Source organism: Haemorhous mexicanus, chromosome 7, assembly GCF_027477595.1.
Source record: "Haemorhous mexicanus isolate bHaeMex1 chromosome 7, bHaeMex1.pri, whole genome shotgun sequence".
In the NCBI taxonomy this organism is placed as follows: domain Eukaryota; kingdom Metazoa; phylum Chordata; class Aves; order Passeriformes; family Fringillidae; genus Haemorhous; species Haemorhous mexicanus.
In genome coordinates this window covers 18,460,129-18,518,574 of record NC_082347.1, presented here as the reverse complement: position 1 = coordinate 18,518,574, position 58,446 = coordinate 18,460,129, and the positions used below count along the sequence as shown (strand labels likewise).

General features: G+C 39.6%; 2 protein-coding genes across 2 annotated transcripts; one reads left to right on the top strand and one right to left on the bottom strand.

Annotated features, from left to right (window-relative positions):
* Positions 1-24,474: 24,474 nt before the first annotated feature.
* ANXA11 (annexin A11) lies at positions 24,475-45,273 on the top strand. The gene is made up of 15 exons (XM_059851268.1): positions 24,475-24,613; positions 33,377-33,437; positions 34,554-34,666; positions 35,791-36,165; positions 36,712-36,799; positions 37,132-37,226; positions 37,629-37,742; positions 37,962-38,052; positions 38,167-38,246; positions 38,396-38,452; positions 39,354-39,447; positions 40,130-40,225; positions 42,747-42,805; positions 43,367-43,489; positions 44,504-45,273. The coding sequence occupies exons 2-15, from the start codon at positions 33,386-33,388 to the stop codon at positions 44,561-44,563; spliced, it is 1,497 nt and encodes a 498-aa protein (XP_059707251.1). The 5' UTR covers positions 24,475-24,613; positions 33,377-33,385; the 3' UTR covers positions 44,564-45,273.
* A 928-nt stretch (positions 45,274-46,201) lies between these two features.
* Positions 46,202-58,139, bottom strand: PLAC9 (placenta associated 9). Its single transcript, XM_059851272.1, has 4 exons — positions 57,936-58,139; positions 48,597-48,694; positions 47,522-47,642; positions 46,202-46,386 (listed from the first exon to the last, which is right to left on the bottom strand). Exons 1-4 carry the CDS (start codon positions 57,991-57,993, stop codon positions 46,376-46,378), a joined length of 288 nt encoding a protein of 95 aa, XP_059707255.1. The 5' UTR covers positions 57,994-58,139; the 3' UTR covers positions 46,202-46,375.
* Positions 58,140-58,446: the final 307 nt, after the last annotated feature.

The following is a 58,446-nucleotide window of genomic DNA, read 5'->3' as shown; positions in this document are numbered from 1 at the left end:
GAATATTTGTCTTTTATTTCACTGTTTACCTTTGAACTAGTTTTCTGCCTTTCCTAATGAGCTGACTTGACTACTAAAGCTACTGGCATCCCCCAGGACCTGAGAGCAAGGAGGTCGTCTGAGCCCTTCGCTTTAGGCTGCTTTGCCACATGAATTTCAGGGGAATGGTTTCCACTGTTTATTGGAACTGGGATTAAGAGTGGCTGTGTTTTGAGTGACAGAAGCTACTGGGGAACTCTAAAAGCCTCCATTTAACTTACTCCTTTCTTTTCACAGCACTCAGACCGTGTTGTAAAGCTGCACCACTGTTAAGGCAAACACTCTCACCGCAAAGCAGTGAATTTAAAGTGCCCGTCTGCCTTTGGCTCCTCGGCTTCGGGCTGGGAAAGGCTGTAAACGTCAGCCCCACCCACTGCCTGTGGAATACTTGTGGGGAACAAATATAAGGTTTTTCTTGTTCTTCCCATGATCGATTATGCCTGTTACAGACACTTCACTGCCCAATGTCAGCTAATTCTGATATCCCTTCAAGCTCAACAGATCGCCAAGAGAAGGCAGTGAAACCAAACCTTCAGTGGTGGCTTTGGATCCCTGCAGCAGACAGGCTTTGTTTGGCCACCTGTGTGTTTGTGGCTTTTAAGTGCCTGCCCAGACCCTTAAGTTTCAATCCTAAGCTAAGAATTTATTATGAGCTTTGCACTTTAAACTTTTTTTTTTCACATTAAGTTCTTCCATTACTGTTCAACTTCTGCTCATGCAGCAATATTGGTACAGGCTAAACTGGGATATTGGTGGTTTTGGACGACATTGTTAGAATTAAAACAAACCAAAACCCAACAAAAACCCCCTAGTCTGCAGTGAAAAAAACACTTTTGCTATACCTTAAGTGGAATATCTCCAGCTCCCTTTTTTCCACTGGTTGGTTGTGACAGATTCCCAGAACTAATAAGCCACCCTCTTGTAAGAGGAGGAAGGCTCTGGATCTGCCATCATCACTCCTAGCATCCTGGCTCTATTGGAATGCTCCCACTTCCTGGGAGGAGTCCAGCATCTGCTCGGCAAACCACAGTGCATAATTTTGAATGTTAGAAATACTTTCTCAAAGATTTACTTTCTCAAATATACCTGTATAAGTGTTTGTGACTTAGCAGTTCTTACTGGCATATCAAACAAAGTTACTTGGTTTTGACTTTACACTTGATGCCCATTAACATTTTTATTGAAAAATCATATTTTAAAATAATTTATTAATAGTACTAGGTTCTGCCTTTTTGTGTAATAAAATTTTAAGTAATGATAGTGTATTTCAATATAAAGCAACACAGAATATACTTTTCCTCTTGATCCCCCTTATTCCTCTAATTCTCTTTAAAAAAGGGTTCCTTTGACTCTTTATTCAGAGCGCCTTCATTTCATGACTGTCTCCTGCTTTCCAATCTCTAATAAATGTATCAATAATACAATTAATAAATAGAGATCGGGTTGTTCCACAATTATTTTTTCTTCCTCTGTTGAAGAATAAATTTATATGATTTCTTCCCTAGGAGGAAGAGACATGGATGTCTCTGGTTACATGCATGCATGCTCACAACTATTTATTTTCCTTGTTAATATTTGTGAGCCAGCTCTTCACAATGCCTTGTGGAAAAAGCACATAAAGCCATATTATTGGCTGTTCTGTTAACTTATTAGTGTAGTCAAATTGTTGAAGGAGGGAAGAGATTTTCTTTAAAGGAACCACAGTGCTTTGACTGAGCAACTATTGCTTTTTATCTCAATGGTAGACTATGATGTCTCCAATAATTTTTCACTAGTTTTCCAGTAAAATTTTTATGACTATTAAAAAGGAATTATTTATTAGAGACTGTGGTTAGCTAGAACTTCTCAAGTATTGTACACTCTAAGGCTTTGAGTTGACTGAAGCTGTAGCACTGACAAACTTCCTCCAAGTAGACTTCCCACCTCTAGCTTTTTTTTTTCCTCTTTTTTTTTTTTTTTTGCCATCACAGAAGGAACATGAAGAAAGAAGAGTTTAATGTGGGGTAAATATTTCAATCACCGAGTGATAAAAAATGATTTTGGTTACTCTGTATTTAACAAAATGAAACATATAGGATGCCAGCATTTATCTCATGAAGGTTCATGAAAAAATTTACAGATTAAAAATTTAAAGCAGCTACTAAATTTTTATGTGCATTGTTAGCATAGTTTTGGGGTTCTTTAAACTGTTATTTGCTTTTTTAAAAATCCTACAGACTACCTTCTGCTTTGAAGAAGTACATTTTGAAATACCTGAATTTGCTGCCTTCTAGCTGAGGCTGTACCTGGCTTAAGAATAAAGCAATAACCACTCAGACTTATTCCAGCAGCAGTTATTATAATTATCAATTTATTTGTTTTCGGGTTTTAGAAGTGGCTATTGGAATGGTGCTTCCCAGTTGTTTATTTTAACCACTGGTTAGTCAAGACCCAGTGATTCTGTTGCTTGCTCTGTGTGGACAGTAAGTTCATTTTCTGGAAGGCTTTTGATGATCTGTCAGCAGATAACACAGCTATTCATTTTCAGCTTTCACCCAAAAGAAAATGTGGTATAAGTGGTATAAGGGCTGTGGTTCTTTTTAGTCTTTTCAGCAACTTCTGATTACGTCAGATTCTGTGGGAAAATGATGTACAAATATGACTGGAAAAGAAGGTTTCTAATTTTTAAGATAAAAATAGTATCTTGCCCAGGACAAATTACTAAAATACTATTTTTCTTCTTTGACTATCCTGTCCAATATTTGACACCTCTTATATTTTTGAGATTTAGCTTAAGCTAGATTTTCTTGCAGAATTTCTTCAACACCCCTTGCATTAACTGTTAACCTGGGGGTGACTGTGTATGAGCTAATTTTTATATTTTTACAGGTCTTGCTCTACTGTCTTGAAAATAATCACTGGTTAAAGCTCCTCAGTGCTACACAAAAAAATTAGCTGAAATTTTAGCTATAGATTTGAGATGTTGCTGAATTGCATAGGTGTTTAGGTGAAGTGGGTTAGTATAGTTTAGCCTTTCAAGTGTACATGTCAATGGAGCCTCTGTCTTGGCAAAATAGAAAATCAAATATATTTATCCTTTGGCCAAGGGTTGGCCGCAATGCAGCTTATATAGACAGTGGCACAGCAGAGCTTTCCAATCAGTAAACTACAAACCTTAGTCCTACTCTGTAGGACCACACTTTCCCAGTCTAAAGAGAAAGTCATATAATTCTGACAGGGTTTGTCACACAGCATCTGTACAGCCTACAGTATGACTGAGCCAGTTGAATGCACAGGCACTTGTGCTTTGGAGTTCTGACCACTTTCCTCAAAAAAACTGGTTTCAGCCTTAGGTGCAGTAGCTAATAGTCAAGAAATTTCTACATTTAATTAGTTTGGCTGCACAGTATACGATACACCTATTAAGCATACTGTAAAATATTTCTTGATGCAGTGTAACCTTCTTGTAATTACCTATTGTGACTTCCTGATGAGTTCTTTACCTAAGAAAGAAGAAACTTTTCTTACTTTTTACTTTGCCATAGAATTACATTCATAAGCAAAACAGGGTGAGTAAAAATCAGTAGTTATATGTTGAGATCTGAATTTTGATGTCAGCACTACTACAGTAGGCCTCTGATAAAGGATTGTCAGTGTTTCCAAATGGCTGCAATAAAAAAAACCCCAAAAACCAACACAAACCCTTTGCTCCTCTGCAGGGTGTTTAAAGCATTTTGTGTCAGTAAAGCCTGCTGTTTTGAATGAGTTTCATATCAAGACCAGAAAATACGTGACCTGGCTTTATTAGTTTTGCAGCAAGTCAGACTTTGGGAATGTTACTATTATCTTCTTTGTGCCTTGGATAACTAATCTGCAAGGAAAAGGCTATCTTGACCTATTTCAGAAGATTGTTATAATTATAGATGTCTTACTGTCTGTAAATAAATTTGAGACCGTGTAGGAGCCTTTTTAGAAGTCTGAGTTTTCACAACTGATGTTTTGACCATTTTTCCACTTATTATTCATTGCCAAAACTTCTCCTCTTCCTTGAGGAATTTATTTTCACTGCTGAATCTACCAATCTTTGCTTTCCCCCAGCCCCCTTAAAGAGTTTGACAAAGAGCTAAGAAATTTTAAACCTTTAGCTGCTGAAGTATCTTCTTGGAAATGAAACTTTGAAAAGTATGTCACTGCTTGGATTAAGAAGGGCTGCATTGTTGGTTAGAGAGCTCCCATAAATGCTGTGTGGAAGCATCTCATAGCAAACAATGGATGCTGGGAAGGAAATTAACAGTGATCCATTGATTTCTTACTATGCTTCTGAACTGTTTGTCTGTTTTCAGCTTCTAAACAGTGAATCGAGACACAGTCACGTCTTGATCTCATAGAATAATTGCTGGTATGCAGTAGCACATCTTGTGGTTAGGGCAATAGAAGGAACTTGGGAAGAACTGTATTCCAATTACTTGTTCAGCCACTGAAACTACTCTATGGCATTAGAAAAACCCTTTCACTTCTTTCTATTCAGTTCCTGTATCTTTTTTTTTTTTTTTTTTTTTTTTTTTTTTTTTTTTTTTTTTTTTGATTTTGTGGACATTAGTCTAGGGATATTTTATCCCCTGTTCTCTTTTGCCAAGCTCAGCACAAGGCCTGCCTGGACAGAGTGGTCACATCTCCATAGCTCCATCCCATGTGTCCTTTACTGTAGGAAAAGCAGGCTAATAGGTTTATATTGTTATCTTGTACTGTAAAAGGAACAGGAGGCAAAAATTATGTGTTCTTTTCACTATTTTCATGTTAATTCCTTGGCTTGACAGATGTTGCTGAGTAATTTCATGGTGTTTGAAAAACAAAATCTATGGTGAAGAGCACAAAAAAGTAAAAAATTCTCTTTGGAAAAAAAATCCCGAAACCAAATAAAAACCAATACCCCAGCCAAAAAATAGAAGAATCAAGGTCAGAAATAGTAACTAGAAGAATATGGTGAGCAAAAGAAAAAGGGAATGCTATATATTGATCCCAGAAAACACAAACGTATGAGTTTTGGTAGTCAAATGTAGGTGTTCAGGAGGTGGCTATCAGCAGTATATGTCTTTCTTGTCTCTTACTTGACTCTTCAATTTCTTAGCAAAGAGCTTTTAAACATATAGGAGGCTTCACAATGGAACTCTGCCTTGTTCCAATCTCAAATACATACTCTTAATGATTTCCTTTATTTTGCTCTGTTTCTGCAGTAGTACATAGCTTTGTGCAGGCACAGCAAACCTGCTGATCGAGGTTTCAATAGTGAGTTTCCTCATGAGTGTTTTCTGGTGTGTTTTATCAGTGTGGGATTTATTCCCATTCAATGTACTCAATTTTTCTTGGAATGGAATAGGAAGAAAAATCCCTGTTTTATCACTGCCAGCTGTTTACAAAAAGACTTACCTAATTAGTTGACTACTCAGCCCTACAGACACGGCTGGAACATGGCTCACTTCGCTTGAGCTTGCACTTTAGCACTGGGTTTAACAACTTTGTTGTGTATGCTCATATTTCTTCTCTTCTACTGCTGTGAAGTAGCAACCTTGTTAAAAATACAGTTGATGTTACAAGACACCTTAGTGGATAGCAGGAGTTTGTGTAAAAAACTGAATAAGAGCCTTCACCTCAAAATATTTTGCAGAAGGTCTAACTCTTCACAGAGTTTAAAGCTGGAAAAGGCTATGGAAATGTTTGCTCTGAACAACCCTAGTAAGCAAGATAGTAAATTTTGCCAAGAATTGTATAATCTTTCTAGTATCATTGGCTAAAAATATCTTCTTGATCATCTTCTTGATCTGAAAAACACCCCTGCAACAGAAAGGGCATCAGCTCCAGTGGGTAATCACTCTCCAAATTAAAATTGTCCTCAGCTGCTAGTTATCAGATTTTTGGGTTTAGTTTTTTTCTGCTGATGCTCTCCAGGCCAATAGGTTTTGGTTTTTCTAATTACTTTATTTCTCTGAAAGTTCTTTTGTTCCAGAATCATATTGTCTTTTCATTTTACTATATTAAATTGTTTGAGGTCCTTTATTACCAAGTAAAAAATTAATTCTAGAATATATTTTAAAAATTTTTTAAGTGTTTCCTTCCTGCTACCCTGCTCTCCAAACTACATCTGGTCTTATTAAAATGTGGATGTCATCTGTACACAGTTTTCTAGTACTGATACCATATATAGAGATAAATCACTTTGCCACTAAAAATCAACACATCTGCTTTTGTTTGTATATCTAAGAAACTGGATTGCCTGGAGCACATGGAAGGATCATGCTGGTTCCAAACTCCTTTTAATATGAACTGCAACTGCATTACTTGCTTTTGGATATCATATTTTGTGTACCTTTTTGGACTTGCAGGAATGTGGTTTTTTCTACAAGTAATTAAGGGATTTTTATCATTTGCCTTCTCAAAAAAACCCTCAAAATAGAACTTGAAGTCTCTAGAATCAGAATCCTTTAATGACTTCCTTCTCTTTCCTGTTTCTCTGTTACCTGTACTCCCAAAGCTGAGGACAGACCTTCTCCATGTTACTAGTCTAAGGCCAGGTAATAATAAAGTGTTGAATTCTGCACATGCAAGCAGTGACTGGAACTCCAGGCAGGTGAATGATGCTCTGCAGTGCATGCAGTTGTTAACTTGTGACACTGCTATGTTTATAGCAGTTGCTAGGTCTATAACATTGTCATGTTTATAAAAGTTGAATCGAGGTAAGTCTCGGAGTATAAATGGACCAGAACTGTGCCTATGTGGGTAACAGGACTTGAGTCAAGGCTGAAGCCAGCAGTTGGAAAGGAGCAGAGAAAGGCTCCCAGGGCAGAGGAGTGATATTCTACCCCTTAGGGGGAGATCCTATCAAACATGTTCTCACTTTTCAAGATGCTTCCCCCTCACCCTACCTACTGCATTCCTCTCTTTGCCTTTGGTGCATATTACTTTTCATGGCAATTTAGCTCATGAGCAGTATCATTAGTAGCTTAGTTCTTGCTCATGTTTGAGGTGGCATCAGTTTCCCTGTTTCATCAATAAGACATTTTTACAAACTTCTGTAGAAGAAAGAAGAAAATGGGCTAGACTTTTCCAAACCTGACTGTTGTTCTGTATGTTTCATTTGGAAAGTTCATCTATGCAATAATTATGCTGCCAAAAAACATAAAAGAAAAGCAAGACTGCAGATATCTAGTGACTAATTTGAATGTTTAAATATAGAATAATGGAGACTGGTTTTTTAATTCTTTTTTTTAAAATTCAGTTTACTTGCTCCAGAAATTCCATTTTAATAGTTAAAAAAAGCAGGAATGTCTTTTCAAGCAATAAACTAGAAAGTGCTGGCTCATAGAGTAGTGCAGAAATAGAGGCCTATACTCTCCAGAATTTGGCAGAAGAGATGTTTTAGTCAGAGTAACACCTAGATGCTACAGTTCTCCTTAAAGGAGAACTTAAGTTTTAAAGCTGCACTTTTTCAAACCTATTAATTCTTTTGTTATAATATATGATACCCCTTACACACAGAATGCAATTATTTGATGTATATGAAAAAACTACAAAGCAGAACTTGTCAGGAAGCATTCCTGCTGCAAGAGCATTCACTGCAGCTATCTGCAGCCATAGGGAAGCTCTGGATGTCTCTCCTGGGGCACCTGAGTTACTGCTGTACATCCTAGAAGCCTGGGTGAGATGGGTTTTGGGAAAAGCCCTAGTGAGAGACTAGCTCACATTTCTCTAAGATGAGCAGATATCCATAGAAATGGGATTTTGCCTAGCTCTTATAACTCTTGATTCTTAATGAATTATGAGAGGTAAATTGTTTGATATTTGTGGAGTATTTAACTGTGTAGGACAGGAATACTGAAAAATGTGATGCAAGGGGAAAACATGACACCACAGCTGTGCAAACAATGCCAAGATGTTCTTCATGCCCTCTCCTCACTCGCTGATTTGCATCTCCTTCCTCCCCTCACATGGTCAGAGAACACTAAGTTTGAGATATTCAATGTGCAGAAAATAGATACACTCTCATGTGGTTTATTATAGGCATAAGTTATTAATGATTGTTTAAAGAGCACAGTGAGACTCATTCTGTTACAGCCCCTGGGACATCAGCAGTAGTTTGAGTGTCCAAGAGGATTCTAAACTATGATCAACATGACACATACCAGTAGGTGTATCTTCAACAGAGGAATTGCCATGGGGCTATTTTTAGTGTAGCTATCAGATATCTTAGGGTGGAAAATTGTAGTGCTCTCTTCCAAAAGATTCTACAAAGCCAGACAGGATGGCCACAAAAATATAAGTAGATTTTTAAGACTCTAGCAAGCATGAATATGTTTTCAGAAAGATGAAGGGGAATTTTTGTGCAGGAAATAGAGGGACATGCCTTCCTAAGATTGTGGTAAATTATGAATTCTTTAAATTTGTTTCACAGGTTGTTACTTTTTCTTGTGCTTCACAGGGTCAAGTCCTAATATTTTCCTAATTTACACCTGCTACATATAATCTCCTGCCTATTTTAAGCCTTGGCTGTACAGACTGAGCTGGTACATTACTGCCACGTAGAGTTCAGTGCCAGCTACTGAATGCTTTTTATTGAAATTTATACAGCCTGTGGTAATCAAGAGATCCTTACACAGGACTGCTTTCACTAATCATACAAATAAATCAGTGCCACTTTTTCTTACTATTTTATATGCAGTTTCCAAACAATAAAGAGGGATACCATTAGTCCTGTGCAGCTAATACTAAAATAGTAACTCAAATAGCAGGTATATATGGCAACAGCCACATTTGTTTGGGACATAGAATGCATGTGCATATACAAATGCATAGGCACATACTCTGTAGCTGCACTGAATTGCATACTACTGAAGAAGTATCTGCTAAAGATTGTAATGAGAGAAGTAACTATGCTGCAAAGCATGACATGTGGCTCCACTATCTTAATTTTAGTAGTATCTAATCTCTCCGTGGCAGTAATGCAGCAGCTCAGTTTCCACAGTCAGGTGTAACTTCTTCTTAAAGTCAGGCCTGACTACATGAGAACAGAAACAACTCTGAAGATATTCCTTTAAAATTCCTTCCCAAACTCGTGTAGAAGTGTGTGTGAGAATGCTTGCTTGAATGAAGAAAAATCAGTTTATTTGAGGACAGGACTTAAATAGTCTCTTGCTTCACCAGCACTATGTCACTGATCTTATTTTCTAGAAATATGCTGGTGGAGGTTTTCTGAGGTTTTTCTATTTATCTTAGATATGGAGATTTTCTGAGGTCTTTCTACTTATTTTGGATATGGAGGAAAAAAAGTTTGGTTTACTTTTGACGTGACAACCATGACAGTTGGGTGGATGCAAAATTGTAGTCCTTCATAGGAGTTTTAATTGCTTATCCTTATCATTTTTATGCAACAATTGATACAAATTTTATTCTAACCCAGGAAATCATTGAATGAAGGTTCAGATGGTGAATATCAGTGAAATGTTACCTGAAAATGTCTGAAGACTGATGTGCCTGCATCCCACTTCAGCAAGTGAAGTGTGTGACTATTTCCTGCTGTTTGCAGATGGTGATCCATAAGGGTTCTTGCAGTTTAGATGTTACATTTTTTACAATTCATAGCATTAAAAAGAGTTATAGGACTGTAGCTGTTTTATTGTCTATCTGGGCCCTCTCTGAAAATCAACATTTTGATGGTAATGTGATCTCCCCATTTCCTGTGCAAAATCTTTTACTGTGCTCCCCAGCTGGAATTTCTGCTCTTTCCTGTTTCAGGGTGTTCATGTATGGTGACTGTTGGTATTTAGAAGTTTGCTTTCCCTACCCTAATGATTTTTTTTATAAAATGTTAGCACTTCTCTGTTGCTTTATTTTCTTCCTTGTCCTTTGGCAGCTTTCCACAGCTTTTGGCAGTCCCAGCTCTTTGTCCAAGCTGTTCAGCAGGAGATATTCTCATTCTGGGTACATTTCTCAGAAAGGACAACTTTTGTTGCCGCTCACAGAAGCCTCATAGAAATCCACACAATGTTTCCTTTTCAACCAACAACCTACTGTATCTCTGGGTTCTAAAGGAATCTTCCTCTGCTATCAAACTGTAGCAGAGCTGAAAGTCATCTCTTTCACCTTACCCTCGACCTTTCATTACACATCACGTTAAGCAGTTAATTGTCAGTTTAGTGCAATTACACTTGGGACTGAATTTTATTTTTTTTTTCTGCCAGAAGTGCTGTGCCCTAGTCTTGAACTGCAGACATTAGATGGCCTGTTGAATGGAAATCTCAGTGCTTGTGGAATTATTACACATATAAAGTGGCTTTTGTACTTAAGCAGTAATAGGATCAGTAGTTGTGTCAATTTAAATGATAATTTATTAAGGACAGGATTAGTAAGAGCTCACTTGCCTTTAGGAGTAGAGTTAGAACCTTGCTCAAAATCCCATCTAAATCTTCTGTGCTTCTCTTTAGCCTGTCCTTGTTTCATTGTGTTCAGCTGATCATTCAGAACTTAAAATTAAACAGACAAAATTAGGCACTGAATTAGAGGTTTTATTTTTCTTTTTCTTCAGTTAGTAATGCTTTCTAGTCCCTTACAACTTTCAAGCTGTCCTCTAAGCACAAGTGCATTGCAGTCATAGTAGCAGCTGCTATTTTCTCTTGTTCTAAGCAGGGCATTCTCTGCCACTCTATTCTTATCCCTCTGTATATTCAGTTTCTAAGCAAGAGCCTGTTAAAGGGTTATCTTGAGGGGAGAGTTCCCCTATTTCAGTGGGCCTTTCCTGACTAGAAATCCAAGTGTATTTTGAATACAAACTTTCTTCAAACACACCAGGCACTCTTTTGTGGAATATTCTGAAGAAGTTCTCTCACTCATGTAATTCAGCTTAGGTTTTATGTGATTTACTCCTGTCAATGTCTTAGACACTGGTAGCTAATATGAATGTGTATGCACACAGTTTGTGGTAATTGGGGTGGGGCTGGGGGAGCCTCATCCCCAGTGGGCACAGCTGTGAGCAGCAGTGAGCAGCACTGACAGCAATGAGCCATGGAGTGCCCAGGGGCACTGACCAACCACCAAAGGGAGCAGAGGGCACACAGGTGCAATGCAGGAGCATGGGGGGTATAAAAGGCTGGGCTGAAGAACAAGAGGAGCAGATGCCTGAGGCCTTCTGATGGCATATGGTGTTACTCTGTAAGGGTGAATTCTTAAAGCCTTCTGATCTTGTATGGTGATACTCTGTGTATTGTGGCCATCTCAACTGTGATGTGTGTGTGTGTAATATATAAAATATATATATATAAAAGAAGGTAAGTAATTCCTGTTAATTACTTGCACCTAGTAAAGAGGCTGCACTATTAAAGCCTTCCCCCACCTTTCCCCAAATCCTAGAAAAAGGACTTTAAAAATGAAGTTGCTCAGTTCTTCTATTTCTGGCCATAGAGGTAGATGTGAGAGTCTAATTTGACACAGATGGTAAGTAAACTGTTTCTTAAGTTTCCACTATTAGGACTGTAGAGTTTCAATTGATAAGCTTCAAACAAATTTTAAAAGCCTAGTATATAATAAATTTAGAATTGAACTCAGGATTAGAAGCAATATATTGCAAATGCAAGGCATAGTGGGAGATAACAGTGAACAAATGCTTAATCTTCTTTTTTTTTACTCTTATGTACACAGATGAACTACTGATGTAAATACATTCATTGAGAGTATATCATGAGCCTATTGTAAAAGAAAATAGGAGCAGCGTATTAGTAAAATATTCATATCATACCAGATTTAGAGAAACTGCAAATGTTAGAATGGGCTGAGAAATAACTGTGGAAATGCAATCCCTGAATAAGAAATAAATTATTGAATGTTCTGGCAAGGAAATACATATGATGCAAGCTTGGGGTTGTAGGGGCAGAAGGTAGTGATCAAAACTGGCCATTTTATTGATAGTCAGGACCCAGTTATTATATTTGGAAAACATGGACAGACTAGAAAATATGTGCAGAGCTAGCACTTGATATAATACATTAGTAGAGGCATGAATAAAGAATATAATTTTCTTCAAACCCTCAAAGAACTGAAGTCCCCCTACAGAGAATTCAAGGTAAATGCCAGCAAATACTTGGTGAACTCAAACATTGGAGAGTGAAGTGAATTATTAAACAGGGACAAAACAGAGACTATCAGGTGGTCGTCAGGAAAGGGAAATTCCTCTACTTTATTGATGGTGAACACTATGAGACTGCAAAGATGAAGGCAGTGGGATATTTTTTTCACATAGAGAGTAATTTGGCATAAATGCACAGTTGAGATCAGATTTGTTTAGGTATGGAATACAACTAGATGAGTCAATGCTATGTGCTCCCCATTTTTAGCATCTGTAATCTCACTCCTTCAAAACTATTTCATTATAGGAAAATAGATAGCAATCTCTCCTTTGATATAGTTTTTCAGGGTACTCCAGGGGTGAAAAGCCACCATGCTGAGCTGTCAGAGTCCTGGAAAAAACCCTTCCTTTACTACGCATGGTGTGCAATGGCAGGCCATGACATGGGCTGCAATGGTAATTAGGTTTTATAGCATGAGTATTTTTGCCTTTTTACAATCTATTGCCAGACTGTACTATTTTAAGAGGTGAGCATGTGCCTGTTGAGGCTTGATCTGAGCTCACTAGCTGGGGTCTTGCATGCTACCAACAGCTGACAGAACAGAGAATTTAGCTCCAGTCCTGTACTGAATTTCATGCAAGCAGCCCCTGAACACTGTTTATGGATCTGCCTCCACAGGTCTCAGTGGGAGTCTCAAGCAGTCATCAGAATGCTTTCTATACCTGTTTTTCACTGGGTGTAAAGTGAGGTAGTCCATCTTTGTGGCTGGAACAGGCTGCTGGCCTATTGAGGAAATCCTATGTTGCCAGGATCCTTGGAAACATATTTCCTTGGAAAGGAATGACGATGCTTCTATGTATTTCTTAAATTCTTCCTTTGAATTGTTTTCCCAAATGTTAAGTTTAGATACCAATATCCTGCAGTACAATGCGCTCTTTCTGGCTCGTCTTGGTCAATGCTTTCCATTCCTGATTGCAGGAGCAGGCAAGCCAGGCTCCTCCAAGGCAGAGCTTCCTTTGGGGTGATGATGATGTAGAAATCACCAGAGGGGAGGGAGGACACAGCAACCTCCACGTCACTCCTGGTATGCCTGGGATTCCCTGCTGCCTGAAGCTCCCAAAATCGAAGGCTGGCTTGATCCCCTCCTGCAGCAATAGAAATGTGCATGAGGGATGCAATGTTCTGGTTGGAACAGTGTTTACAGCAGTCTAGGAAAAAGTGAGATCTATGTCAAGTCTTCAGGTATAATTTCAGTGACACTTAGCTGATATAAACCATCTTAAAATTACAGCACTCTCCTCAGTTTTGTAGATCATCACCAGGACTTTCAAATGGGTGTCTATATTGCATCCCCACTTGAACTGACTAAGAAAACCCCAAAACTGTGTTTCTTGATAGTAATTTCTTTTACATTTTCCTTTGTAATTTCCATGCTTTTACTGTTGCCAAGTCTTCAAAAAGACCCTTTTACAATACAACATATTAATAGAAAGCTCTTGCAGATGTTAGTTCCTTTGAAAACACTAAATGTATCTTCAGTACAGTGTAGGTACTGTAAATCACTTGATGTGGTTCAACTTCTAAATAACTTGGAATTTTCAGAAAATTATTTGGGATAAGGAGCTCTTTTAAGCCTAGGTGAAGCAGTCTGTGAAAAAGGAATAGTGATGCCAGTTTTTATCAGCTGGTTCAGGAATTGCTGCCTGATTACCTCTGGGTTCATTAGAAAGGGTGTATCTGTTCTGAGTCTCAGGTAACTTCACCTTACCAGACTAGTCAGACAGAAGACTGACACAGTGAAAACTGACTTGCCTAAGCCATGGACAAAAGACAAAAAACATAAATGCTATATTACACTCAGGGATTTGAAAACCCGGGTTAAAGCCTGTGGTGGTTGCTCTTTGAATTCAACTTGTTTGAGCAGTGGGCTTGAATTGAGGTTCTGAAGGACTCAATAGAAAGATGGGAAAAGTTTCAATCAAGAGTTCTTTCCTTTGTACTGTCTTACTCTTGGAGTAGTACAGTAGTAACTCTGCTCAGAAGGCTTACACATACAGCTTGTGTCTTTGAAAAAGCTTACTGTGTTGTCATGTGCAAAACAGGAAACGTGTAATGGTATGATCCCCAGAGGAACCGATCCAGGGCAAACTCTTCTGACCTTGTGGAAAACACATCCAGCCCAAACTCACAGTCAAATGGAAACATACAAGTTAACCACAGAAGTTAAGAAATATCCTCATCATTGTGTTGTTTTAACGTAGAAAGTCTCTACATGAGCAGCTGAGCAATGAGTAACACAGCCTGCAAGCTGATGCCACTGCAACTCTCTTCATCTTGTTTTCCTTTTTCTTAGAAGCAATATTGTGCCCCAGCTTGTTTTCATTTTGCAAGCAAAGTGGTATTTTGGAGCGAATTATATACTTTCTGATTTACACACTATTAGATATTGTTGCTTTCCCCAAAGAGTAAGAAAAATATAAATACCAAGAAAAGAGAGACATTATTCAAATTAATCTTAGTAGCAACAGCTTGATCGTTATTTAAAACTAGGATTTGATTGAGAACAGATATTTTGGTCCAGAAATCCTCTATTCTGGACCAGACCAGTTCTCTGCTCTATGTAGTTTTGCATGTGTCAGGGTAAACTCTTGTCCTGCAAAGGTTCAATAATAGGATCCAAACCCTGTTCTGAACAGTATCTGAGGCTGTGTTCCTTGAAATACATGGCCAAGGATTTATTTCATATTAAACTAGAGTTAGGAGAGGAACATACTATTTGAAAGCCAAAAAGCTACATTCTAGTTTTAGAAGCTAATGGCTATAATAATTGTTTTTGAAGGGTGTGGGAATAGTTTTAAAATTAGAAACCCTGTAAACTGTCACAGTTTTATATATTCCTACTACATAGAGATGTATTAAATATTTATGGACAGACTAGTATTAATATCTTTCTTTAAAATTTTGGTTATTTCAGTAGCATGTGTCTTCACCTACTGATTGAAACAATATTACTTTAGCAGTCTTTCTGTTAAATACAAAGCTGAAGTTATTCAGTGCAGCATAAACATTTAGCTCTACAGTTTAGTCTGTAAACACTTAAAAGGTTGGAATGTTTATCTAAAATGGCCAGATGTCCAAAACTTGCAAAGCTGATCTGTTTTCAGTGTTAAAAGAAGTAGAAAACAAAGAACTTTACTCATCTGAAAATGAAGAAGAAAAAATCTCAGTTTTACTCCCATCAATAATTAGGCTCAATTTAGTAGCAGTTCTGAGTTTTCTTGGCATTGGTTTACAGATCCTGAACTAGTTTTAAAAGATAATTGGTTGAGGTTAGGACTGCTGTTGGAATCTCAGTGTAAATCCAGGTCCCGGTAAAAGGACGAAAGGGGATGGAACAGATGCAGGTAATACTGGTTTTGTATTTTTATTTTTCTAAAAGACTCACTGCGATATATTAGGCTGAGAAAACCCAGAGGTTTAGGAGTTGCTTCATGAGCACTTCAGTCTTGACTACCGTAAAAATGGCAATTTCTGTGAGAAGGAAGGAGCTACTGTCACACAGATGTGATTTTAACTTCATATTTTTGTCCTTATGCTACTGCTAGGAAATCACCATACCTGACTACTGCTCAGTTCTTGGTTTGGTTACTTAATATTTCACAGAACTGTTAGTTCTGGCAATACATTGTAGTTGTAGAGTGTTTACTTTGATGTAATAAGTATAATGCTGTTTCTTTGTTTTTAGTTTTTTCCCTTAAATGCACTAAAATGCTGTGTCCAAGCTAATCTGGAACATTGTTGAAATCCTTTCATCAAGTCATAAGGGAACTGGCCACTTCAAATAAGGGGTAAGCAGCAGAAACCCTAATGATCCAAACAGTGACTATAAAATACTATATTAATATTTTCATAGTTCACAAGAAAGTTTGGTTTATTCTGTGATGAAAAAGCAAATGAAGTTCTGAAAGTCTTACTGTATTCAAGTTAGTTTGGTTGGGATTAAAATTATATGATCCTTTAAGGAAATCACAATGCAGAAGTAAGTCTTGGTTTTTTGTTTGGGTTTTTTTTTTTTTTGTTTTTTTGTTTTTTTGAGGGGGAGGGGGTTGTTTTGTTTTGGTTTCTTTTTAATTATTTTGCTTCCTCCAAACCACAGCTTCAATAGTTGCTGTTTGACAAGCTGTGACTATAATAACAGGAAAGAACTCGAAGGAGTTTTACAGTTAAACATTGATTCACAGACATAAGGGAACTATATGTTTATCTGGCATAATTCTTCTCAATGTATTTAAGAGTAATTACTCTCATAGATATTTCATAGCTCTGCCCATAGACATAATTGCTGTAATAACACAAACGACCACTTGAATCCTCCAGTGCACTTCTAGTGATTGGATGTCTGATATTACCCTATGTTTTGATTTGCTAAATACCCCGAGGTGACTCTGTTTTGCAAACCTTTTTCATCCTTGCGATTAGTGCGATGATAGCTGCTCAGCAGGAACACCGTCACTCCAACAAAGCTTTGGTAGACAGTAAGAGGACTCCCTCTGTTGGCAAGTCTAAGGGTAACTGAGAGAAAATGAGAATTATTGTGTGCTTGTATTATCCTGGGATACTTGAATTTTGTGAAATCTCAGCAATTTGATTAATGATGTTGTGCTTCGACAAACAAAACTAACTAGCCGCAATCTGCACCTGAACTGTAAACTCAGACACTTTAATTCTGGTTTATTTACATTTGAGCATCACTGTTAAATTTTTTCTCTTACCACGCTTTTACGTTCTCTGCTGTATAAGCAAATTAAAATTGAAGGAAGCAGGAATATCAGTGGCTCATATTTATGGGTTTTAAATATTTTTCAGGTGAAATAGCACAACTATTTTAAGAAAAGAAAAATGCTTTTCTATATTTTTAGGAAAGGGCTCTGACTCATCATAGAATGTATTAAAATAGACTGAAACTCTGAATCTTAAATGTTAGCACTGAGCTGTCATTCCTTTGTACTTTAAGCTAGCTTTGCTGACGGTAACTGCTTTGTAAAAAACAACAATTTCTTTTTTTTTTTTTTAATTGCTTCTAAATATGAAAAAGTCTAGTTCAGGATGCAATGAGGCTCCCTTCCCTAACACTTCAATCAAAGGCGGTTTGCAGTGTTCAAAATAAGGATAAGAGGTACAAAACAAAAAACCAAAAAGCATTTGAGGCCAGCTGTAATCACCTAGGACTGAGGGAGCTGAGAAAGAAAAGCGATTTCCCTGGCAAGTGTGGATGACCACTGCAGTGGAGCCTGTGTTTTGCAGAGCTGCAGGGAATGGAGGCTGTTGGGGTGCTGAGTGCAGGGGACCTGTGCCACGAGGCCACCCGAGGCTACACTGCTGTGCACTTCCACACCACCAGGAGACTCTTGCTCCCTGCAATTGGAAGGCAAGCAAAGAACTATGTGGTGATTTAAAGTATCACCACAGTATTGGGTGGGCAATACTTGTTGGAAAAATGCTTACTTAGCTCTAAATTTGCCTTCTTCCTTTTACACAACTGTTGCCTGGTTGCTGTCTATACCAAGGACACAAATCTATTCAGTTTCAGTTAAATACTGTGTGGTCCAGCTCTCTCAGGATCTGATCCCTAGTCTGTGGCTTACCTGCAAGTAAGGCTGGGCTGGGATACCTATGAAAGGCAAATTTTCAGTGCTTGCTTTTGTTAATAGTTGCAAAATATTTTGAGCAATCTTACTTAAAAGGTCATCTGTGCTAAAGATGGCTTGAATGACATGGTTTTCCTTAAATGTGGAAAAGGCTCCTGGTGAGTCAGGGCTGAGTCATGGGAAGATTATGCTGCTTCTCTACATGAGACTTGGTGTATTGTGTTCCAAGAGTTATGTCCCAAAGAACTGTTTTGCCACAGCCGGACACTGCTGCAGCTGGAGGCATGGTTTGAGGAGGTGCTGACCCATATCACTAGTGAGGTGAGGAAGCCCCTCAGAGCTTGCTGTGTACAGATGACCCCCACAGGCACTAATGATCAGAACCTCTGAAAAGCTACACTTTTAACTACAGTTTGAACTGTATTTCTTGAAGACTTGAGAATTTTTTATTAAGTCTTTCAATTCTAAGAGTTACAAAGAAGTCTTGTACATGTAGGGTATTTATCTTTATGTAGCTCTCCTAGTTTTTATCATCACACTGAGGATAGATTAATGGCATTTATTTCCAGTGTTAAGGAAAGGAATTGGAAGAATGAACAGGCTAAAGTCACATACTAAGCCTAAGTAAGCTAAAATTACCCAGATCTAGATGTTTACTAAGTAGTTGTATTTTCAGCTCCATGACTGTTTTGATGTGTGTAATACACATATAAGCTATAGGCACTCCTTTCTTCACAGAATTACCACACAAATATGAAAGAGGGACATATAGCAGATGAAGGAAAAGAAGAATAGTTCCATATGGTGTATTCTGACATAGGATTTAAAGCTGGGGAGAGCAGAACAGAAGATAGAGGGTTCAGTTCTAGTGAATAGGACAGTAAATGTAATAAGCTGTGGGTTCATGACCTGATGGGAGGAGCTAAAAAGTGTCAAAGCCAGAATCAAGGCTAAATGGAGCTTTGTGAGTGACTCCAAATCCCACCTTTTTCTATCAGGAGTACAACAGAAGCAGTGCTGTGAGACAGAAGTATGAACAGTTACATCAGAGGTGAAGGAGTATAAGAACTGAGATCTTTCTTTCCCAAACCCTTTGTCAAATTTCATGTTGTAATGGGCACACCTGCTCTGAGTCAGTGGTACACCATTTGTTGGCATCACCAACAAATAGGCTTGGCTGAAGCCAGCCCTGCTGTGCAAACCTTGAGAAATTATGCTAAGCTGTAGCTCTTCACCTAAAGAATTTCGGTCTTACTGGGAGTTAGCAAGACCAGCCTGAACTGAGACCAGACATATCTAAAACTTCTATGGCTGCCACCAGAGAGGAGTTTAACTGCAAGCCAATCACTTTACACTACAGACATCTGCAGTCCCAGAGCCTGAGCTCGCCAGCATGGCAGCAGCTGCACAGTAGTGATGTCCCCTTGAGCAGGGGTGCCTCCCAAGGCCACTCCTCAAGACCAAGAGATCCCTTGCCTGGCATCCGGAATCTATAGCAAGCTAAGTGACACGTTATGTTAAATCTAAAGCATACTCTACACAAGCTAGCTTAATTATTAGAAGTATGGTAAGTAATAGAGTGTTTGACCACCTTGTTGTCATTGTTTATTAGCTGTTTAATCATCATTGTTAAATCACTCTTTAATAGAACGTTTTGCTTAATCCTACAGTAATGACTTCTCTTAATAGCTTGAAAACTCTTTGATATTGCTGAATGCCTGGGTTTATTTGCTCTCTATTTCCTGGAGGAGGAAAAAAATAGGTAGGTATTTGTGTTTACATCATATTAAGTTCCACCCAGAAACTTTGTGAGGCTGAAACGTCATTTACAGTACTGACGCAATCAGCTCAGAATGGTATTACAAATTGCCACAGCTGACACATAGGGATGAATGACTCATCCAGAATACATGCAGATGGGGTTCCCAGTCAACCAACTGCATTCAGAAGTACTTAAAAATACTAGCAGATATTTATATATTTCCCCATACTGGGAGCTAAAACTCTGTAAGTGAAGTGTGCGCTCAGTCTGTTTCTGTGAGTTCCTTTTCCTGTTGGCTAACTCTGTTACTTAGAATTAAATGTTGATTGGAGTTCAGAATTCAGTTTTACACAAGACACAATGCAAAGCATAAAATCTAAACAAATGGTAGAAAATATGATCTGTAAAGGTGTGAACTTGTGACTTCTGTGAGTGTAGGTGGCAAAGTGTCGGCCCACAAAAGTCAACCAGGCTATGCCCACCAAGCAGGAAAACACAGAGCAATCCAACTGTAACATTTCAAGAGTTTAATGAGAAGTTTCTGTTAATACAAAATGGAAATGAAAGTACTTCCATCTGTTACTCCTTGATGAAAATGTTTATTTCAAGGCTATATTCTGCTGCATGTGAAAGGTAATGGTTTACATACAAATGCATGCTCAACACTCCAATTCACTCTTAACTTCATTTGAGTGCTTTTAGTAGCAATGGAAGATGCTAAGATTGATAGCCTCGCAGATGAATGCTCACAGCATGATGGTTTGGGGGAAAATGCAAGAAAATAATTTCACAAAAAATGTTTATGCTAGAGACTTACCCAGGTCTAAGGCAGATAATTTGATAACATAGTTTGTACAGTCCATCACAAGTTCTGGCCCAGTTACGAAATGGCTAAGTGTTGCATTACTCAGCATACAGCAAGACGAGCCCTAGGCTGTATTACCTTTATTCCACACTAGTGGCAGAGCAGACATTAAACATTGCAATCTCCTGTTGCAACAAAAATGCACTGAGGAAACAAAGCTGGAGTGCAGAGGTCATTTCAGCTAAGCCTGCCTCCGAGCAATGGATCTTAAGCAGTAAAATTTTCTCAGGAGTGTAACACAGATTGAGGATAATGCTGTTATCATCAAATGCTTGCTATCTTCAAGTCTGATATACTGGCATTTACAAAGAACCTGTGGAGGAACAAACAGAGGAGGCATATTCAAATATATTATATTGTCTTGCAGGGATCTGGTTTAACTGAAGGCCCGGTTATGAAGAAGAAGAGGTGCATAAAAGAGTTGCAAGCTGATGGAGTTAGAAACCATGAGCAAAAAAGAAGTAAGTATAAAACCTACAGAATGCTCAGGAGCAATAAAAAAAGCAAGGAGGGAAGATAAATGTCTTTTGTGGCTAAAGCACAGCGAAAGGATTCGGGCAAATGTCTTTCTAAAATCTCCATCAACCAATAGGACTGTAAAAAAGTGAGCTATACCCCAGCATGACTGTGAGAGAACACACTTTCTCATAAGACAGTGAGTTACAAATTATGCATATCAGTTCCTTAGGACTCAAAATGAATGTAGGCTGCATGTATGTGCACCTTCAGAGATCTGAACCTGATCAAATTCATGCAGGAAACCTCTGGGGTAACCTGAACCATTTGGGTTCCAGGCTAGAACTCCCAAAAATGTACCTCACACTGGTACCCGAGGGTCCTAGACTGTCCAAAAGACTGTGTTATAATACTTGCAGATTTTATGTTTTCTTTAGTATTTTCTGCTGGCTTTTACTGTGTAAACACTCAACATTTTTCTTTTTGAGTTTTCAACAGTGGAATATTTTAGTGATAGAAATGAAATGCTGTAAAATGAATATGGAAAAATGAAGAAGACAGTACCTATGAAATCAGGAGTGCGGAAGTTTTGTTGTACTAGTTTCCACCACTCACTTCTGGTCTGTGTATTATAATGGCACAAATCCACTTGGAAAACTACAAGACTGGAGCTTGTAAGCTTGGAAGGATCATTAGAAAAATGCATTGCTTGCAGGAAATACTGCTGTGATTTTTGTGGGTTCTCCCACAAAGACTTCTCTGTTTCAGTTGGTGCTGTGAGGTCAGTATTGGCACAATGTGAGAAAGCAGTGGGACTATGCTTGAGGTGACAGGCAAACTCCCACTATCCCAACACCAAGGATTCTAGCCCTCATTTCTGCTTCATTTCTGCCTGCAGCATCACTGTCTGTATGAATTTGGTTTGAAATGCCAATACAGAGTGACAGTTTCTTATATGAGTAAAAGTAAACCTTTGTTCAATTGCTCAGCACATGGTGCTTTGGGGTTCTATCCTGGTTAAATACCAGCTTAAATATAAAAAGCCAAGGGGTTGGGAAATAAAAAGATATTAAAACTCCTGGAACTTTAAGTAGATGCTGACAAGTACATGTGCTGCCTGTAGCAGTTTCTGCAGGAAAAAGGTTTTACTCCAGCCAGAGGTCCCAAAAAGCATGGCCTCAGAGGTTATCATTCCTGTGGAAAAATTTCCAGAAATAAAGTATGTTAGGCAAATGTCTCAGTCCCTCGCTGTCTGAAAATGGCAGGTAGTAGGTTTCCATACAGTGATTTCTTTGTCAGAAGAATATTCCATATGCTGCCACAGCTAGTCCAGTTTTCTGTTTATGAATGGAGCATCAAAGGTGTGAGACTTCCAGTTACTGAGCCTGGATCAATAGAGGGATTCATAGAAGTAAGCCAAATCTAGACCTTGGTTAAACCCATGGAGGATTGCAATTGACTTCAAAGTGAGCACAGCCTGGTCTGGAATGAATACCAGGCTGGTTGCAGCAGAACAAACTTCCCCATACACCCCCTCCAGCCTAGGCATTGATACTCAAAGGGCTTTTCTACATGAAAAAAATAGCAGCACTAAAGTTGTAGAAATATGAGTTTAGGTTTTTTTCAAATGCTGCTGGAAGAAATAATGCTTTGTAGAAGTTGCTGTGTCCTCATCTGATGGGAGCAGCAGCTTCTCTGAATGGCTCCTAACCTGTTTCAAAGTTACTCTGGTTAACAGAACTCCTGTGTTAGAGCTAATGTGGCCCCTTTTGGCTGACACAGGTGAGAGGAGTTTAACTCCCAAGAGAAGCAATACCAGCAGACTTACAGGACAAAGATCCCTGGCCTTCTTTCTACCTAAGCTACTCTGGGCACATCATTTCTCCATCAGCCTGCATTGTCAACATCAGGATACACTCTGCGTCAGAACCTGCATTGATGTTTAGCTTTACCTATTAATGAGAAATTACTTTATCAGCGAAGCTTAAGATATCTTAAGATAATTTATAATTTGTGCTAAACCACAATAAGCTAATGTGCTGGTTTTGACTGAGAGGCAGTTTATCTTCTTCACAGTGGCTAGTGGGGGGCTGTGTTTTGGGTTTGTGCTGAAGACAGTGGTGGTAATACAGAGATGTTTTTGTTATTGCTGAGCAGGGCTTGCACGGAGCCAAAGCCTTTCTGCTTCTCACCTCACCAGTGAGGAGTCTGGGGGTGCACAAAAAGTTGGGCAGGGACACAGCTGACCCCATCTGACCCCAAGGGATATTCCAGACCATATGACATTGTGCTCAGGCTATGAAAGCAGGGGGGACATTTGCAGTGATGGCATTTGTCTTTCCAAGTAACTGTTATGTGTGGTGGAGTCTTGTCCTGGAGATGACTGAATACCTGCCTGCCCATGGGAAGTGGAGAATTAATTCCTTTTTCTTTGCCTGTGTGCATGGCTTTTGCTTTTCCTATTAGACTGTCTTTATCTCAACACCTGCTTTAGACTACTTTAAATGTAGCTGTTTCCCACGAGTGCAGCCTTGGCCTCTACAGTACCAATTAAAATTTTGATGAGGGAGAGGGAAAAATAGCAATTTTTTTTCTTTAGTTCAATCATAGCTGTTGTATTTCAATCATTGGCCATTGTGGTATGTGAAAGTTGTATGGAGGAGAAAAAGCCCAGGTCCTTCACTGAAAGCTATTGGTGGTCGAACAGGATGCTTTAAGAAGTGTGAACACATCTATCCAAATTAGTTTCATTCTAAATGAAATTGCGTGTTACAAAGCATACATATTAGAGAAGCAAGTGTTGGAAAAGAGGTTCTGGACCCTGTTCATAAAATTCCCAGTTGCAAAGTCAAGTTCATTCCCCACCCAAGTTGTATAATGCTGTGATTCAGTTAGATAATGCTGTGTTTGCTATTTTGATTAGTGTCTTGGCAAAAGAAATATAATTGGACAATGCTAGCCCTTTTTATTTTTCGTTTTTATTATCTTGGTTTTCTCTCTCTAAATGCTTCCATGTGAACAACTTCACTCATCTTTAAAAAATGCATTTAGGGAAAAAAAGATGTTTATTGAGGCCTTTAGCTATTACTGCTTGTGCTAGAAAAGGTCGACACGAACAATCTCCTTCCTCTTGATTTTTTGTGGAATTTTACTTAAGAAAAGTATGTTTTATACAAAATGGGGGTTTTCTGTACCACCGTGTTTGGAAAGCATGTTTTCTGAAGTTTCCTGGTGAGAACAGTCAGGGGTGGTTTTGGGTTTAAATCTGATGCTGTGCTTAACGTTTACAGCCCTGACTTGAACCAGGATTTGGTTTTGCCGTGTCCAGGTCACCCGGTCCCCCAGGCGACGCTGCGCTCTTGGGGAATGCCCAGGCTGCCCACGTGACGGGCGGAGTTACCTTTCTTACTCTGTGTTTTGTTTTTATATAATGGGCCTCTCGCTGAAGCCACCTCTTGGTCAAACCTGTCGTGCGGTTTCCACCCGCGGCCGGCGCGGGCCGGTGCGGGGCCCGTCCCCCCTCGGGGGCCGGGGCCGGTGCCGGGCTGTCCCCCCCGGGGCTCACCGCGCCCCGCCACCCGCGGCAGGTTTTGCACCGGCCAGCCCCGGCCCTCCCTCGCATCGAGGCCGCGGCGGGCGGGCGGAGTGAGCCACGGCCGCAGCGGCTCCTCCTCCTGCCGCTCCCCGGCACCGCCCTGCAGCGCCGGCAGCACCTGGGACGGGCGGTGGTAGCAGCGGCTCCACGGGACCTTCGGTAGGCGCGACCCCGCGGCGGGACGGGACGGGACGGGGGCGAGGGGCCGGGGCCGCTCGGAACGGCGGGGCCGGGCGGGCCCGCGGGGCTGTGGGCCGGGCCCGTGTCCTGAGGGTACGGGATCCTGGGGTGGCCGGAGCCCGCGGGGTGACAGGCAGCGGCTTAAGGGCTGGCGGGGCGAGCTCAGGGCTTGGGGCAGCTCCGCCGCTGGGAGGAAGCAGCGCCTGCTTCCTGGGGAAATGTGTTTTCAGAGGAGAGGGCATGTTTTGCTGTTACAGTTGTAGTTCGGTCCTTTGCCTGTGTCCGTAGTTTATCTTGAGTTTATAGTTTTGATGTGTACAGTTGGCAGAAGAAAGCAGCCTAAGATGGTAGGCTGGCCGTTACGCAGTGCTTCCCCCCCCCCCCCCGCCGGAGGCCCCTTTCTCTAAACTGCTCGTAGTATACTTTACCCTTTCTTATACCGTATGTGCTTCGAATGTCTTTAAGACGCTTAAGTGTCTTCAAGCCACTTTAGTTGTCTTAAAACGGAAACCCTTCAAACTCTTGTTATGCTGTAGCTCCGTGTGTGACAGAACACAGCACAAATATCTCCATATTCAGAAAAACAGTTCCTTCTTATCCCCATCCTGTTTCTGTAAGGGAGTACTTCTGTAAGGGCAGTAAGGCAGTACTTCTGTGGAATATATTTTTCTTTTTAAATATATTTGTAGTAGTTCCTGGAAGCTTCTTCCTGTTAAGGAGGAACTGTCGAGAAATAACGTTCTGAAGGGAGTGGCAGAAGCATGGAAGGCATCTCAGCCTAGAACGGGGACAGATGGCGCTGGGGCAGAAGGTGTGGAGGGAAAGCGGACTGGCGAGAGAGAGGAGAAGTGCTGCTGCGGTGTGTTTTGATTTAGGAGCTGATTATGAGGGTTATGCACCTGAAAGCCCAGCTGCTGTCGGAGGTGGGAGGTTCATTCCCTGATAGCTCCCCCAGCATACAGTTATTTTCTGTGGAGTGAGTCAGTGCTTTACAGGAACGCCCAGGGTAACGTCAGAAACAATACAAACCCAGTGCAAGAGTATGGTTGCTCTAAAGCCTGAGTGTGTGAATGCTTTCCCCATATTTCTATTTCTATAATTTCCTGTATTTTGAGTTGCTGTCAGAGTCATGTGGACCACTCTCCTCCCACTGATGCAGCAGATAACTTGAACTGAGTATTGCTTATGTGTTTGCTTGTAACCCTGTCCTCAATACATTTCAGCTGAGTGCCTAATGATTTTATGTCAATAATATTTATGATATTTTTATTCCTTTCTCTTGCCTGACCTTAGTATAAGATCAGGGGCCAAAATGTCTGTCTGTACTTAAAATTTCTGGAGTAGCCATCACGTTCGTTCATATGATTTGTCACTTCTTTAGCTTATTATTTGTAGTCCCCAAAAGTTTTGAATTGTTAGACTGAGAACTTTATGAAATGTTAAAAGTCACTAAAAATATAAGTGGGAAGGAGCTATTTCATGGGGGTGTTTATGTAGTCAGAATTGTAAGGACATTGTGTTAGATAACTTAAAATACAAAACCTGATCTGCTATAAAAAAATCAAGCCAAGAAGCTTGTCTGATTTGAAGATTAAAGGAGATGCTGTTTGCTAGACTTCTAGGAAGTTTTGGAAGATGGAGCTTCCAAAGGGTCTGTTTAATAGAGCTGCATTAATCAGGGCCAAGATAGAGCCAACCTAATTCTAGTTCTGTAATAGCAATGGAGGTATATTTAAAAAAAACCTGAAGCTGTGATATAATTGAAAACAGCAGATAGTTTAATTGTGACTACAGAAATAGTAGGGCTTTTGAACAAACTGAAAATTTCATTTATTTTTAGCCAAGCCTCTATATAATAATTTGTAGAAACATCTTGGTCGGTTTCAAATTGTGGTTGGAGGCTTCCATTACATTAAATATTCAACTGAGTAATGGTACCAATGTTGTTTCTTTTGTTTATTTCATGCATTTATGTTTACTACCTTGAACCATGTTTCTTATTGTATATATTTTTTAAGTGTTTTATGTAAACTGTTGGAAATAAGGACAGGGACTTGTTAGCTGTATGCAGTGTGTTTTGTTTTGAGTTCCTTTTGAAGGTAGCAAAAGACTTTTTAAAGGAAAGGAAAAGGCTGCATGTTTATCCTTCAGTGAGCGGCACTTTCACCTCTTTGAAACTTGCCTTGTCCCTTTACTTTTGCCAATTTGAAGGTGGGTGTGGTTGATATAAATGCTGAATTTCCTTCTCAGTTCCCCAAGCTGGGAAGAATGTAAAGTAGATAAGTAAACCTAAGAGCAGCAATAGGTATTTACTCTGTAGTGCTTCTATTGTTGCTCTGTGCTTGTTCCAGATTTTATCAGCACTCACTAGAAAATCTTGATAAGAGGTTAGATCCTGAATGGGGTAAACCTGGAAATCAGCTATGGGACAGAGCTGGGACTCAGTAGTGTTCCTTCTAAGAGACAAATCTGTCGCATTTCTTGTGTGATTCTTGCTTGGCAGATAGTTTTTTGTTTGTCTGTATGCAGTTATATCCATACTGTTCAGCTGTGACAGATGCTGAATGTGGACCAGTGCCAGTGGTTAGATTGTGGTAACTGAATAAAACAACCACAGCCCCACCCAGCTCCACCACCTGGCTGTTCCCTGTGCAGTGCACTGTCACTGTGCCCTCTGGTCAGTAGCAATGGTCTTGTTTAAGATCTCCAAAGAAAGGGAAACAAGTTCTTCCCAGGTGCAGCCTCCTTTTTTCCCTTATGTGCTGTCTGAGAGAGAATATGTTGTCTTACTTGGTAAGGGAAGGTTAAAAGTCGTTTGGAATTCTTGTTTTGGTTGTTGTTTTTTTTTTTTCTTTTACTGCAAAGTGTGGATGGTGAGGGTTTTTTTGAGGGCACTGGAATTTCTTCTCCAGTAGGAGAGGTGGGCTTCCAATTCAGGCTTTTAGATCTTAACTTGTGATGAGCTTAAGAACTGTCAAATACATCAGTTCAGTATTAAAGATCCAGATGAGTTTTAATGCTTTTGAAGGTCTCTTCTTTGTGCTAAACTTTACTATAGCAATATGTATGTGAAGTGATACTTGCTATAATTAATTCCTGCACCCCAAAGACCTCTGGCTTGCCTAGAAAAACATGTCTGATTTTGGACTTTGGCCTAGTAAGTTGCTCTGAATTAAATGTTTAAGTTGCCTAAAGCAGACAGGGTGAATATTTCTTTTCTTATTGCTAGAGATAACTTTAAGCTTGGGAATTTGCACTTATTCAGTAAACAGTGTACTTATCTATAGTCAAAACAATTGGTTGTTTGCTATGCTTGGCAGTGTTTTAAAAATACTTGGTTTTCTATTAGCTAGGAGAATAAATGCATCTTAAAAATGTTAGGATTCAGGGGGAAAAACACTTCTCAGTAGTAAGCTTTGAGGACGAAAGCTTGCTGATCTCAAGTGCAGTCTAGATTTGAAGACTATAGTCTTCCTTCCTTTTCACATTCCTTGTTTATGGTTGCTTTGAAATACCTGTCTCTCTGTCTTACTACTCTAAATTGGTTCTTGAATAATTCTGTTCCTGGAAAGAATTAATCAGCTGAAAATGAATAATTCCTTATAGCCTGCAGTAAATGAAGGCTTGTCCATTTGCTCACTGAGGGGTAGGAACTATCCCAGTGTTGCTGGACAGCTGAATGTGTAAGCCTTCCCTGTCCTGAAGTGTGAAAGTCATCACTGTTAAGAAAATGCTGATGACTTTGTACCTCTTGTTCATCTGGGGAGTCCCAAGGCTGTCAGCAGAGAGGCTTTGTCGCAGGTAGGGTACGTCCGTGCAGCTCCTGCCAGTGTGCCCGACGGTGGGAGCTGTCACTTGCACAGCCTGGTGACAGTCTGGCCCCCTCTGCAGCCCTAACAGCTGCAGACCTCATGGAAACCTTGTGTTGTCCTTTTGTTCCTGGTGCCTGTGCCTGTGCGGTGGGGCCACGCCCTGGCTCTGTGCTTCAGACTCGGGCACAGCGACTAATTAAAAACAAAACTGCTGCTGTGAAATGAGCAATCAGATATTTTTTAGTAATTATATTAGGGTGCTGAACACTACACTATTGTTGTAGTTCATGGAGTAATTGGTATTTACATGTTCTGACTTGCACTAATGGTGTAAAAATTTCTTCTTTCATGGTGGAACTTAAAATAGAGGATTATAAATCCCTGAGGCATTAGTCAGTTTGGAACATAGCTCAGACTATTTATAGTATTATTTTTTTTTTTTGCAACAAATGATTTTCTGTGACAAGTTATGAGTCTGAAATAAAACAACCTCATTCCATTACTTCTTCAAACATCTGTTAACCTTAATGTGGTGTTTTTTCTTGCTTGTTTTGTTGTTTGGAAGGTGTCTCTCTGTATTGTCATAAATGTTTTGACTGTGTATTTTATATATTTGAAAGAGAGTGTTCAAGTGTGCTACAAAAGGAAGCCCTTCCATCAGGGCAGAGTAGGGATCCAAAATGAAACTGATCTCTTGGAATTAACTCATGTTTTTGCTGCATATAGATCTTGAAAGTCCATGCAGCTCAACTAAGTTCTTTGGATTTTGAAGCCCTGAGTATATATATATAGGGCTTCTGTCACTGGAAAGGCTACAGGAATGTTCTTAGTAATATTTTTACAGCTCAGTTGTAGTTTATGGGTGTGTCTTCCCATTCAGCTTTTCTTTGTTGGACATGGCATCTCTTTTCAGTTCTGTTTTATTTTGACTAAAGCCTGCAAGTGCTACCTTTCTCACCTCCTTGCCCCAGCAGGTCAAAGTGCTAGATTATTTGCTGTCATAAAATAGATTATGGTATTGAATTAGAAGGATCACTAAAACTGGCAGAGCTCCTGAGTCATAATACTAGCAAGCAATTTAAATGGATAGTTTTTAGAAAAAACTAATATTTGGGTTTGTTTTTGTTCCACCATCTATTCACAGCTGTGAGTTGGTTTAGCCTTTTTGTTAAGGAAGCTTTTTTTGGTAGGAAGTAGATGATGTGTTAATACTCCTTAAATATACATTGTTGGATGAAGTCCAGTAAAAGTTTGAAAAGGTGAACAGTGAGTGATAAGATCTGTGTAAAAGAGGTTTCCTGATTGTTGGCTGGCATGAATTCAGCCTTGTTGGAAGATAAACCCATTCTACTAAATTAGGTTTTTTCATAGTGAAAGGAAGGCTAGACAGGAGTCACATACACAGAAGACTGAATGATAAAACAAAATTGCCAGACTATTTATCCATCAGTATGAAAAATACTACAACTGATACAGGAGAGAACAACTTGTATGCTGCAGTGCATGAGTTAAAGATAAATCTTGCTCAGGCTGGTAAATAGCAGTTAGCTGGTTCAGTGCTGTGGTTTGTCCTTGTCTTGGAAAAGCACTGTGCTGGATGCCTGAGCTCATATCTGATGAAAAACTACAGCATATTGTAAATTCTGTTCTGCTGGTTTCACAATCAGGGATCAGTCTCAGAGCAGGTACTGTAATTTATAGCTTCAGGCTGCTTTGTCTACTGTATCCTGGTAATTAACCTTGTGGAGGAGTCAAGGCCAAGGGTTTAACTATACTCGGTGATTCCTGTGAAATGGGCATAATTAAACAAATAATTTTGAACTAATAAATGTTACGGTTTTTCATCCTTTTTTGTCCTGAAGTTATTGTACCGTGGCATAGCTGGAGCCTGAACAGCAGCCACTAAATAAATTCCAGGAATGGGTGTGAATGCAGTGGCTGAGCTTATTGCTGTTGCACCTTCTAACAGAACTAGCAGCCTTGAAGTTTTCTTCTTTATTTCTACCATCATGGAATTCATTGTTTTGTTATAAATTTTTCAAGTTGTAGTCCTTTTCTTCTGTACTGTGTCTTACAGAAGCGTATTTTCAAGATTCCTGTTGAAAGTCAGTCACAGATTTAATCTTTTATGAACAGGTCTGTTCCCTCTTAGCTTTGCCAAGCAGCAGGAAAATGCTCAAGGGCCTGAATGGTTTATAGTTTGCAGTGTGAAGCATGATAGCAATGTTCACTGTGGGAGTAAAACCTCAGGTCTTTAAATAGAGTTCTGAGGTGGACCTCTGGGATTGAGTACTGGGAATGGGAAGAAGACCTTGACAGTAGTTGTTCTTTATTTTCCTCTAGGCACTCCCTCTTTCCGTGTGTGGTTTGGTTGGTTGGATTTTTCCCTTGTTCTTATGCACTACATTTTTTTTTTTTGACTGAGCAAACAGAAACCTTGCTGTTCCTGTGTCCTCCCACACAATGTTTGTACAGCAGGGTGGGTTTCCATATCTTCTGTTCCCTTGCCTGTGTCACCCCTTTGTTATCAGCAGGCAAGTGCTGCTCATCACGAAGAATTTTAGTAAAATATTGTGGATGTAGCAGGAGAACGTGTGGAAGATGAGAGCAGAAGATGAAATAAAGGCTAGGTTGAGGGAATGGTTGGGAAAGGTAACTTTCTATGTTAATATTTCTAAATTTAGAGTATTGGCCAACAGAGGCTCAAATGAACTGTGGAAAAGGTGGTGATCAGGGAAGTTTCTGAACATGAGAAGTCGGTGTGTTTGCAGCTCTAGTTTGCCTGGAATCAAACCAGTCTGGGAAAATTTCCCCTTGGAAAAGCCCTGGATAAATACAGTGTTCAAAAGAAGCAAGTGGAACATTTTTATAGAAACTAGCGTTTTTTTTCAGGTTGCTGAAGTTGCCTGTTTTTTTTCTCAACCTCAGCTTTCATAGCCAAAAGGCTCTTTTAATCTTGGGGGTTTTTCCAGTTTGAAATGAGTGTTCTATATGGGATTAAAAGCAATCAAACAAGACTTGCTAAGAAAAACAAAACCTATCCCGTTGCTTCTCGCCCTCAGAAAAGGGTTTTTGCCTTAAATTTGTACCTAAAGCTTTACTGAAAAAGACATCTCAGAATTTTTTTGAGTACCCTGTCTTAATTGTATTTACATGTAAAGCTAAAAAATAACTTAAAATATAATTATGGTTATATCTGAAGAAATAACACTAATTTTGGTGTTGTAATTATCTGTATATAAAAATGTACACATTGACATTATGCATGCTAAGAATCTAGGTTGTGGGGATTCTTTGGGTGGTTTTTGAGTGATGTGGTAATAATTGCTCTTTGCCATTTTCCTGTGCTTTATTACGCAAAGCCCGGTTCTGAATTAGAGAGGCTCTGAAGTGTGCCAGGCTGCCTTCTGTTGAGTTTTTATAATGTTATTTTTATTCTGCTGGCCTCTCTGCCCTTCTATGCTCGGGTACCTGCCCGGAGGTGGCAGGGTGGGCCTGGGGCTCGGCAGCTCCAGCTTCTGGCAGTTGTGGGGCCAGGCACCAGGAGGGAGGAAACTGCCTGCTCGTTTTCCAGCAGCAGAGCGAGAATACGTGTTTTGCATTTTGTTTCTTGGCCTCGTGAGTTTGGGGTCAGTCTTCCCATGACTAACAGCAGGCATTGCTTTTCTAATGCTGAGAAGCTGCATTCACATATTTATTGATTCTGTTAGTTGCTGCATACTGGAGCAGAAGTAAAGTAGGGTTATAACTTTTGGTGTGCTCTGTTCATTGCAGTTTCTGTTAGTTCGTTTCTCGCTCTTTAAGTTTAAATGAGTATTGCGGTCCAAACAGTTTTTAAGTAAATTGCAGATTTCCTGATTTTATTTCCTTATTAAAAAAGAAAACCACAAAAAGGTCTCTCTCCATTTCAGTGTTGCTGTGCAATAGAGCCATGCAAACCAGAAAGGGAACTTAATGTGATCATGCAAAATGAAAACAATTTCACAAGAACAGCACCCCTGCCAACTCAAACCAAATCTAAAACAAAATTCCACAGCTGAAACCCAAAACACAGCAAAACATGCCAGATGCAAAAGGTAGTGCTTTAGGGGAAAGAGGGGGGGGAATGGGATAATTCACACAGCAATTCTAAAAATAGAATGTGGCTTGTCATTAAAAATAACCTTGAAAAAGTTAACACTCATTATAGATATTTTTCTTCATAGTTACTTTTACCATTCTTCCTGGTAGCCATTCTGTTTAAAATAAGGCCCTTGTATTCTGGAAGCCAGTTTTCATTTTGTCCTTCATTTAGCTGTTCTTCCTTTTTGACCTCCACTTCTATTTTGGACAGCTAATGACTTTGTGCACTTCTCCGCTGACGGAGGCACTATCCATTTTGAGAGACTCAATTTGTTCTAGTGATCTTATCCTATCAGTAAACCCTTCATATTTTATGGCAATGCTGTAAGCATGAAAATGTATCCCTTCTGCTTCTTACTCTGACCTTGCACTTCTGCAGATGTTTGCATTTAGGTGCCTTCTAACAACTTCTTTTAGTTACTCACTTGAAGATGTAGCTTCTTTGTCAGGTGATTTTCTACTCATCATTGATAAGACAGTCCTGTATAGGCTGGAAACTTCTGGAGGTTTTAGTAGAACAATAAAGGAAGCAAGTTCAAGTAGTACATCCCTAACAACATAATAGACTAAGCAATAAGTAACAACTGCAACAAATGAGAAAAATAGTGTGAAGAGTGACTCTGCAACTGCTTAACTATCTATTAGTCAGGAAATGGGAAGAGGTTTCTAAGGGAAAAGCTGGGACAGAGTGCGCAGGTTATGTCTACATTTTGGTAACTGGCTATTGCATACATATTGCCTCTTAGTGTTATGTGGTGTAATGAGTGAAGTATTACAGAAAATAACTGTATCACGCATACTTTTGCAGATCTTTGCAATGAGTTACCCAGGCTATCCCCCAGCGGGTGGATACCCACCAGCTGCCCCAGGTAAGTTGTTCAGATGAAGTGAACATTCAGTTCAGTGGTGGTCCTATGTGGCGTGGAAACATGGCGTAGATGAAGAACAAGAATGTGGAGGGTTTCCTTGGCTCCCCAGAGCTTTCTGTACTTGTTTGTTAAATCCTGTTTTATCTGGCCTGGGGATTCTGATATGTCTAATATGCGTGTTCTGCCGTATGCTCCTATAGTAATTTCCAGTTTTGTTCTCAAATAAAGCACAGAGCATTAGGAGATGGTCTTAACTTGACCAAATCCAATAAATGACAAGGATCAGTGTCTGGCTGATACTGAGTCTTCAATGTGGGTAGTGAGACAAATGATTATGGTGAGAAATCATTCATACAACTGACAACCATATCCCCCAAAGAAATTGGAAATTATCCTTAATTCACTATTCTTAGGCAGGTGGTTGTGTACAAAAGGGAGAGGGCTGTTAAAAAGGGTAGCAATTAATAATAACATAAAGCTCATTAAATACTCAACCACTGCTTGGTTATCAAGCTGAACTTTACAGTTGTTAGTGTTGTTGTAAGCTAGAAAGAAAGGACTGGAGTCATGCAGGTATGGTGAAATGTGGCATTAGGCAGGCTAGCTCAGGAAGGGGAAGCAGTGTACAGTGAGAAGCCCAACCAGCCAGGAAGATAAAGCCTATTTCTCAGCAGAGTATTCTGTCTAAAGACTATACTGCTGTGTGCTGTACTGCTGGTTTTATGACTGTGGTGCCTGGAAATGTATTACTGTGCTCCGTGGACACCTCTCAAATTAGCAAAGTAAGTGGGATCAGTAATATCATCCTACTGGAATACGCAGACAACTATGTACTTTAGGTGCTCTCAAGTCAAAATATGATGTTAACAGTCTTGAGTGTTAACCTTCAATTAGGTTTAGAGTTGTTTTAAGTGAGAACTTACACATTCAGTGATAACTAAGATGATTAGAAATAACCAGTGAGACTTCTCTTTTTATAATAATTGCAGTGCTCCCCTGCACCTCTTCAGTTGATTTCCCTGGTAGGGTTGAAAATACATTACATTAGAAATTTAAGTAGTAAGAACTTTAAAAAGGTATAGTTTCTTGTTTCAGCACATCTGTGTTTGATTTCAGGTGGCAGTCCTTGGGGTGGTGCTGCCTATCCACCTTCAAATCCACCTCCAATTGGTCTGGAAAATGTGGCTGGCTATGCCAGCCAATTCAATCCCAGCCACATGGCTGGAATGGTGAGTTTGCTTCCATTTCATGTGTTCTGCTGTGATGTCCTTAAGGGCAAAGTTGTGCTTCTGGGATTGTCACTAAGAGGTTCATCACTTGAATTCTGTGCCTTTATGTCTAATCAGTTTAGGTGTTGAGCATTCAATATTGCCTATTGAGGAAAATGGTTACTGCAAGCCATTTCTTATTTTAGGAGAACAGAGCACTAGTTAAATGTTGTTAACAGTCCAACTTCAAAAGTTGTGGACATAAAACTAATATAACTTGACATTTGCTGTGTAGAGGAATTTACATGGGCAAACACAGTCTGGATTTTGCCTGTTTACCTGGATTTTGACCAGTCAGAGTAAGGAAAAAAGCTGTATAATGAGAGGTATCAATGATTCGTCCTTGAAAAGAATATGGGATCAACAGTCTCTTACAAACACTGATGTTTAACAGATGGAAGTAAAAACCTTTTACATTGGGAACGTTTACATTTTCTTCCGTCAATGTGATTTTTTTTTTTCATAGAGTAGAAGTGAGTGACACTTCTGACAACTTTAGTCTTCAGAAATCTGTTATACTGCATAAGGAATGCAGTTTGTAGGAAGATATTTGCATCATGCATGTTTTTCTGAGGCAGTGATTAATTAAGGGATTTGGCAGCCAGCAGGCAAATTAAACAACGAGCTATCTAGGATGCATGAGCCTATATCCACAGCAACTAGTTTCTGACAGTGCTGCAGTCATCCAATGTCACTTGTGGTTTCTCTCTAGAAGAGGGGTTTCAGTGATAAGATGTCGATGTGGAGTGGAATATCTTAATTTTAGTTTATGCAGAAGTCTTTCCAAATGTAGTCCAGGAACTCCTGCTAGTTGTAAACTAACAACACATCGTAAAGCGGCCAAAGGTTGCTTAAAGTCCTTGCATCCAGGTGCAGCCTTTTGATCACACAAGGCAGCCATGGGCAAAGAAAGGATTATTTGGTGTAAAGTTTTAGGCGGATTTTTCCATCCTGCTTGCTATCTTTTGCAGATAAAGAGCTATCTGTCTGTTGGTGGGAAGGGAGGTTGTATTGTATTAAGCATGTTGCTGAAACTCAGCTGTTGGTGCTCCTTCTTGTCTCTTGTTTTATTGCTGTTATTGCAGGCATCCAACCTGGCAGGAACCTTTGGAGGGACAAATTTACCACAAAGCATGTATCCTTCCACACCTGGGGGTTATCCACCAGTTCCTCCAGGTGGCTTTGGGCAACCCCCACCAGGACAGCAGCCCTCATACGGAGGGTATGCTCCACCTGGAGGAAATCCCCCATCCGGAATGCCACCTTACCCAGGATATGCGGGCGGCCCTGTGCCAGGCCAGCCCACGCCACCGCCTGGTCAGCAGCCTTTGAGCTATCCAGGACTTCCAGCAACTCACCCAGGGCAGCAGCCCATGCCAAGTTATCCAGCAGGTCCAGCTGTGAACCCATCTATGCCCTCTTACTCAGGAACTACAGGGCCTGCAGTCAGTCCTGTAACAGTAAGAGCATTCACTGCTTTTCTTTTGAGGTGTGACTGTATATATGTTCCTCTGCATTTTCTTTGTCTGTATTAGTGTAAACTAATCACAAAATGGAAAAGAAAGTTATGAAAAGAAGTTTGAGTAAAGAGAGAGATGGAACTTTTCCAAATGCAAGCACTATAGGCTTATATAGTCTTGAAACAAATTATGTTTTGCCATGGTATCCAAGAAAAAAGGTTTTATATGAATTCAAATTATTTAATCTTGCTTTTCCTAACTTTAGCAAGTATTGCCTGTTGTATATACAGTATCATCAGACCTTAGTTAATTGGAAAGCAGATTTAATGTCAGCAAACCTTGGTCTTGCATTTTCTTGTAATTTGTGTCTAGAAATTAAAAAATTGCTTAGGACAGGGTTGGTTTGAATTTTCTCTATTACTTTTCTCACAAAAAGAAATCTGATAAGTGATCATCTTTCTTAAGTAGTAAACCACAGTGTTTCACTATTTGACACTAATGTGCTGTTAACACTACTGTTACTTAACACTATTGATCTCATTTTAGCACAGAAACCGAGGTACAATCACTGATGCACCAGGCTTTGACCCTCTGAAGGATGCAGAAGTCTTAAGGAAGGCCATGAAAGGATTCGGTGAGCAGTCTGAGGATTTAGATTTCAGTTAAAAGTAGAATTGTGTCTCCATTCAGCACTGATATTTTTCTGTTGCTGTGTATGTACTGAGTCCTTGGTTATCAGAAGTATTACTGGAAGTTCATGTGGGCATAAACAATATCATGAGTTTGGTTTAGTTTTTCTTTATATTGTTATTGTGTTTGTGAGCTCTAAGTTCTGTGGTTGTACACAAGAGTAGATACTGTAGGTGAATTCAAGGCATTCATGTCCTTCTACTGGGTTTAGAACAGGATGAAATAAAGACAGAAAGCTGAATCCTCACTCATTCTGTGGTATCTGTTCATGTACAGGAACTGATGAGCAGGCGATCATCGATTGTCTTGGAAGTCGTTCAAACAAGCAACGGCAGCAGATAATCCTGTCCTTCAAAACAGCTTATGGAAAGGTCAGTACATTGTGAGAACAGAAGGAAGAAGAAATGAGAGCCTACTTCCCTACAGTGGCAGTCAGAAGACTTAATGGTGGGAAAAGAAGATTGGAAGGTGTATTAGGGGAAGATGGTTCTTAAGTAATAGCCAGTTGAGAGTTCTACTTTTTACCCTCACTTGACTTCATGCAGTGTGGCAGATGAAACATGTAAAGCAGTTTCTATGCTAAATGGACCTTGATGGCCTCAATGTACACATACCATTATGCTGGTTTTAGTGTTAAGTGGAATAGCTTTACTTTGAACATACATTACTGGTGCTTATACATAAAGAATTCTTAGTAAAATGTATATTTTTGGTGCTTGCTTTTGTCAAGTTTGGTGTTTATGCATTTTTTCCTTGTTTTTCCTTCTCATTAGGATTTGATCAAGGATCTCAAGTCTGAGCTCTCAGGTAACTTTGAGAGGACAATCTTGGCAATGATGAAGACACCTGTCATGTTTGATGCTTATGAAATCAAGGAAGCTATAAAGGTTTGTGTAGGAGATAGAAATTTATAACCTAGAGGAAATTGTTGAGCTGATAAAATACTTGGTTGCTATTTAAAAGTTTGGATTGATTTGGGAGTACTTGTTTTGACTTCCGATACAACGTTATATTCTGAATTTTTTCCTATGTAATTTTGTTACATTTCTTTTGTACTAGGTTGTAGAAATCAAGAATCTGAACTGTTTCTCCTTTGTTTGTTTTAGGGTGTTGGCACAGATGAAAATTGTCTCATCGAAATCTTAGCTTCCCGCAGTAATGAGCATATTCAGGAACTCAACAGGGTCTATAAAGCAGGTTTGATCTGTCGCATCAAAATTTTCTTCCTTTTCTTACTCAGTCACTGACTGATAGTCAGAATTTAGGAAATGAGCAGGGTTGTATGAGGATTCATGACTATCTCTTTTCCAGAATATAAGAAAACTCTGGAGGAAGCAATAAAAAGTGACACGTCTGGACACTTTCAGAGGCTTTTAATTTCACTTGCTCAGGTATTTGCCTGCTGGGATTTTGGAATTTGTTTGTTGTGTGTTTGTAGGTGGTATGGATTTTGTTTAGTTTGGTTTTGGTTGTTTTTTTAATTTAAAAGCAGTCCGTCAAAGCCCAGCAGTAACACTTCTGGATCTTCTAATTCTTTCAGGGGAACAGAGATGAAAGTACAAATGTTGACATGTCTGTTGTCCAAAGAGATGTACAGGTCAGTAGAAATGTTTCATTGTTTCTAAGTATAGTCAACTCAATATGCTGAAATTTGGCTGTGTAGATTCTGCTTACTGTTAGTTTTGAACACCTTGTGAGGACTTCTGATGTGGTGCCTATCTTTGAGTAAATGGAAGAGATATAAAAAGCTGTGACAGAGCATTAGAGCCATATAGGTGCAATACAGAGATGAAGCTCTTGGGAGTACAGTCCATAGGATATTTTACCTCCCATTCTGTCAGGTCTTTGGCTTTTCCAAGTGTTGGATTGTGCTGCTTTCTAGGGAAATTGTCCAAAGAGATTTGAGGTGATAGGTGTGTGGATTAAATTTTAAACTATTCAACACCTGCTTTAGCCTTTGCGTGTTGTTTAAGGAAGTCGGGAGTTTTGCAGCAAATAAGGCACTTGGACTTTTTAATGCTTGCCCCGTTTCTTTTTCTGTGTGTTCCATTTCATTATATAGCAAAGGGAAAATCTGGATTGTTTTAGCCATACTAGTGTCAATTAAATAGTAATGTCATTAGCTTTCTACACAATGTGCCTTAGCCAAAACACAAGAACATCCCAGAGCACACCTAAAATTGTGGAAGAAAAGGTAGATGTAAGAACTGTTAGGAAGAGCAATTTTCAGGTACTTCTTGAGCAATGTCCCCTCCTTTAGTAATCTGGAGCTCTTGTGTTGGAGCACTTCTGCGTCAGCAAGCTAGGAGGACTGCAAGCATAGCATAGGAAGGTTAGAACTAGTTGCTATTTATTGCTTGCTCCTGTTTTGCAGTAGTACATAGGCTAAGAAATAAGTATAAAAGGTGGGGAGGCTGCAAGGAAGCAAATCTGTAGTTCAGCTATTCAGCCTGACTACTTTGCTGAGTAATGAAATGTGAATTCTCTTCTGTGCTCAGGAGTTGTATGCAGCTGGAGAGAACCGTCTAGGAACTGATGAATCCAAGTTCAATGCCATTCTGTGTGCAAGAAGCAGGGCCCATCTTAGAGCAGGTAATGATGTCCTCTGTAAACTGTAACTTGTTTCTGTTGTGTGTAATGATAAAAATGTACGGCACTGCTCTCTGCCTGAATTTCCTCCATCAGTAAAATGAGCCAAACAAGATACCAATGAAAAGCAGGGCGTATTCTGCTGAGGAAAAGCAAGAGTCACCTTTCTTAGATATCAGAGCAGGTAGAGGCCACACTTGTTCAAATGGTCCTCTGATGAAAGAATAGAAAAACTAGAATTGTTTTAGTGTGCAAGACACTTAAAATCCTTCCCCTTTTACTTGCTAATTTAAGGTTCTACATCAGTCTGTCATAGTGGAAATGTTTTAGTAACTACATAGAACTTTCACATTGTGCTATTGGGGTGGAAGGTACTTTTATGAAGGAAAGGGGTGTGTATGAGAACCTGAGTATTTTCTTCTTAACTTCATTGAGACCCAAAGCTTTCCTAAAAAATTGCTGTGATTTCTTGGTCCAGCCCTTGAATGAAAAGGACACATCTAGGCAAGCTAGAAAGAGCATCACAACGTGTAAATGGTTGATAACACAGTATTAATCCTTGAGATGTTCAAACTAGTGTGAATACGCTGTAGTGTCCCCTGAGAATGCACTGAAATGCAGCCATCCAGCACATTCCAGTGCCATGTTTTGTTGTGGAACTGGAATATTTCTTTTCCATTTGCAGTCTTCAGCGAGTACCAGAGGATGTGTAACCGGGACATCGAAAGCAGCATATGCCGTGAGATGTCTGGAGACCTGGAGATGGGCATGCTGGCAGTAGGTATGTGCCACCTTAGCAAGTTCATTCCTGCTATTCCATTACAGCTGGCTGAGGTGAGGCCTCTGACTTTAGCTAAACGTGTTCTTATTAGTGGTAATTCCAGTTTTTTGCTTGTTATGTTGAGCTGTGAAGTCATTTGTGATTAGTAAAGTGGGTCATTTAATTCACCTCAAAATGACAGATGAAGCTTTTTATTTCAGGCAACTGCAGAATTTAAATTTCACATGTTAAAATGGGGTGAGAATTATTAACTATAATTGACACTGTTTTAAGAAGTGAACTTTACCAAGTCTTTGGTTAGTGAGAATGGAGTATTTGGACGATTTTGGAAATCATTAATTAAAATACAGGCATTAACTCTCTAATTAGTTACTTCTGCCTCTATTTAGTAGAAAGAAAACTTAAAATTCATTGCAAAGGAATTTTTTCCTCACATTTACTGTGGCTACAGTTTTATTAAATCTTTGTTTTTAATTGCTCCCAGTACTTCTGAGGAGTGAAAACTCTTATCTCAGGTCTATTGTCTCTTCAGAAGCAGTCATTTGTTTCCATTAGATTGGGACAAGGCCTCAAGTTGCTGTGCAGTAGTTTTATTTAAAATGCTTTATTATAGATATAACTGTGAACCACTTTCCTGTCTTTTTTCTTTACATCTCAATTTCTTTTTCTGTTTATTACTGTAAATATACTGTAGTATCTAGAGCTCCTGCTTTGAAAGTGTTGTACTTTGGTTTTGGATATGGTAGTAATGTAACCAAACCCAAAAACTCCTATCAAAATAGGAAAAATGAACTTTGTCTCACTTGGAAATGAGAGAGAAGATATTTGGTTCAACCACAACAATTTTTTTTTTGCTGAAGTTTGTAACAAAATCTTGGCCAAATGAAAATCAACTTTAAAAGCCTCATTTTTTCACTCCTGTCTTGTGCATGTGTGAACTATGTAACTACTGTTCTTATTCTACTTGGCCACATTGTCATTGTACTGATCTTTTAATGACACAAACTGGATCTAGCTCACTGTGTCTTGATTGTTTTGCAAACCTTTTCCAGGATTCCAACTTTGTCACCTCAGAAACTATTGTTAGAAAACCAAGCTTAGGGATAAGACATTTTTCTGTTTGTAGAAAAATATTGCACTGGTAAAGAAACTGCTCAGCGTTTAGAAGGCATTTGGCTTCATGGAGCTTCATAGTGACTTGACAGGTCTCCATGTAGATCCAGATTCAAAACTGAGACTCCAGCTGGCAGACAAGTCAATAGCCTTTTGATCAAGGCTTGTCATTAATATTCACTGAATAACTCCCTTTATTAAATAGATTCTGTGGGGTTTTTATTTATATGTATATACATGTGTATCTATATCAGTAAATGATTTTAATGCCATTTGTTCTGTGGACCTTACTTGTAGGAAAAAAGGGGTTTCTAATTGAAAATATTTAATTTTGCTTTCTTTAAAGCTTTCTGGATTGTACAACTGGTAACTTACAACAATATCTCTAAACATCTTAGAATGCAGGTGTGTTGTGTTAGCTAAATAGAGTGATACAGAAACATGCATTTCATTTTGTCATTCATTTTTGAATAGCATTGTACATATCATTGACAGTTTTGTGGTGAACTGCTATCTCTCATCTACATTTTCCTACTGAGAAGAGTACTTATACAGAATGTGTGTTCTATGAAAAACATGTCTGGGTTTACACCTTTAGTTCTATATTGATTCTGTGTGACTGATTTTTGATACCTTATTGTGCTATTAAACGTCAAGTGTGATCTGTTTCCTCTGTAGTTTGCCACAGTTTGCATGATTGTTTACTTGTAACAATGTTGCATCAATATATAGATTTTAATTCTGATCAGTGATGGAGGATTCTTTCATTATCCTGATTAACCTGACAGTAATTTGACTTAGATTTTGCTCTTTTAGATTTCTGATGAACTATGCCAATTAAATATACCATCCAGTCATTACTAAATGAGCATGTTAAAATTTTTTCAGGAGTCCTGATGAATTTTGTGGCTATTTAAGACTTTAAAATAAGAGTTGTGATGACTCGCCCTTAAGAAGAAGGAACCACCTAAGATTCTCTGCTATCATATATGGTTTCCTAATTTGTGCTATGGCAGGACTTGAATTTGTCGCACCTTGCAGATGCATACCACTACCTATCTATTACTTCAAGTCTTCTGCCCCCTCCTCATTCCCTCTTTTTCCTTCAAAGACAAGAATCTGGTCATTAAAATTCAAAAGTTCATTATGGCTGCTTAACACTAGATGGTTTCTAGTGACAGACATGTTTGCTTTGAGCCATTCATTGTAGGTTTTTTAATTATATTGCAGCTTCTGTTTGGATTAAAAATAATTTCAGTGGAAGGAGTGGAAGCTGCATTGTATCAAGTGTATGTTTATGTAAAATTCAAGCATGTGACTATGTCAGATAAACTCAAAAAATTAATGACTTCTGATTGAGGAGGAATGCCTTATTTCTGTAATAATGTTCCTCTGTTCCTTTTTGCAGTTAAGTGTCTCAAGAACACACCAGCTTTTTTTGCAGAGAGATTACATAAAGCAATGAAGGTAGGTGTCTGTGACAAGTTACATAAACTTATAGTGTGGAATTTTTTTAAATGCTCATACAGCTCTTGGGAAGGAAGTGTGCAGCTGAAGGGATTACACTTTTCAGTGGGCAGATGACTAACAGTCATGATGCAGTCATGATTATGAAAGGCTGGAAAAATCTAGCTAATTTGATCCAACTTAACAGAGCAATGAATACAACCGTGCATTAAACAATAATCTTCACTTGGTGAAACACAAATATGCTTAAAACTCATTGAAATTGATATTTTTTAAGTAGGGAATTCTAGCAGAAATAAATAAGCAGGCCATTTAACTCACCAAATTTTCCGGACCCCCCCCCGTATCTCTGTCAATCCCCCTTCTTTTTTTTGAGCTGTTCTTGTGCAGAGAAATGAGTGTCCTACCACTACATTTAATTTATTTTGGCATGATAGACTAAATTCTGTTTAACAGCTTATTAAGTCAGTGGGTTTTGCTAGTAAACATGCATTTTATTTTTTTCCTGATGCTATATTATACACTTTCCAGTACATTATACTGCTGCTTTGTTTGTTTCAGGGAGCAGGAACCAAGGACAGGACTCTGATCCGGATCATGGTATCGCGCAGCGAGGTTGACCTGCTGGACATACGTGCAGAGTACAAGCGGATGTATGGCAGATCCCTCTACACAGACATCACTGTAAGCCCTGGAGACCTTCCCTGCCCTGCTATGACACCCCTCACACTGGCAGAGCACTGGTCCTTGTGCTGAACAGTTGTTACCTGCACTGAGTGTGGCTGGTTGTGTTGGGTTGCTGCATTTGCTAGGAGCATGGAGGCTGAGGGCCAGAGGATGGAGAGCACTTGGGTTTGCATGGAGCCTTGATGAACTAGAGATAGGGAGGAAGCTAACAGGCAAGGAAGAAATGGGAAAGAACTGGGACCAGTCTCCTTACATGATCTTGTGGGAACCACTCAGTCCTCCAGTTTAGTAATAGTGGCGTGCTACTTTATTTGTTTTTTGGAAGAATATAAAGCTTCTAAAGATCTAAAGAATTGCCTCCTCTTTCTCTTGAAAGTACACGACTTTGTAAATAGACTAAACTTCAGATTCTTTAGCAGTTGATCCACCTTCCTATTGCTATTAAGAGCTGTACCAACAGCCCAGAGGATGCCTGGCCAATGGGAGGGTAATAAGAACTGGAGGGGAGTGAGTGGTGCCACTTTTTTTTACCTTGTAAGGAGGGTGCCAAACCTGTTAAGCCCCTGTTTATTCCTTCTGCTGTGGACACTGAGGGGCTGTAACTTGGTAGTGTTTGGAAAGAATCCTGTAGAGATTCTGGAGGATAGCATGTTCCAAGTCTTACTTCTACAGTAGTTGCATGCCCTGTGACCACCAATGTATGAGTAAAAAGCAGCGAGACATTGGTGAAAAAGCTCTGTATTGCTTCTTCCCCCTGTTCCTCTTTTGATCTGGCATTATAATTTGTCATCCAGAAGCAGAACAGGCCATATCTATTTAATGGACTGAATTTGGTCAAAACTTGGCTTCAGTGAATACGGGGTGTGCATATCCACGTATGTAAGCTCTGCTGCTTATTTCTGTAAAAGTTGAGCCAAAAATGTCCCTGGAAAGGAAGCTCTTAATTTTTCAGCTGTAGCTTCACCTCTTTTGGTTGTTCTTCAACTTTTCTTTTTCTGGGTTCCTTTTCAGGGTGATACTTCAGGGGACTACCGGAAAATCCTACTCAAGTTGTGTGGTGGAAATGACTAAATGGAGCATTGAGCTTTTCTTAAAAAGCAGCTCTTTTCATGTACTTGCTGCAGAGCATCTTTTTTTCTCCATAAGTAAATATCTAACAACCTGTTTCTTCTAAAGCAATTGCATTTTGAAAGATAATACTGCATATATCTTCAGTTCAAAAGTAGTAGGTAATAAATGCCGACCCCCCCCCCCCCCCAAATACCAAGCTTTTGTGCCATCTGCTCGGAATTCTGTATAGTACCCTCAACAATCCGTGAATGGTCATTATTTCTTTTCTGCTTCTATCATGTTGAAATAATGTGTAATGAAAAAAAAAATCACAGTTGTATGATTTTAAGGGTGTTCTTTTGTTTAAACATTGAGTGCCATTTTAATGCAAGTTTTATATCTGTTGTATGCAGAGTTGGTTTTGGGCTCGCCCACTTCCTGTTATGTGGAGATAGCAGCCTCGAGATTTTGTGTCTAGTTAAGACTGTTTTAAAGAAGTTTTGTCAAGTTCTGTTTTTTTACCTTGATTCTTTTCAAGGAAGATATGTTCTACATTTCATTCTTGCTAAGGCAGACTGTCACAAGGCAGGAGTCATGTTGACAGTAGTAAAGATTCTGTCATTAATGTTTAAAGGTTTTGGATTGTGCCTTAAATATATATATATATGTGTGTATATATATATATATATATGTAAGAAGAGATTATGAAATTAAAGCTAAGTCTTTGCAGACTGTGCCTTTTGGTGTCATATTGATGTATGTGAGTGATGACTCAGTTTATGTAACTTAGCTTTTCCACAGAAATTTTCTTCCACGGGATTATCCAGAAATTGTTGTTTTGGTACGAGTTAGGGAGTTGTGTGCTGTTGATGAGCAGTTGTCTGTATGTGAGACATATAATCTGTGGTTATTGCTCAGTATTTTCATTTTGCATGTCGTTACTTCTCCTACTCTGGGAACTCTGAGTTTTTATTCCCTGCTGGCATGGATGATATCTCTTCAGCTTGTTGTTCTCAAAATAAAAAACACATAAAGGTAAAAAGTGCAAAGCAGGGGAAAGGTTTTCAAACTAGGTCAGTGAAAATAGATTGCTTGTTAATCACGAACATGCATCCTCCCCTTACTGAAGTACATACATGTAAGTGTTCTCCGTCTCTTGTGTAAGGGTCAGGCAGGTCCATTTTCCTGTAAGTTGTATTGCTATTTGTCTTGAAAGAAAAAGGCAATGTTGGATTTAATTCTGGACTGAATTTGTCACCATGTCAAGGGAGGGGAATGTAAAGATTAGAGAATATGGTAGCCATGTGTCCAAATGATGTTCTGACTGGGACTTGCTGACAGGACTCCCAGTTTGGTCAATGGCAGCAGTGTGACCTGTGTCCAAAGGCAGACCATACGCTCATTTCTGTCAGACAATCTGAGCATGTCTTGAGAGGAATTTGCAGCTGGAAGTCTATCTTTGTTGGCTGAAACCAGTAGCAAGGGTTAACTTCTTTGCAAGGGAAGGAGGAAGCTTTTGAATTAAGGGAAGTTTGTTAGCTGTGCTTTAGTCCTGAACACTGCCTGATCTTGTTTTCTTACTGACAAGACTGTATTTGAAAGGCAGTTTTGATAAAGTAGGGCTCTTGAAAGATTTAGAATGCCAAGTTTAAAACTGTGTCTGAAAGCAAATACCTTTTTATTATAAAGCACAGCAACACAGAAGACAAGCTACAGCTGAGGATTGTTCACCCTGCACAAATTCTGGAAACATGAGCTTATTAAATGATCAAAAGTGCAACTGTTTATGACAACCACACTGTTACATTCAGCTATCTTCTGTCTTCACAGTGCTCAGCTGGTATCTGTATAGAGAAGAGTTGATGTGATTATTTTTGGTTATGAGATGAGGATCAATCTTGGATAAATCTCTTTTAAAATATGAATCTTTCTACTCTGAAGTGGGGAATTGTCACTTTGATTCACAAAATTATAGAAGGAAGGTCCAATCTGTAATTCTTGAGCAATTTGGCAGTTGTTGCAAGATCCATCTGAATAGTACTTACAAATGTACTGATTTCTGTTTTAAATTCACTGCAATGCTTTACTGGAATATCTTTCACTTTTCCTAGAATACCTCCCTTCCATTGCAGGGAAGTAACTTAGTTGTTAACCTGTTAACTGCCCCTCATAGAAAACTGTTAACTTCAATGGATAACAGAGTTGGTGAGGATGGTATCAGTCATGGTTACCAGATCCATACAACTGCAAGAACCAAAAACCAGCATAAACTCTACTGCTGTCTACTTCAAGCCCACTTCCATCATGTAAGTGCCCTGTAGTGTGCCCAGGTACAGCTGCCTTAAATGAACAACAGCCCAGCACTAACAAAACTGACTTCATAAACATGTCTGTGGATGCTTTTATCTGTCCACAAGTGGTTTATTTTCCACCCAGAGTCTCACCTTGTTAAATGCACTGTAGATATTTAGGCGGAGGATGAAGAGTATAGAGCATTATAAGAAAGTGAGTAGAATAGGTGGCCTTATCCAACTAATTTCTGTTGTGATTTAATTTATTCCGAAAATGTTTTTCCAGGAGCATGTTTTGTGGGAGGGGCTTACATATCAAAGTTGTATTTAGGATATCAAAATGGCAATACCTCCAATTTTGTAAAATTCTAATGCCATCCCTTATTTTGTCACACATGAAGCTAAAGAATCACAGGATCTTAGATCTGGGAAGGACCTTGGGATTACTTAGTCTGTTCTGCCGTTGTAAGGTGAGTTGCTTCCTTTTCTCCCAGCCCTCTCTTTAGTGCTTGTTGAAATCTGATTTTCCAAACTGGACCCGCAATTGGGGTTCTGAGGCCCCCAGTTCTGAGGCCTTGGCTACCTTGAGCTGAATTACTTCACATCTTGAGAGAGAAAATATGGCATACTTAATAATAACATATGTAACCCTTTTTTCAACTTAGGTTATACCTGATGAGATACTGACCATCAAAAGCATCTATAAGTGGAGTTCCTGGAACGGTGGGGATATTCACTGTTGTCTCACTGATCATGTTGAGGAGCGATTTGACTTCTGATTCTAGGTGCTCCACTGTTTTTATTACCTTCTAATGGAAACAAGGGAGACAAATGGAGAAAGGAGGTAGTCAGAGGGTCAAGTGGGAGGAATTACACCAGATGTGTTTGCAGAAATGCAAACCTCATGTTCTGTAATGCCAACAGCTAATTTAATCTGTTATGCGCATTGCAGGTTTAAACATTCCTTGTGTTCTGCTGGCCTCTAGTGGCACCAATTATTAGCACTTGGTTTTGCAAGAGTTCTGTTACAGCACCCCTGTATAAAGAAGAATTTGACTTCTTGGAGCTTTGCATTAGTTTGTTTTTAATTCTTTCTAATTTCTTAGAGAAATGCAATTTATTAAATGCAACAAAAGAATCTGCATGGATGATGAGAGGAGCTGATGAGGTGGAATGATGAGGGCTGGGACTAGGGCAGAAGAGAGGTAGTGTTCCCATTTGAGAACCACAACATGAAGTTTGGGAGCTACCCAGCTGAGAATAGTTAACAGGTATCTTGTGAGTGCTTAAGACACAAGCAGGGGGAAAAAAAAAAATCAAACTTTGCACTTTCCTGGAATCCCCATCGTAAAGCTCATTTAGCTCTTAAGTGTCAGCTGGGGTGAGCAGATATTCCTCTATCAGTCTTGGAGTCACCTGCAGAACGCACATCTACCCTTAAGTCAGTGTGAAACTTTACAAATACAGATTCTGAGATTTTTAGATTAAAGGCACAGTTTAGATTATAAACATTCTAGAAAAGGCTGATATAAAAAATTGTTATTCAGTTTTTTGGATTTCATCAAGATTATATATTTCTGGTGATAATGGCTTTATGGATAGTTATAAACTGTGACATCTGAAAAAATCCAAGCTTTATTCTAGTCCAACCATGTATAGAATAAAGTCAAGAAGGGACACTGCCTAGAAACATCCTTTTTCTTTGGTTAAAAGGATAGAGCAGAGGTCTGGTAAGGTTCAGGAGCCAGTGCAATCCCTCTTACCTCTTCAATAGTATCTAAGCGTTCGTGGAGCATGTGTTCATTACACCAGGTTCCTCTTTCCAGACTTCCAGGTTCCACACTGACAGGATCGGCAGCAGCTGGAAATAGAGACACAGTTAACTGGCCGAGTGTTAATAGCAATCCTTGCCTTTCTGACTTCTGATGTGGTATTTTGCAGGCTATGCAGCATTGTTGATGAACCAAATGTAGGCATTGATCTTCTTTTCCAATAACTACAGCCGTGTCCCAGTACTTGCCTGCACACATCATGTTGGTTGGAGCAAGGCGTTTTTTCTTGCCACAGGTGTTTGTTTTGTGTATGTGTGTTTGTTTTACATGATCTGTTTTCTCCTACATGTGTAGGGTAAGTTTATAGGCTGTGACTGTCTCTCTTAAGTGTAAAATCTAACTGGTGAGAAGATCTGCCTAACACAACAGTTCCTCGTAGACTTTATTCAGAAGGAGCTGGTGCTGTAAAGCTTTGAAGACTAGCTAAGCTTGTCCACTTTCCAAATGGATGCTGATGATCTGTGCCAGATAGTTGTCCCAGACAGTCTGACTTTGCAATGGGAAGGGAAACAATAAAGATTTTTTTACTGCTGTGCACATTTGCTGACTTTGCTATATACAGAGTCACATATTTCTGTCAGTTATCTGTGTTTACCTCTCAGTACTCATGAGCTCTTGCTCTTTGAACTTTTCATTCTGCTGGCTGTGCTCCATGAAAGGTCAGCAGCTGCTGGTGTCCATGCTTTAGTGGAGTGTATTTGCTTTTCATAACTTCTGTGCAGCATTCAGTAGCATTTAAATTTTCAATTGTGTGCAGAGGACTGTAGTGGAATATTTTAAAGTCAGACAAAGTGATAACATATCTTCCTGCGTGTAAAGTTAGTTTTTGCTCTTGTTTCATGCTTGAAGCAGCAGTAACTCATTCTGATAATGAGGAAGCAGCAATAACTCATTCTGTCATGGTTTGTAACAAAGACAAAACTGAGCTTGTGTTACAATGAACAGTAAGACAGACAAGAGCAGTAACTAATTCTGCCTTCAGTGCTGCTGTGCCAGAGCAGTGGTTTGGAACTGCCGCAGTGCTTCTTCTCAAGCCTATGCCAAGATTTCTGGAGTGTAGGTGTCAGGTGATGGCAAACACGTGTCAGTAAGGATCACTGCAGTTTGGAGGCGATGAGAGATGTACTCTGAGCTGGAATGGCATCCTTGGAATTGCTGGGTGGAGGATGGAGATGAGGAGGAGGGATTACAAAGTGACTTGATTTACTCGGTATTATTTAGAGGTTGGTTTGGCAGAGATTTGGTTGGCGGTTTTTCTAGCGCAGTACCAGAAGGTGGTGCTGTTAGAACAGAATCCCGAAGACTATGTCTTCCTGTTTACAGAAGAGTGCTGAAATACAGCAGGTATTTCAACACCGGCTGCTTTGCAACTGCCCTTTTTTTCCCTCTTTGCTGCTAGTGGTGGTGGTTTATGAGTCTTGTTATTGTCTCAGTAGTCAAGTGAACCATGCTATTTCTCAAAATTTTTGCTTCTTTACCTGTCTTTTTTTCATCATGACTGGAACAGTGTGGAGATACTGAAGTTGTGGTGGCTGATTCTCTAGGCAGGTGTTTGTGGATGAGGAGCTTTGATATGATGAATGACTGACAGTTAGTAAGCACATGTATACACACCATGATATGTATGTACAGCCAGTGTAAGGTTGTTGCATCTTACTGTGAGCTTAGCAAAGCACTGCACAGCTTTGTGTGCATCATGTGCACATACAGACAGCTTTGTGTGTACCTATAGAAGGAGGTAAAGGGGCTGCTATGAGACACAGGACTCAGTAGCTCCTGGTTCCTTGGGGTGGTGGGTTCCTCTCCTGAGCCGGAGGGACACAGCTTTCCATTGCTCACAGCGCTTTGCTTTGTTACCAGCTGTAATGGCCATACTGAAGGAGGACCAAGTCCTAGTTTGACAGGGCTGTAAGATATCACTCAGAGCCACTGAATTAGTGCAGTGCCTAAAACTTTGACAAACAGGTCAAGCCTAAGTGTCTCAGGAAGCACCTGACAGCTGATGTTAGCAAGGCTAAGGGTTAGTATAAGCGAAAGTGTGTCTAGTTGTAGACCACACATTTTGGAGCTGGGACCTGTGAGAGGGCTGAGCAAGAAGAAACCCTCTCCAGACTTGCATGTCCATGTCTTGTCAGTGACTTTCACACCAGAACAGAGCTGCTCAGGCTCTTGCAATTGCCCCTTCACCACCACACCAGAACAGGCTATTTCAGCTGCTGCTGGCTGGGCAGTCAGTGTAGATTTCTTTTTTCTGAGTCCCAGCTTGAGGCTTTGGCTTCCCAAAACACTCATTATTATTCTGTTGTTTGGCTTTAGCTTTTAAGCCACAGCTTTATCTCTGGGATGGGCTGTTCACAGGACACATCCGGTCCCTTGTTAATATGGCACATATCTGGGTCACTATGGTCAGGCAATTCAGCCAAAGCAGTAATTTCCATGTGCTCAAAGAGATCACGTGGAATGTTGCTTAGGAGCACTGCCCTCCTCTATTGCAATTGGTGAAAGAAAGGGACACAGTCTGCCTTTGGCACTGACCTTACTCCAGCAGCATCTCTACTTCATATAATAATAACAGTCACCATGTAAAGGAAGTGAAAAGCAGAAGGCTGCAAACTATGTAAGCAAAAGGCTAATGACTTAGGATAGTTCCAGGTACTTGCTTTCTGAAGTTACTGAAGAAACATTTTTTAAATGTAAATTGGAATTTTTACTTGTCTGTGTTTCAAAGCACGTGCACAGAGACAACTTTGGTAGTAAGTTTTGAAGCTAACCACTTTTAAAAGTCAAGTGTTCTTTGTATTCCATATAAATTACATATTTAAAATGTGTGGGTGTTTGCAACTTCTGACAGCTTAGGCAAGTGTGTAGGAGGCATATTTCAATGTCTTAAATATCTAATTTGAAACTTAATAGATTATTTCATGCAGACGCTTGCAACATTTCAATATGGCAAAGAGAACATTACCTTTCAGGTAATGTCTCATCTGCAAATTTCCACCTGATGTTTCTTGCAAGTGAGATATTCAGTTAAATTCTTGCAATCCATTCTATTTGAAATATAGGGGGGTTATTTTTCATCAAGAACCAGAACTCTCATGTTCAAGATAAGAAAACAACTCATGCCTTTTTTGCTCTGATTAAGTCCTCTGTGCTACATTGATGGTGCCCATAAATCTAGGTAGTTCTAATCACCCTGGGCCATGATGCAGGCACCAGCAGGGAAATGGAGCATCTCTGAACTGGTTGTTAATAAGGATCTATTTACTAGAAGAACATGCCTAGAGTTTGAAAGAAGTAGCACGATGGAGAGTAAGATCTATGTATTATGGTCAGCCTGACTGTACAAAACTTGATTTTTTAGCAAGGGAGAGAGAGAGCAATGAAGTAAGAATCAAAACAGCCTTACTAAACAGGTTAAGAGCAGAGGCCTTTGATTAAGACTATCCCTCAGTTAAGCTCTTCTGCCTCCTGTACATTTGATATATTCCCCCAACCCACAAGATGTTGCTTCTCTGTGCTCCCTGATGAAGTTCCCGTCTAGGACTTGTAGGACTGTCAGGGTTCTTTCTATCCAGGTGCTGTTAAATGGTTCATTTTGATCATCCAAGTAGTTGTTAATGGTAAGCATCAGAATAAACCCGAGGCACTGCCTCTCTGCTGTCATTTTCTGTGGTTACTAGGACTGCCAGAACTGAAGTATGTGACCACACAGATCTGGTAGGTCTTTTAAAGTAACCTTCCTAATGACACATTGCTGGTCCAAATGAAGTTACAGGCTTGATCTAGAAATTGCTGGGTTGGGTTCTTTGGTCTGCATTATAGAGGAGGTCAAGGTGAGTGACCACAATGTTTCCCGTTGGTCTTAAAACCTGTAAAATTCTTTGGCCTCGTTCTATGATCAGTGTGGTTTTGAAAGTTGTCTGCAAGGCCTCGTTTGCGCTCAGTAGGGCGGGAGGGATAAAACAAAGCCGGCCACAAGCCAAGTGGGAGACATGGGAGATTGAAACAGGAACCAGATGGCAAACGAGGAAACCTGAAAACGTGATAGAGCAAGGGGAATAAAGGAGAACATGACTAACTCTTCAAGAAAACATGCTGTGCTCTGTGATTTTGTTTGCCCTGCCTTAGGTTTAGTAGTATCATTTTATTCCTAAAGCATGGAGCATAAGGTGGCCAGACAGCCTTTGATGAGAAAAGGAATGGCAGTAGTAATGATTTATGTTCCAACAGGAAAATGCTTTTTAGGGAACGGGTTCCCTTCAAGTTCTTAGCTACTCAGAAGCACATCTTTAAGTTGACATAGAGCATCTTTCTGGCTGTAATCCATAAAACACTAATGCTTAGCTGTGATTTTGACACCTCTGGGTAGTTCTAACCAGGTAGTTCTACCTCTTTTTAGAGTTCAGTCTCTATTTTCTTAAAGATAAGGGTGTTCTTACCTCTAGTGATTGCAATAAAGACTGCAGGAATTGCAATAAATATATAAAATTCCTTAGCAACTTAGACACTGCCATATGCTTCACACTGGAGACAACTGCATGTGTTTGCTTATATTTACATGCAAATATATACATATGCATGTAAATATATACATACACATGTAAATATTTAAATGTACACACACCTTTACTAGGCTCTAGCTTTTATTCCAGAAGGACAAGGCAAATTTCATACAGGGTAAATATGATCTATCAGGCGTAGTATAATAGACAGTAAACTGATAGTATAGGAAGACCTGAAATTTAGGAGTTGTGGGAAGATTGGGGTTTTTTGCATTTTCTTTTTGGTTTGGTTTTTGTTTGAGGTGGTTTTGGGTTTTGTTTGTTTTAATTTCAAGAAGGTACATGAAAGTTTTTAATGCCTGATTAGCGATTAATCTGTAATCTGTACATTCACTTAATACTTCAACTGCTGCCTAAATGTCAAGTCCTGGAAAAGTTTCAAACATAATAAAAAATCCAAGGGATTTCTCTGGTATCTGAGATTTATGATCCTCTGACAAGGCAAATGTCCTGAAATAAGTTTCTTCTATGAAATTAGTTATTTTTTAAATTAATTTTAGAAGCTGAATAACCATATCAAAAAGTCAAGTTCCAAAATTGCACACCTGGTTCATATTCTCTTTATCAAGGTGTAGAATATGCTGCTATGAATATTATTTCAGATCCTACATCAGTTAAGGTTGTACTTGTTTAAATTCTTTTTTACCTGAAAGAGAAGGAGCAAAGGGGGAATCTCATGGGTTGGGGAATCTATTGATGGAGGTGGTTCAGGTACCAGCCCACGAGTTCTCACATCTTTGCCTAGTGTGTCCCATCCACCTGGGTGTGGGACTTGGTGTCACAGTGTGTTCTGGTCTAACCACACATCATTTGTGCTTGTGAAATGTGCAAAACCAGAAATGGGACCTCATAGCAATTCTTCCTGACTAAATAGCACATATTTCTGTGTAAAACTACTTCATTTACAGGCAGCTTTTGCTATTGTGATCCATATAATTCTCATTTCATAAAGGGATCCATCTCTCACTTACCCAGCAGTGAAGACTGAGAGGGAGTGCACAAGACCCAGGATAGTTCATGCTTCCAGTGAGTGGGGTTTTTTTTAAGGCACAGAAAAATCTGGGCCCTTGCCATGGCTATGTGCCAGAAGCAAAATTGCTACTTGAAAAACTACTTTCCTTTTTCTGCCATTTGACCATATCTGTGATTGTAAGAAGCACTTAAGTTTTGTGTATTTTCATTCAAAGGAAGAAGGATAGTAATTAAATGTTCCTGTGAGGGAACTATTGGCTTGGAGAATGTTTTCAGCATGCTGGTCTTTTGAACAAGCAGCAAGAGAATATCCTCTTGCACTTGCTTCTGCAATGGAAAATGACTACAGGGAATTGGACTGATAAGAGGCACAAGCTACGTAATCAGCAGGTATGTTACTCTAATTCATGCTGTATCTTACAATGATGCTTTGGGCTCCAGAAAAGTTTGCCTTCATTATGGATTTATTTTTGGGTGAATGTATCTTTGTTATGGAAACCAAGGCTAAACATTAGGAGGATTATAGGTAGAAGCTGTATAGGACATAGTCTTGTGTAGAGGAGGGGAAGCTGTTTAGGAAGAAGAGGAGCTGTGTCTTAGTATCCATAAAGAAACCAAGTTGTGCAGAATTAGTGAGCTTAAGGCTGGTTTGAAAGTGAAGGATGTGAGATGCATAAATAATGGATGCCACCATCAATTTGAGGATAACCACTGCTATCAGGAGATAAAGAGTTTCTCAGTTTTCTGAGGACATGGCTTTTGGTCTGTGTTTAGTACTAGAAACGATTGTCATGGGGAGTGGGTGAAGTGAGTCTGTGACTTATTAGCTCTGTGACTGTGTAGTTTTCATATGTCTAAGTCATGGCAGTAGAAAGAAGTAAGCAAAATGAAAGAATATAATTTTAGTTTTTTTCCTGAAAATGTAAACAAATCTAAGAACTTGCTTTAAGGTCTGTTTCCTCTTGGCTGACAGTTCATGCAGTCTGCAGCAGCTCAGGAAGTACAATAGTGAGAGAAGGGCAGATAAATACATACATACATACATACATACTAGATCCTGACATTCAGGCTCAGGACTTATATCTGCTTCAGCCAGAGCAGATCAGCTGTGTTTATGAATAGAGCCTCATCCTGCAGGTGAACAATAGGAGTCCTATATTTCTAAACTCCTGATCTTTTGGGGGGAGTTTGATACTAACTTTGCTTTAGACGTGGAAGTTAGATTGTCCACAGAATTGAAATTCCTTTTAACTAAACATAAGAAAGCATTGGCTATTACAGATATATAAAATGTCTTTATAAAAGGCTTACTTCTGTACTGAACCCTGATCTCCAGGCACCTCACAATCTTAAAAACCACAGTTATTTTGGGGTACGCTTTGTTGTCGCAAACTTCATTTCTCCTTCCTTGTTAGAGCTCAAAGGTGGGTTCTGCAAGGACTGCAGTCCTTGAGTTGGAGACAGTGATGCTGGTAGGTTTCTATAAGGACAGAAAATACCTATAATATGGAGTATAGGTTAAACCATTATTAATTAGTTAGTAGAGAAATATGAGTCCAAGTCAGGCCTAAAATAGGATATCTATCATACATTTTTACTGTGGCTTTAATTCTACAAAGCAGTGTTTTAATCTCCTAGAGAAAAAATGCTTCTCTGTGATAATGCAGTTGGTCAATTTGGGGCAGAATCTGAGTCTTCTGAAAGGATTTTTTTTTCCAGTTTCTAGATAATGGTCTAGATTATAGATCTTCCCAGCTTTGATTTTGCATCAGAGGATTCAAAACATCTTGAGAAAAAAATGTTAGTTGAATGAAGAGAAGCATTCATACACTTGATTTACTTTAACTTGTAGTAAACCCAAATGAAACTCCTGCTGTTTGAAAGCAAATGATGCCACAGTGTGGAGCAGCAGTTCCTCCGCTGGAAGCTGTCCCTGGTAGAGCGCTTGGTGTTTGGTGTGCTCGGCCAAGGGCCCGTGTCACGGGGGCAGGTGCTTCTTCACCCTCGAGGTCACCTCTCTGCCACCCATAAACATGGAGCACAATCTTTGCCTTTGGGTGTCTCACCCTTCAGAATGATTTGCCTGGAAACATGTTTAAAAGGGGCAAGTATTGTGCTCCAGGCTACACGGTGCGCTGCATTTGAGCAGCACCCCACAAATTAACCCCGCACGAGCAGCAAAGCACTGTAAACTGTGGCAGGAGCACATGGTTGCATCCGGAAGGGCTCCTGTGCCAGCCTCTCCTGAATGATTTGGAGGCTGAGTTCTTTGAATATGAGATTGTTTATATTAATGGCTGAATTAAAACGTAAATTCTAGTTTGGTGGATTAATTTTTAAGAGGAACCCTTGGGAGTTAGGTTGGGGGATTCTGCAAGGTAATCAAAAGTTATGTTCCCCAACTCAAGTGTAGCAGAGGGAAAGTGGGGATGGCTTTTTAAAGCCTTCAGTCTGGCAGGGTGCTCCCCTGGCCATGACAGATAGAAAATTTCTCATTTTGCATGATGAAAACCATTAATACAGTAAACATGGTTTGCTGACTGAATAGCTGCCACCTGGCATGATACTGGGTGCCAGTCTCCTCTGCAGTTATTATTGTAGTGCTATTCTAATTAACTGAATTTTATCTGAGTTTGCAAATTATTTTAGGTTAAAACTCTACTTTTGTGGGACTAGACAAAGCCATTTTTTATTTTCTTTAATTTCACATTTATTTCAGTGAAGCTTGCAAAACTCACAAGAGGATAGTGAATTCTTGTGGAGTGAAAACAAGTTAGAGTGCTCTTGCTGTTGCATTGATATTTCAGTTCATCACTGAGATAAACATCACAAAGCCAGTTAAGGAGGAGGCAGTCAGGGCAAGGAAGAGTGACTAGAACCTGGGGACAGAAGGGGCTAACAGTTTTTTAGGAAATGTTTTCAATGTAAGAGGATCTTACTACCCTGTCATGAAATGCAGCTATTGTCTTGTCAAGAAAGTAGGACCAGAGGGAAAATAAATCTGAGCCTCAGCTAGCGGAAAAGATGTAGTACAAACAGGCTGGGAAGCCAAGTTTGTGTTTTCACAGGGACTGTAAACCCTTGAACTAGCCAAACTGAATAGCTTTGTCACACTACAATGTGATTACAGGTTATTCAGTGCTAATCTCTTGTTAATGAAAGTAGAATTCAGATGCAGGCTTATCAGGTGTTCTCTGTTTATATTTTGTTCTCCCAAGGCTTTTGGAGAAGTCATTATGTACTTTGAAATCCCAGGAATAAGCAATCCAAAGCAGAAGAAACAAAGTGGTGATTCTGTTACCAGGAAATTTAAAAAGAAGGCTTTGAATAAAGGAGAATCTTTCTCTAATCACCTTGAACTTCAATCTCATTTCCAAATGGATTAGTGTGATATTAATAGGGCTGCCAGATCAGTAATTATGGAAATTCAGAGCACTGTTTGCAGCACCTCAATGTGGTTCTAAATTTCTGAAGGTAGAGTGATTCTATCTCCTGTAACAAGTAAAAAATCTCAAAATCTACCAAAGCAATATGCCTACAGGACAGACTTTAATGTCACAAAAATGGAGTCTTACCTCTTAAATCAGAGAATTTTGACACATACCTGTGTCACCTTCACATAAAATCCACAAAGAAATTAAGCAATTATTTGCCTTCCCCTCCCACCCCATGCAAAGGCTTTGACCATACTGAGATTAAGCCACACTTTCTGCTCTGCAAGTTGAGAGTCACTTACCTAAAGGATCTTGCTCCTGCAGGACTAGAACAAACGCCAGTGCCCAGAGGAAAAGCATGGTTCCAGCCTGCCCGGGCTTTGCCGTGGCTGTGCTGGAGAGCCCCGCAGCCTCCCTCCCCCGCTCCCCGGCTTCCTATCGACTCCTTCTCCAGCCCTTCGTGCTGAGGTTTAGCCAGAGTTAGGCGGAAATATGCCCAGCCTGAGCCAAGATTCTTAAGCTGTTCTCTTCTGCTTCCCTCCTTTTAAAAACACCCTTCCAGCTCCATGCACAGCCCAGCTATCCAGCCAAGCTGGAAGTGGGCCAGGTTCCCCAAAGTTGGTTTTTTTTTTTTTTAGCTTGTATTTATTTACACAGATTACAATGGAATTTGATGAAAAACTTTGGATGCTGTAAATATAGCAAGTGGGGCAAGGCAAGGAAGGGAGAAAGGAGGAGGAAGGGTGCTGGATGTTTCTTTCCCTGTAGAATTTCATCTGGGGCAGGCAAAGCACTGGAAAACACAGTATCTTT

Excerpts from the sequence above, each read along its gene's own strand:
- ANXA11 (XM_059851268.1), top strand. The coding sequence starts at position 33,386 with ATGAGTTACCCAGGCTATCCCCCAGCGGGTGGATACCCACCAGCTGCC. Across the intron at positions 33,438-34,553 it reads ATACCCACCAGCTGCCCCAG|GTGGCAGTCCTTGGGGTGGT; the intron begins GTAAGTTGTTCA and ends GTTTGATTTCAG. Across the intron at positions 37,227-37,628 it reads TCAAAACAGCTTATGGAAAG|GATTTGATCAAGGATCTCAA; the intron begins GTCAGTACATTG and ends CCTTCTCATTAG.
- PLAC9 (XM_059851272.1), bottom strand. The coding sequence starts at position 57,993 with ATGCTTTTCCTCTGGGCACTGGCGTTTGTTCTAGTCCTGCAGGAGCAA. Across the intron at positions 48,695-57,935 it reads GCAGGAGCAAGATCCTTTAG|CTGCTGCCGATCCTGTCAGT; the intron begins GTAAGTGACTCT and ends CTCTATTTCCAG. Across the intron at positions 47,643-48,596 it reads GCTTAGATACTATTGAAGAG|AAGGTAATAAAAACAGTGGA; the intron begins GTAAGAGGGATT and ends TGTTTCCATTAG.